At 46.6% G+C, this 72,089-nt stretch overlaps 2 protein-coding genes and 1 long non-coding RNA gene across 4 annotated transcripts in view; 2 read left to right on the plus strand and 1 right to left on the minus strand.

The window, feature by feature from the left end:
• LOC141083833 (b(0,+)-type amino acid transporter 1-like) overlaps positions 1 to 1,271 on the plus strand; it is an 11,927-nt gene extending 10,656 nt beyond the window's left edge. For both annotated transcript variants that reach the window (XM_073568291.1, XM_073568292.1), the window contains one exon: positions 1,041 to 1,271. In XM_073568291.1, coding sequence (XP_073424392.1) covers positions 1,041 to 1,271 — 231 coding nt within the window. The remainder of the gene's footprint in view (positions 1 to 1,040) is intronic.
• Positions 1,272 to 17,679: 16,408 nt separating this feature from the next.
• LOC141083834 (uncharacterized) lies at positions 17,680 to 35,444 on the minus strand. The gene is made up of 4 exons (XR_012230835.1): positions 35,146 to 35,444; positions 22,755 to 23,123; positions 22,617 to 22,677; positions 17,680 to 18,771 (listed from the first exon to the last, which is right to left on the minus strand). It is a non-coding gene; the product is annotated as an uncharacterized lncRNA (long non-coding RNA).
• Positions 35,445 to 53,325: 17,881 nt separating this feature from the next.
• RHOB (ras homolog family member B) lies at positions 53,326 to 55,439 on the plus strand. The gene has a single exon (XM_073568293.1). The coding sequence runs from the start codon at positions 53,453 to 53,455 to the stop codon at positions 54,041 to 54,043; it is 591 nt and encodes a 196-aa protein (XP_073424394.1). The 5' UTR covers positions 53,326 to 53,452; the 3' UTR covers positions 54,044 to 55,439.
• The last annotated feature ends 16,650 nt before the right edge of the window (positions 55,440 to 72,089 follow it).

A 72,089-nucleotide genomic window follows, 5' to 3' on the forward strand; every position in this document is an offset into this window, starting at 1 on the left:
TTGCCCAAAAAGCTCTACTTTTGTCTCATCTGACCAGAGAACATTCTTCCAAAACGTTTTAGGCTTTTTCAGGTAAGTTTTGGCAAACTCCAGCCTGGCTTTTTTATGTCTCGGGGTAAGAAGTGGGGTCTTCCTGGGTCTCCTACCATACAGTCCCTTTTCATTCAGACACCAACGGATAGTATGGGCTGACACTGTTGTACCCTCGGACTGCAGGGCAGCGTGAACTTGTTTGGATGTTAGTCGAGGTTCTTTATCCAACATCCGCACAATCTTGCGTTGAAATCTCTTGTCAATTTTTCTTTTCCGTCCACATCTAGGGAGGTTAGCCACAGTGCCATAGGCTTTAAACTTCTTGATGACACTGCGCACCGTAGACACAGGAACATTCAGGTCTTTGGAGATGGACTTGTAGCTTTGAGATTGCTCATGCTTCCTCACAATTTGGTTTCTCAAGTCCTCAGACAGTTCTTTGGTCTTCTTTCTTTTCTCCATGCTCAATGTGGTACACACAAGGACACAGGACAGAGGTTGAGTCAACTTTAATCCATGTCAACTGGCTGCAAGTGTGATTTAGTTATTGCCAACACCTGTTAGGTGCCACAGGTAAGTTACAGGTGCTGTTAATTACACAAATTAGAGAAGCATCACATGATTTTTCGAACAGTGCCAATACTTTTGTCCACCCTCTTTTTCATGTTTGGTGTGGAATTATATCCAATTTGGCTTTAGGACAATTCTTTTTGTGTTTTTTCATATAAGACAAATTAAATGAAGATAATAATACCAAAGAATTTGTGTTTGCAATCATTTTCAGGAAGAAACTGAGTATTATCTGACAGAATTGCAGGGGTGTCAATACTTTTGGCCACAACTGTAACAGTGGGTCCAGCCTGACATTAGATTACCAAGACTTTCAAGAAACTTTCTATAAACTTTTTTGAAGCACTCGCCTACAATAATTTCGTTTTGCCAGATTGTCGGCACAGACTGTTGTCATTAGTTCGTACACTAATCATTATGCTCTTCTAATCTTCCAGGTTCCAATCATCATTCCAGTGATAGTCCTCATCGCCTCTGTGTACCTGGTGTTGGCCCCAATTATTGGCAGCCCTCAGCTGGAATATCTCTATGTTGTCCTCTTTATCCTCAGTGGAATTATCATTTATATTCCGATTGTCCGCTATAAATGGTCTCCAGGTTGGTTCCGTTCGGTCACCCTCCATCTTCAGCTCCTGCTCCAAGTAGCACCAACCGATAAAAACAACTGAGCTGAGGTTTCTCTTATATGAATATAACTATTGGGACAGGACAGTATATATTTTATTTTTTTTCAGTAATTCTGGGTACGGTACGTTTTCATGCGTTGTTTGGTGTTTTATTATTTCATGGTGGACAAAAATGTGTTTTGACCAAGGCGGTTTAGTGCCAGGCTACTGCTGCAACTTTTAGGATTCCCCAGATCTTGCAATTTAAGCTCTTAGATGCCAAAGTTGGGAAGTAACTATGGAATGAAAAGTATTTGACAGAGGTGGTCCATCTTTCATTCCATAAAGGACATGGCAGCAGAAAAAACTCCACCTCATCGTCCAGAATGCGACAACACAAAATAACTAAAGGGCTAAAAAGTAATAGAACAATACTTATTTTGGTACTTATCTGTCACGCACAGTGCAGGACAGACTAAAGTGCAACACAAAGGGATACAGTAAAGGGAACCAAACACTAGGGAAGGGAGAAGTGGAGACCCCTAGACTGATCTATTGTCACCCTGTCTGTCCTACCATCCCTATATAGGTTCCGCACCTATCGCCGACCAGGATATCTAGTCCCTGTGTGACCCTGGCGAAAAGCCCTGTATCGGGAAGGACAGGATAAACACTAGTCAATCCCACTAACACTAAAGACAGTAAGGATAAATGAAACCAGGGGGACACCTAGCTTGAGTAGACTCAGAGAGAAACACCGACACCCTCCAAACTCCAAGAGGACGCTAGCAGACTGCTACAGCTCCAAGCTTCAACAGAGATGTGTAAATAGGAAATAACACCTGCACCTTCCAACAGGAAGTTGGGAGTTATAAACACCCAGATCCAGGTCACACCATTAAGGCTGGGGAAGGTGGCCACTAGTCTGCAAGGCCAACCGCTAAGACCTTCTGCAACCAGATGCAGTGCGATTGTCTGCAGCCTCTGACAACTCGTGACATTATCTGTAGAATGAAATTAAAGGGGTCATTCTGCCCTTTAAAACTGATGATCTATTCTTTAGATAGGTCTTATTGATGCCCTGTTATCTCCTGCCTCACCTCTTCTACTAACGAGACTTTCTACATAGAATATTTATGTATTTTTTTACATTTGCTTTTATATCTCAAAGAACAAAATGTTGAGCTGTAAACCTACATATGACATAAATTGCATTAACATAATTTTATTTTTTTTTTGCATTCTTGTAATTATTTCTCTTTAAAGCGAGAAAACAGCTTAACATTCAAAGAAAAGCAATAATAAAAATCTTCAGACATTAAAAAAGTTCAGTTTGTGGTCAGGGACTGACACTATTCGAGCCTGTGAGTTCTGGGAAATCATTTCAGCACATACGATTGCTGTGTTTTTGTAAAATACAATAATGTATTGTGGTGTAGTGACCACTATGTCAGCTAGGGGGCGCTGTGTGGGTGTCCCAGGACGGGTGTACAGGCACATTCAGTGTGGTAACAGGAGCAGGGTCCTAAATGACCATTATGGGTCTCAAGGTGGGTGGCCTTGGAATGCAGGCTCCAGGGTGTATTGATCAGCAGAGGTGCTGCTCATCTTTCTGTTACACTGTGTCAGGGAAGCCTGTGTGTATGTGTAATACAACCTTTAGTGATGTCATAGCCATGTGATCACCTGTGGGTGTGGTTACAGGGCTATGTAATGGAGGTGTTTGGCACATGTGAGAGAGTGTGAGAGGGAGTCTGGCAGAGTGTGGACAGACTTCCCTGTGTCCAGCTGGGACCCTACAGAAAGTGGTCTGTGTTCCAAGGAAGGAGAAGCCTTCCTGTGTCTGCGGCTGCAGATAGAGCGCTGCTCTGGACATTGCCCTGGTGTGGACTGGACCGGAGGGAACACAGCCCAGCTAAGGACTGTTTATGTGCTGTCTATGGTTTATGAAGCAATAAACCCGGTGAACTTTTAAAGGAACGTGCCTCATGTTTGTCTCCCGCTGCACCTAAGCGAGTCACATCCCTACAATTGGTGGAGAATGCGGGCAGCGATTCCCAGAAGCACGTGTGACAGTGCTGGCGATTCTGAGCCAGGAGAGCAGACGGTCTGACAGCCCTGAGTAATGCTGACCGAGGTCAGAGAAAGTGACTGTGTTAATATTTGTGGAATACCTCTGAGGAGAAGAGGCATCCGAGAACCTGTGTGGCCGACACAGGTAACAGACAGGAGTCTGTGTTGCACCGACCATGGTCAGTGAAAGACTGTGTTCCTGGAGGGGTCAGTGAGCAAGGTCCTGGAGGGTCAGTGTTGGGAGGTTCTGGGAGAGGAATCGGATCCCTGGAACACGTGATAAGACCTTGGACCTGGTGAGGCGTGAGTGTTGGGCAGTCTCAGGCGGAGACGGATGTCCTGAAGAGCACCCGCTGAGCCCCTGGACCTGGTGCTTGCTGTGGCTCAGTGGGGTCACGAAGGTCTTGCAGCACAGGGACCTGGTGTTTTCTTGTTGGGATCTCCTCCTTGAGCATTGGTAGCAAACGCTGTCTGTCTACACCATCCTGCTGCAACTTTATTGCATGTGACTAAGCGGATACAGTAGTTGTGGCTTTACACAACTATTAAGGGTGAGTACCCTGTATTATTGCTTCATAACCCATTATACCTGCACTGGTAAGGCCCTATGGGCGCACTTTTGTGGATTTTTTTATCTTTGAGGGTGACAAGCGGCTTCCGGTAACCCGGCGGGGTTACGAAGGGGACAAGCGGCTTCCGGTGGAGCGGCGCGTCCACGAAGACGGCGCAGCAGGAACTGCAGTGACACCAGCAGCTGTTTGTGAACGGCAGCTGGAGGTGCCGGTGGTTTGTGACAGCAGAAGCTGTGGTGGTGCCAGCAAGAACTTGTCTGGTATCGTGAGAGACAAACTGTGTGGTGTGAACTGTGGCATAAGAAGTTCTGCAGAACGGACATGGGGAAATCCCAAAAGGGAGTGGTAACCCAAAAAGGGGTGGAGTCCCAAAAGGGGGCGGTGGCCCAAATCGGGGTGGTAGCCCGTAAAGGGGTGGGGTCCCAAAAGGGGGTGGTGGCCCAAATTGGGGTGGTAACCCAAAAAGGGGTGGAGTCCCGGGAGGGGGTGGCAACCCAAAGCGGGGTGGTGGTCCAGAAAGGGGCCAAGTGTGAAGAAGTGACAGCACTGGGCGACTCAGTAGGTACGTCTGGAGTACCGCAGTGTATGTGCAGGTCTTTTTCAGAATGTGGAATATCCTTTCCGGGTAGTAATGACGGGCCACAGATGTGTACAGTGATGCTGCATCGGGAAGGAGCCTTTGGTCAGCTGGACTCAGAGAGTCAGGTGACTCTGACAGGAACTCCTCTCGTTTTCTCTCTGACCGAGAAAAACGTCAGGGTTCGCTGTAAACACGGGGTCACGGTGAACTACGCAGTAGACAGAGTAGTGTTTGAGGGGGCCAAAGGTGGTGAGTGCCAAGGTAGCGGGATACCACGGGACTTAGTCTATGCCTGGGAGAGGGGCCGGGACTTTGTTTTGTTTGATGACGTTTGGTCGGACGATGGAGATGCTTCGACTGTGGGGCCAGCGGACACTGAGACAGTGACGGCTCCTGACGTGGACAGGTCAGAGGTAGAACTGACTGGAAGAAGGACATCTGCCCAACTTACGGACCTGACGTCTCGTGATAAGACAGATGGTGGGCTGGGAGATGAGATGACTGGACTAGACACATTGGTGCTGGACGGTAACTGGAGGGTTCACTCGACTGGTGTGACTGACCCAGTGGTACCCTTTGACGATATAATTAAAGAGGTAGTGGTGAGACACGTGCTGGCCAAAAGAGAACAAGATCGTGAGATACAGCTGATAAAGGAGACTGTAACAGAACATGTCGAACGGGAAAGAGTCCTAAGGCAAGCAGCTGAGCACAGAGTGGATGAGCTGGAGAAGGAAGTCTCTGAGCTCAGAGGTCACCTGTCAGCGTGTCAAACTATGAACAAAGCTATAGTGAAGGATATGGCGGTGCTCAGAGAGACCCAAGAGAAGCATCAACAGGAGATTCTCCGGAGAGAGGATAAGTGTCGCTACCTGGCAGAGGAGCGAGATAAAGTTCTGCAAGAACTCAGTGGAGTCGTAAAAGGTCTTCTACGGGAGAAGAAGTGGATGGGTGAAGACGTACAGCGGCCGTGCCCGACTGATAGCAAGGCAGAACTGCCAAAGCCCATCTTGAAAAAGGGTCCTCAGGACTGTAAATCTCAGGAAGATGGTGAGCCAAGGGCTGCACAAGACAGTCACCCGGTCTTGGCAGATACCTTGAGGGAAGTGTCCGTGGGGAACCCACAGCCATCTGTCCAGGATGAGAGCAAGTCCATGACCTTCAAGTGCGTGATGGAGGTACCCGAAGATGTGCGAGAAGCGTGTGCCAGCGAAGGTGTGCATGAGACTTTTAAAAAGGCAGTAAAGGCCTATAGTGTGAGCTGGGCACCAGAAACAGACCAGTTGGTGATACTGGCAGAAACGGAAGACACAGAGAAAAGGGTGGCTGTCCTGAAGGAGATGCACCTACAATGTCTCCGCACGAAACAGATGCTCGTGGAGCGTAATAGGAAAGCCGCTCGACGTCTGGAGCTTGCAAGGGAAGCTCAAAGTCAGCTGGGCTTTGTGGAAGACATAATTCCGGCACCCAGAAATCTGGTGGGGAAAGTCGTTGGCAGACTTGGAAAGGTGATGCAGGAGATGGTGAATCGATCCAGTGTGAAGAGAGTGAGGATCCCACCTGCTGGTGAATTTCAAGTCGCTGTTGAAGATGACATGGTTCCTGTCATTGTGGTTGGTTCGGTGGAAAGCATTGGGAAGCTTCGCATGCTCCTGGAATATCGGGTAGCGTACTTGAAGGAGATTGAGCAGCTAAGACAGGATCGACTGCAGATGAATGAGCAGATAGAGAACGTCAGGTGGCGTCCACCTCCAACTTAAGGTGTAAGGACCCGAAGGGATCCTCCAAGGAATGAAAGGACAGGTAGTCGAAGGCAAGAACGTCGAGAGTCCGCAAGTGGCCGTTCTAATCTTAGTAACATAGGCACGAGACTCGGCGGTGGACATAGCGACAGAGGGTCAGACTCAGACCAGCCAGTTGGCCCAGCTGGACGTAGGACTCATGACCGTGCGAACTGGGAGAGCCAGCCAGTGAGAGGAAGGTCGGGTGACGGAGCGCACTGCAGACAGGTGGAGACTAAAGAGTGTCTGGTCACACTGACGGACGTTGACGGGAAGGCCAAAGCCCAAGGCCGAGATACTGACCGCTGGGGGCAGGGGAGGCCTAACGTAAGTATGATGCAGTATGACTACCGAAACAGGCGGAGATGTTCCTCTCGACTTGTAGGGCAAGGTGACATGGGTGCCAGGTCTCAAGATACCTGGGTGATGTCATGTGTTCAACCCCACAAGTTTGAACAGAGGGGGGAGGTATGTGGTGTAGTGACCACTATGTCAGCTAGGGGGTGCTGTGTGGGTGTCCCAGGATGGGTGTACAGGCACATTCAGTGTGGTAACAGGAGCAGGGTCCTAAATGACCATTATGGGTCTCAAGGTGGGTGGCCTTGGGATGCAGGCTCCAGGGTGTATTGATCAGCAGAGGTACTGCTGATCTTTCTGTTACACTGTGTCAGGGAAGCCTGTGTGTGTCTATGTGTAATACAACCTTTAGTGATGTCATAGCCATGTGATCACCTGTGGGTGTGGTTACAGGGCTATGTAAATGAGGGTGTTTGGCACATGTGAGAGAGTGTGAGAGGGAGTCTGGCAGAGTGTGGACAGACTTCCCTGTGTCCAGCTGGGACCCTACAGAAAGTGGTCTGTGTTCCAAGGAAGGAGAAGCCTTCCTGTGTCTGCGGCTGCGGATAGAGCGCTGCTCTGGACATTGCCCTGGTGTGCACAGGACCGGAGGGAACACAGCCCAGCTAAGGACTGTTTATGTGCTGTCTATGGTTTATGAAGCAATAAACCCGGTGAACTTTTAAAGGAACGTGCCTCATGTTTGTCTCCTGCTGCACCTAAGCGAGTCACATCCCTACAGTATATATAAAAAAACTGAAGTAGGTGGGAAAGCGCGGGAAGAGGAGAGTAAGAGGGTGGAAAGCTTAGATGAATGTAACACCGAGGCCTTCAACCAACGAAGAAAGAACAAAAGGGTGCACATAAGCAAGAGAGTGCAACAATAGTGTCAAAGAAGAACCAGGGCGAAGACGAACCATCATCTAGGAGGTGCATCGAGTAATTACTTGGAGGCAGTGTGTACCACTGGTGCCTTGAAGCAATGAAGAAGGAACAAAAGGTAGCAGATAAGGAAGAGAGTGCAACCATGGGAGTCCAAGAAGAACCATGGCCTAGACAACCTAACATCTAGGAGGCAAATGGAGCAGTTACTTAACGCGGTGTGTTCCAGTGGTGCCTTCAACCAATAAGGAACATAAGGGAACATAAACATGAGAGTGCGATAGAGTAGAGTCAACTATAGAGTCAAAGAAAACCATGGCCTAGACAGCCCAACGTCTAGTGCCTACATGGAGCACTTACCTTGCGGGAATATGTACCACTGGTGCTTTGAACCAAGAAAAGTTTATACTAGAGATTAAGAAGCACAAGACTTCAGCCATAGATTGCTTGGTACGTTTTGCTAAATGATACCTCACCTAGTCCTACAAAGAAATGGTAAAGTTGGTAGAAGACTCAGGATAGGGAAATCAATTCCTCATTGCACTGGATTAAAGGGAATCTGTCACCCCATTTTAGCCCTATCAGCTGCGGACACCGCCATCAGGGGCTTATCTACAGCATTCTGTAATGCTGTAGATAAGCCCCTGATGTAACCTGAAAGATAAGAAAAGCAAGTTAGATTATACTCACCCTGGCGTCCGGTCCCATGGGTGTCGCGGTTCCGTCCGGCGCCTCCCATCTTCTAGAGATGGCGTCCTCCTCCTTACTTCTGCCGCGGCTCCTGCGCAGGCGTACTTTATCTGCCCTGTTGAGGGCAGAGCAGAATACTGCAGAGCGCAGGCGCCGGACCTCTCTGACCTTTCCCGGCGCCTGCGCACTGCAGTACTTTACTTTGCGCAGGAGCCACGGCAGAAGTAAGAAGGAGGACGGCATCGTATGAAGATGGGAGGCGCCGGACCGGACCGCGACACCCACCGCACCCGACCGCGCCCCCCCGATAAGTATTACAGAATGCTGCAGACAAGCCACTGATGGCGGTGCCGGCAGCTGATAGGGCTAAAATGGGGTGACAGATTTCCTTTAAGGAAACTTCCTGAAACCATTCCTTCCAGGATAAAGATTCTGGATTTTTCCAGTACCTAGCACCTGTTACTGAAAAAAATAATTAAGGTCCCCTACCAAAATGGTTTGTGGGGTCCTTTAAGCAAGGGTTCATGTGGCACCATGATCACACACACAGAAAGAGCCTGGAAAGGACATTAACGCATTATCCTGAAAGATGTTGACATAGTTACATCTATGTAATACCTCTTGGCTGAGCAGAGAGACCACTTGATTTGATGCTCTTGAGCGGGCAATACGTTTTCCTCCTTATGGGACATTAAGGAACCTAACCAAAACATTTCTTTGAATACGACTTTTCCAGGACATAGCTTTTCAAAAACATTAAGGCTTCCTAACAAAAACTTTTGCTGAGCGGTCGGGTCCTGGAAGCAGGGGAGATGCACCACTACTGACTATATAATAGTGGCTTATCCAAAGAATAGGTCATCAATGCAAATTCCTGGAAACTATCTGTAACAACCCTGCTGGCATCACTACATGGCCTTCCATCCCCCGCACACCAACTTACTTTCTCCTTCAAACCATGCTGTGAAATCTGTCTGTTGCCAGCCCTGAGTTCCATGTGCTATGCCTCTTGTTTTCCTGCTTGCTCTCCATGTTTCCTGACTGTGTGTATAGGGGGGCGGCGCCTGAACTCTCTGGTTCTTATGCAGTCTGGGTGCACCTGGGTAATCTGTCCCTGACCAACCACCTGGAGCCCTTGACTATTTAGTTTCGCCACTCCCACTGAAACATTGCCTGAGCAATGTCTATACTCAGTTAGTATTCCGCTGCTGAGGAAGCCAGGCCCTGTTCTGTCTGTCTCCTTCTTTGGAGGATTACTCTAGTCTTGCTTTGTACCCTGTCTGCCTGCCGGGAGGCTGAATATCCTGGCCCTTGAGTCTTGTTCCCTGTACCTTGTCCATACTCTGTCTGTCTGCCAGGAGGCTGAATATCCTGGTCCTTGTGTCTTTGTCCCTGTGCCTCTGTCTGAACTCAGTCTTACCTCTGTCTGTCAGTCTCCTTGTTTGTGGTTCCTTCCCTGCCGTGTCTTTCCTTGTGTCCTCTTTATCTGTGCTTCTGCACGGCTCCCTAGCCGCTCTGCCTGCACGGCTCCCTAGCCGCTCTGCCTGCACGGCTCCCTAGCCGCTCTGCATGCACGGCTCCCTAGCCGCTCTGCCTGCACGGCTCCCTAGCCGCTCTGCCTGCACGGCTCCCTAGCCGCTCTGCCTGCACGGCTCCCTAGCCGCTCTGCCTGCTCCGCACGGCTCCCTAGCCGCTCTGCCTGCTCCGCACTCCTGCGGCTCTGCCTGCTCCGCACCTCCTGCGGCTCTGCCTGCTCCGCACCTCCTGCGGCTCTGCCTGCTCCGCACTCCTGCGGCTCTGTCTACCTGCACCTCCTGTGTGAACAGGCCCAAACCTGTTCCTTCATATTCCATTCCTTCCTGCCTAGATCCATCCCTGTACCTCCTGTGTGAACAGGTCCAGATCCTGTTCCAGCATACACCACTCCCTCCTGCCTACACCTGCTGTGTGAACAGGTCCCTACCTGCTCCTTTTCATACCACGCCAATCTGTCCGGTGTCTCCAAGCCGTGCCCGCCTGTCCGGTGTCTCCAAGCCGTGCCCGCCTGTCCGGTGTCTCCAAGCCGTGCCCGCCTGTCCTGTGTCTCCAAGCCGTGCCCGCCTGTCCTGTGTCTCCAAGTCGTGCCCGCCTGTCCTGTGTCTCCAAGCCGTGCCCGCCTGCCCTGTGTCTCAGCCATGCCTGTCATATCCACCTGCCTGCCTGTCTATAGCCTCTGTCAAGGTGTCCTGTTCCCAAGTGGGATCAGCAGCCACAGCCAGTCACCACCCTGGAGTGGCACCCGGCAGCTACCTGCCGCACAAGCCTGACCTCACCATCAGAGGCTCCAGTGAAGACCAAGGAAGCTGCCGTAGTTACGCCCCTTCCAGGGTAGTCTGGTTTGTGGCACAGTGGGGCCACAACCCCCCGGCTCGCGCCATTCAGCCAAGGCGCGAGCGTGACAGTTTGCTCAGGCCATGGTCCCCGCTGAGTCCCATGTCCTTTCGCCCTCGGAGCAAGATGAACTTTTTTGCCAGTATGGGCAACCAAATAAATTTACCCGGTCTGAAGCCCAATCCTTCACTGCTCCACCCACCATTGTGGTCTCCAATAGACTGTTTGCTCAACTAGAGGCTGGCATACCTAAAGTTGAACCTCCCTCGGACCCGCCAAGATATGATGGGAACCCCAAGCACTGTCGTGCCTTTATGGAGCAGTGCCTACGCTATTTTCAATGGCATGCTCCCTACTTCGCCAGCGATCGGGTAAAGGTAGGATTACTAATGTCCTACCTAACAGGAGATGCGTTGCAGTGGCTCAACCCCCTTTGGGAAGCAGGGGATCCCATCACCTCGAGCTTACCGGCCTTCCTGGTGGCCTTCTGCAAAGCCTTTGACAAGCCTGGTACAGTGTCTCCTGAAAAGTCTTCCCCTCCTAGCTTCCAGGAACGGATCAGACGAAAGAGACCTGTGGCCAATTCATCTTCTCCGTCTGTGACCGTCCATGACCCATCTGTTCCTCAGCCTGCCAAAGCAGCCCCCCATGCAAGATCCAAGAGGTCTAAGAAAAAGGGGCTGGCTAGGTTGTCGCCAGAGGCCAGTCCTGAGAAGGAACATCCTGATGGTCTCAGCCCTGTGAAGCCAAAGCTCCAGAACCTTGGGCCAGTAGGAGAGACTGCCCTTGGTGAGAGTACCTCCTCGCTACTAAAGTCTGTGACTGTTCCGGTGCCTTGTGGGAGTTTCGGCCGTGCAGATGTATGCAAGCTACAAGCCAGACAAAGTCTGTGCATGGTTCCTGCTCCACCGCTCCAGAATCCATGCAGGGGGTTTGGTGATGGCCAAGCCCTACTTGTGAACAGTCCAGCATTGAGGGGTCAACTACAGCTCCTAATCGGAGCATTATACACAGAGACATTTGTCTTCCACCTGCTGACTAACTTGCCCACCGGTCGTTTTGAGCCGGGCACTCTATTGCCCCTTCCGGTCCAAAGACCCAGCATGGTGCTGTATTTGGATCTGCCTAGCCAACAGAGGTGTCTAGTTCCATTACTGCAAGGTCAGTCTTCTGTATCGTCTCCTTCTCCACCTGATCTGCCGGCTATCAAGCCATGGTGTACTGACGTCACTGAAGAAAAGAAAACAGTGGCGCCCTCTCCGTACACCTCCGGTGACCATACCAGTGACCAGTCCTCAGGAACATCCCTGACACTTGATAGTCTTCCCCAGGATGATGGGCTGAAGATAGATCCTGAGTGGATGCCCTCGGCTCCTCTATGGTCTGTGGGTGAAGGTCCCAGGATTAAGCAGTACTCGTTCGCCTACTTGAAAGAAGTGGTCCAGTCTGTTCCGGGTAACAGGCGGAGGTGGCTCCCCGTATGTATGCCTCCAACTTCCATGTGGCAGGTGGATGAAGAGGTGAGAACAGTGGCCTATGCATCTCTGTTTTTTACCCGTCTGGAGGAGGAGGTCCAATTTTCTTGGGATATCGGGCTGAAGTTGGACTCGGTAAAGGTCTCTTCGGTTTCCAGCTGGCCGGCTGATGTAGGGGTCAAGTCTGAGGCTTCCAGGTCCCTGCTTTCTTCCACTCTGGAGGAAGAGATCCAAGTCCTTATACCTTCGGTGTTGGAGGCTGTTGGGCACCAAGAAACTTGGCACTCGGTGATTCCGGATGGCACACCTACTTCGTCTCACCAGAAGGATGCCCTGTCAGCCTGGACTGTATGTGGTTCCATATTCCTTCTTCAGATCATTCTGGCAGGCTTGAGGAAGAGGGGCCGTAAAGGGGGGGGTACTGTAACAACCCTGCTGGCATCACTACATGGCCTCCCATCCCCCGCACACCAACTTACTTTCTCCTTCAAACCATGCTGTGAAATCTGTCTGTTGCCAGCCCTGAGCTCCATGTGCTATGCCTCTTGTTTTCCTGCTTGCTCTCCATGTTTCCTGACTGTGTGTATAGGGGGGCGGCGCCTGAACTCTCTGGTTCTTATGCAGTCTGGGTGCACCTGGGTAATCTGTCCCTGACCAACCACCTGGAGCCCTTGACTATTTAGTTTCGCCACTCCCACTGAAACATTGCCTGAGCAATGTCTATACTCAGTTAGTATTCCGCTGCTGAGGAAGCCAGGCCCTGTTCTGTCTGTCTCCTTCTTTGGAGGATTACTCTAGTCTTGCTTTGTACCCTGTCTGCCTGCCGGGAGGCTGAATATCCTGGCCCTTGAGTCTTGTTCCCTGTACCTTGTCCATACTCTGTCTGCCTGCCAGGAGGCTGAATATCCTGGTCCTTGTGTCTTTGTCCCTGTGCCTCTGTCTGAACTCAGTCTTACCTCTGTCTGTCATTCTCCTTGTTTGTGGTTCCTTCCCTGCTGTGTCTTTCCTTGTGTCCTCTTTATCTGTGCTTCTGCACGGCTCCCTAGCCGCTCTGCCTGCACGGCTCCCTAGCCGCTCTGCCTGCACGGCTCCCTAGCCGCTCTGCCTGCACGGCTCCCTAGCCGCTCTGCCTGCACGGCTCCCTAGCCGCTCTGCCTGCACGGCTCCCTAGCCGCTCTGCCTGCTCCGCACGGCTCCCTAGCCGCTCTGCCTGCTCCGCACTCCTGCGGCTCTGCCTGCTCCGCACCTCCTGCGGCTCTGCCTGATCCGCACCTCCTGCGGCTCTGCCTGCTCCGCACTCCTGCGGCTCTGTCTACCTGCACCTCCTGTGTGAACAGGCCCAAACCTGTTCCTTCATATTCCATTCCTTCCTGCCTAGATCCATCCCTGTACCTCCTGTGTGAACAGGTCCAGATCCTGTTCCAGCATACACCACTCCCTCCTGCCTACACCTGCTGTGTGAACAGGTCCCTACCTGCTCCTTTTCATACCACGCCAATCTGTCCGGTGTCTCCAAGCCGTGCCCGCCTGTCCGGTGTCTCCAAGCCGTGCCCGCCTGTCCGGTGTCTCCAAGCCGTGCCCGCCTGTCCTGTGTCTCCAAGCCGTGCCCGCCTGTCCTGTGTCTCCAAGCCGTGCCCGCCTGTCCTGTGTCTCCAAGCCGTGCCCGCCTGCCCAGTGTCTCAGCCGTGCCTGTCGTATCCACCTGCCTGCCTGTCTATAGCCTCTGTCAAGGTGTCCTGTTCCCGAGTGGGATCAGCAGCCACAGCCAGACACCACCCTGGAGTGGCACCCGGCAGCTACCTGCCGCACAAGCCTGACCTCACCATCAGAGGCTCCAGTGAAGACCAAGGAAGCTGCCGTAGTTACGCCCCTTCCAGGGTAGTCTGGTTTGTGGCACAGTGGGGCCACAACCCCCCGGCTCGCGCCATTCAGCCAAGGCGCGAGCGTGACACTATCTTTAGGTGTTGACACAGTCATGTCTACAAGCAGCCTCTTGCAAACCATGCACTTTTTTAATTGGGGCCCTCAACAGAAGTTGGAGGGGGCTCTGATCAGGACATACAATAGCACACATTGATGAATTAGAAATAGTATTAACTACACATAAGAATGTACTGATCATTTTTAATGTCCTAATGTCACATTTTTCCCGCCAAGATTTAAGTGTACTTATCTGACCATGTCACACCAATCTTCTCAATTTTGCACATGTCCATTTATCTAGAAATAAAACAATCGTAAAAAGGGAAAAGAACACTGTGTACAGGTCATGAGAACATCTCTAATCCTTGTTTTTCATCGGGAAATATTTCATGCTTTGCTTTGGAATTCTTTAGCTTTAGTTTACTTGATTAGGACTAGAGAGGAGCCTGGTACTGACAGGTTGCATAGATATAAGGAGATCACAGGCACAGGCAGGATTATCCCACCTGTGAACTATTCACATTTAGTTCCAGTTAGAGAAGGCCACTAAAACTCAGGACTGCTAGTTCCCCTTGCTACTGAGTATTGTTGGATTCCCATGCTAATGAGTACTGCTGGTTTGCCCTGCTACTGAGGAATGCTGGAGTGCTTGGCTTCAGAGAACTGCTGGTCTCCTCTGCTACTGAGAACTGCTGATCTCCCATGTTTTCTGGATATGCTAGTCTTCCATGCTACTAATAACTGCTGGTCTCCTCTGCTACTGAGGACTGCTGGTTTCCCCTAATACTGAGGGCTGCTAGACCCCTCTGCTACTGAGGACTGCTAAACTCCTCTACTACTGAGGAAAGCTGCACTCCTCATTGAAGACTACTGATCTATCTCAGATACTAGGCACTGATGATTCCCCTTCTATTGAGGACTGATGGTTCCCTGCTACTCTGGACTACTGAGAACTTTGTGCAGAGAGCATTGACCTGGACCATGGACCAGGGTTTAATGAAGCGATCTGCTCATCTCTACTATATATGTTTCTATATGTATATATGTGTCACAAACACTGCCCACTCGCTGCATAGTGACTAAGATGAGACTGTAAAAAGATACCCTGCTTCTTCCATTCATTCGTCTCACCTATCGCAAAAGGCTGACAATCAGCTAAGCGCACCCCATAGCCAGTTCACACCCACCCTTCTTGCTGTCACCATTTGCCTTTGTGTTAGGTCAGCGAGATGCCTATCCTGGTTAACAAACTAGTACACACACACACACCCACCTTTCCCAAACATCTGACACACAGGAGACCAGCAGTCCTCTGTAACAGAGGAGACCAGTAGTGCCCAGTAGCAGAGGAGACCAGCGTTCCTGGAGCAGAGGAGACCAGCAGTTCTTTTGATGCTGAGTAACTACTCACAGACAAGCAGCGAGGCAGAGTAATCTAGAGGTCCGGGGTCAGATACCAAGAGAGCTTGTCATAATCAGAAAGGTGAGACAAAGGTGTAGTCAGGTCACAGGCCGGGATCAGAATTCCAAAAAGGTAGCGGATCAAGACAAAGGGGTAGGCAAGTGGATGATCAAAGGCAAGGGCCAAGGTTGGTCAACAAAGATCAGAAAACTGAAATTTAGCACACAGAACAAGCGCACACCAATTCAACTGAGCTACAGCAGCCAAGGTCTGATAATAACTCGCCAGTTAAATAGCCAGGTAATCACCCAGAACAGGTGACACCTGGAAGACCTTACAGGCCCGGACAAATTGGGCATCTGGGCTGTCTATCACAATACTGAACGCCCCGCACGCCCCTCCCTCAGATTGGGAATTGGGCTGTCACTCACAATACTGACAGCTCAGCACGATCCTATCCGAGAGAGCGGCTGAGCTGTCACTCGCAGCATGGTGGACTCGTGACAGTGCTCAGTGGCAGAGGAAGCCACTAGTCCCCTGCTCTTTCCAAGCACACTTTCACTATCCTAGACACAGCAAACATGCCTATGATATATCCATATTTCAGACTAATATTACATTTCTGTGGTTACCCAAGGCTGAAAATCTTGGCGCTTTGAACCACATACCGTAAGTGATTATTTCCACCGATCATAAAAATTTCTGCGGATTGTGTTGACAGAAGATTTTTAGCAATTTTGCATGAAAATACTGCATTTCCATTGTACCATGTGATGTCCCTGATGTGGACTAGAGACCTTAGAAGCAAATATCTCCTATTAGCACTTCTTTGCTAACTGGCTGCCTCCTTGCTAATTTAATCACCACTGAGGAGATGCAGCTAGGTGTCCAGGGATATTGGATTTTTATTCATCTAATCCATAACAATATATAAAAGTAAAACATCTAAATATTGTCATCTTTTCCACAATCCAAATAACCCAATGATTTTATTACACATTTTTAAATTATTGAACCCCAACTCCCAAATCTTTGAGGACACTTTACATATCTTTCACCCTTTCAAAAAAAGTTTTTTTCCTTTATGTATGTGTGTCCCCTTGTTCTGGGAATCACACTACTCATTGAGAGCCCACCCGGTCACACTAAGCACAGTATGTTTCAAGGGAGAACTGTAATGCTGATTTACATGTCCCATATTCCCAGGAAGATAAGCCTCCATGCTGTATATGCAGATCTACAGAGCACAAAGCCTCCTCTCATTGCTCGCGCGCATGAACAGTCCTTTCCTGTATGAGATCCCTCAGATAATACAAAGGCGTTATGCATCTGACACATTGCCCTTGTGGCCCAGACTCACTGCGCTCCCCTTACTATGCCCACATCTTGCCCTGTGTGGGCCTTCAAACACCAGCTTAGTTCTCAAAACCAGTTCTCAGGAAGAAAGCAACTGTGTTCGACCTAGTATATTACCAAAGCATGCAACCATTGTTATATTGTATGCACGACCCAACAATCTTCATCTACTAGTCATGGTACAAGGTTCTCACATAGCCATGGGACTTGTAGTAGCATAACTAAAGAATGGGCATCTTCCTCCATGTATAAATACTTTATTCCTCAGGGTTACACTGACCCAACAGCGTAGAAGAGGATGCTATGGTGAGCCGATGATCTGACAAAATAATAGACCCCAAAGGTCCGGTCAAAGACGATGTAGACTTTGATCTATTTCTTATGGGAGGATTGATAAATAACCAATTAGATGTTATTGATGATCTATCTATTATGATAGCAATGCAAGTAAAAGTGGATGTCGCATTGTATATATACCGTAGATGGGGCTGGGGCTCAGAATCCTTTCCCCCAGTGGACTTTAGGCCTCATTCAGACACCTATTTTTCATATACGTGTTCTATCTATGGTTTTCTCTGATAGAACATGCAGCCATTATATTCTATGGAGCTGTTCACATGTCTGTTTTTTGTGTTTTGAGTGGTCTGCAAAAAAATCACAGGGATATGAACAATTTTGAATCCTTATCATGGATGAAAATTACCATACAAGTCTATGGATGCATGTAAATCATGGACAGCACACAGAGGCCATCAATGTATAATCCGTACGCTCTCTGTGATTAACATTCTAATAAAAAGGAAAGGCTTCATAATTTGTTTATTCATTTCCTTTTCCAGCAGTACAAAATCACTGATGGTAGAAACGGATACACTGAGCAAAACACTGGTAAAACTCAGATCTAAAACACTGCTAAACGATGGTTCAGATTTTTATAATAAAATTCTTGAATGTTTGAATGAAGTCTTATCCAGTCCAACTCTGGCATTCCTCATGGACAATGGCCTCCAGTTCACGACTATTCTTAGGTTGTCAAGAGAGTGGTCCAAAAAGTTAAGAGAAATGATCAATTTCTTTCAAAAACAAGGAGAAAGACACAAAAAACCATACAAAAGAATTAAATGTTCCTGGAGATGATGCTGGAAGCAAAGATCACAAGTTCAAAACAATGGACATGGCAGAAAGAGGAAGCTGTCACCGGCTGCCACTAGATTTCAGAGGAGGCAGGTGGTCAATAAGCCTCAAGTGGCTGCAATAGACCTGCAGCGAAATATGGTAGCAGCATGCTCTGAGGTTTTAGTTTGCAAAGTAAGGCACATACTGAATGCTGAAGGTGTCCCTGCCAAAACTCCAAGATATCACCTCTACGGACCGAAAACCACAGGAAAACTCAGCTCTAATATGCTCTAGATAATATAAATAAGTCAAAGGAGTTTGGGGATTCTATTATGTGGAGCAATGAAATAAAACTGCAACTTTATTAGCAATATGTCTGGAGGGGGAAGAATGAAGTATGTGGTGAAAAAAATACCCCGCCTAAAACAAAGCATGGCAGTAGCTCATTAAAACATATAAAGAATGGCAGGGATTCAGTGATTTCTACAATAAAGTATGGTAGTGGCTCGGAGATGCCTACAGTGAAGTATGGTGAAGGCTTAGTGATATTTACTATTACGCATGCTGGGGGTTCAGTGATGTCTATAATGAAGCATGGCAGTGGCTCAGTGATGTGTATAGTGAAGCATGGTGGAGGCTTGGTGATATCTACTATGAAGCATGGTGGGGGTTCAGTGATGTCTACAATGCATCATGGCTGTGGCTGTGATACCTACAGTGAAGCATGGTAGAGGCTTGGCAATACCTACTATGAAGCATGGTGGGGGTTCAAATATATATACAATGAAGCATGGTGGTTCAGTGATGCCTACAGTGAAGCTTGGTGGAGGCTTGGCAATACCTACTATGAAGCGTGGTGGGGGTTCAATGATGTACAGTATACAATGAAACATGATAGTCATTAAGTGATGCCTACAGTGAAGCATGGCAGAGGCTTGATGATGCCCTCAATAAAGCATGGCAAAGGTTTGGTGGTCATCTGTGGCTGCTTTGCTGGCATTGGAACTCTGCAAAATGAAGAAAGCAACATGGATTCAATCAAGTATCAGGAAATTCTTGGACAAAACATCACACCTTCAGTGAGGAAGCTGAAGCTTGGGTGTCATTGGACTTTATAACAGGACAATGATCCCAGCATACCAGTCCATGGCTTGTTTCCAGAAGTCCTGGAAGATTCTGGAGTGGCTGTAACAGTCACCTGACTTTAACCTCATATAGAATCTTTGGTAGGATTTGAAGGCAGTTGCAACACACAAGGAATATTAGTGACCTGGAGACCATTGTCCATGAGGAACCAGCTAAGATTCCTCAGGAACGCTGCCAGAAGTCAGTGTCTGGCTATGCATCACATGTGCAGCAGGTTGTAACAGCCAGAGGGTCTCTACTAAAGAAGTAAAGAGTATTACTTTGTGCTGATTTTGGAGATACTACTTGTTATATTCGATGTATTAAGCTATTCTTTATTGAATGGTATACAGTTGTGGCCAAAAGTATTGACACCCCTGCAATTCTGTCAGATAATACTCAGTTTCTTCCTGAAAATGATTGCAAACACAAATTCTTTGGTATTATTATCTTCATTTAATTTGTCTTAAATGAAAAAACACAAAAAGAATTGTCCTAAAGCCAAATTGGATATAATTCCACACCAAACATAAAAAAGAGGGTGGACAAAAGTATTGGCACTGTTCGAAAAATCATGTGATGCTTCTCTAATTTGTGTAATTAACAGCACCTGTAACTTACCTGTGGCACCTAACAGGTGTTGGCAATAACTAAATCACACCTGCAGCCAGTTGTCATGGATTAAAGTTGACTCAACCTCTGTCCTGTGCCCTTGTGTGTACCACATTGAGCATGGAGAAAAGAAAGAAGACCAAAGAACTGTCTGAGGACTTGAGAAACCAAATTGTGAGGAAGCATGAGCAATCTCAAGGCTACAAGTCCATCTCCAAAGACCTGAATTGTCCTGTGTCTACCGTGCGCAGTTTCATCAAGAAGTTTAAAGCCCATGGCACTGTGGCTAACCTCCCTAGATGTGGACGGGAAAGAAAAATTGACAAGAGATTTCAACGCAAGATTGTGCGGATGTTGCATAAAGAACCTCGACTAACATCCAAACAAGTTCAAGCTGCCCTGCAGTCCGAGGGTACAACAGTGTCAACCCGTACTATCCGTCGGCGTCTGAATGAAAAGGGACTGTATGGTAGGAGACCCAGGAAGACCCCACTTCTTACCCCGAGACATAAAAAAGCCAGGCTGGAGTTTGCCAAAACTTACCTGAAAAAGCCTAAAACGTCTTGGAAGAATGTTCTCTGGTCAGATGAGACAAAAGTAGAGCATTTTGGGCAAAGGCATCAACATACAGTTTACAGGAGAAAAAAAGAGGCATTCAAAGAAAAGAACACGGTCCCTACAGTCAAACATGGCGGAGGTTCCCTGATGTTTTGGGGTTGCTTTGCTGCCTCTGGCACTGGACTGCTTGACCGTGTGCATGGCATTATGAAGTCTGAAGACTACCAACAAATTTTGCAGCATAATGTAGGGCCCAGTGTGAGAAAGCTGGGTCTCCCTCAGAGGTCATGGGTCTTCCAGCAGGACAATGACCCAAAATACACTTCAAAAAGCACTTGAAAATGGTTTGAGAGAAAGCACTGGAGACTTCTAAGGTGGCCAGCAATGAGTCCAGACCTGAATCCCAAAGAACACCTGTAGAAAGATCTAAAAATGGCAGTTTGGAGAAGGCACCCTTCAAATATCAGGGACCTGGAGCAGTTTGCCAAAGAAGAATGGTCTAAAATTCCAGCAGAGCATTGTAAGAAACTCATTGATGGTTACCGGAAGCGGTTGGTCGTAGTTATTTTGGCTAAAGGTTGTGCAATCAAGTATTAGGCTGAGGGTGCCAATACTTTTGTCTGGCCCATATTTGGAGTTGTGTGAAATGATCAATGTTTTGCTTTTTGCTTCATTCTCTTTTGTGTTTTTTCATTTAAGACAAATTAAATGAAGATAATAATACCAAAGAATTTGTGTTTGCAATCATTTTCAGGAAGAAACTGAGTATTATCTGACAGAATTGCAGGGGTGTCAATACTTTTGGCCACAGCTATATTGCAAACTGCAAAAGTTAGTAAATTTTGCTAATAAAATTAGTTTGCAAAGGAGGGTGAGAGGTGAATAATTTTGCTTGATGCTGTACACATAAGTCATACAGAGCAGTTCTCATTTACTCAGAGGGTCAGTGCTTACATTGCTCTTTTTAAAGGGCCACTGTCCAAATCATATTACAACAACTTTGAAACATGAACAGAATGTGCTGTAACATAAGTCAGGCTGCCCAGTTATGTCACTGGATCGAGAATATGTCTTACATACGGTCCGGTACGGACTGGGGCTGAAATTCAGCCCTGGCATTTGAAATCACACAGGCCCATGCTGTCCCTGTCCCCAAGCAGCAGATGGGATATATTACTACTAATATTACCCTGCATGAAAGAAAGCAAGATTTACTATAAAACCAATATTTCTAATAATACCCGTGGCCTGCAGGGGTAAGTGACAGAGTGAGCAACTTTGCGCTCCATCACAACTCTATGGGTGTCTTGAGAACAGCAATTCTGTTATCAATGTAGCAGACAAGGCAGCCTACGACCAGACAGGCCCTTCTGGCATTTGACAGAATTGCCAGATGGCCAGTCCGGCCCTTGTTAGATTTAGCGTATAACAAGAGACTCGGCACTCAACTTAAAATGATCAAAATAGCAAATTTAATGATGTCCACAGCCTAGTAACAGAAATGTTTCCGTCTTAAAACAAGACTTTCATCAGTCACTACAAAATAAATTAGAAATAAAATAAAAGTGAAGTAATTACAAAGAATATACAATCATTTCCCGCCTTGACTACTGCAACCTCCTGCTCTGTGGCCTTCCCTCTAATACTCTCGCACCTCTGCAATTCTAAACTCTGCTGCCCGACTAATCCACCTGTCACCCCGCTATTCCCCGGCCTCTCCCCTCTGTCAATCCCTGTACTGGCTCCCCATTACGCAAAGACTCCAGTTCAAAACCCTAACCGTGACATACAAAGCCATCCACAACCTTAGTCCTCCATACATCTGTGACCTCGTCTCCTGGTAATTACGTGCACGAAACCTCTGATCCTCACAAGATCTCCTTCTCTACTCCCCTCTTATCTCCTCTTCCCACAATCGCATACAAGACTTCTCCCGTGCATCCCCCCTACTCTGGAACTCTCTACCACAACATATCAGACTCTCGCCTACCATCGAAACCTTCAAAAAGAACCTGAAGACCTACCGCTTCCGACAAGCCTACAACCTGCAGTAACCACTGATCCACCAAACCGCTGCACGACCAGCTCTACCCTCGCCTTCTGTATCCTCACCCATCCCTTGTAGATTGTGAGCCCTCGCGGGCAGGGTCCTCTCTCCTCCTGTACCAGTCGTGACTTGTATTGTTTAAGATTACTGTACTTGTATGTATTATGTATACCCCTCCTCACATGTAAAGCGCCATGGAATAAATGGCGCTATAATAAATAATAATAATACAATAGTAATGGTTGGTTTGAATGTTTAGACATTATGAGAAAATGCTGGCAATCAAGCATCATAGTCCAGAATCAGAGAGGAGGTGTCAATAATGTAAGACAGTCTACTAGGTTGTGGAATAGACGTATGAGGAAGATGTACCCCATTATTACTCCTCAGGGATATGGGTAGACACACAAAATCATTTGCAATAGTAATAAATCTGTAATGGGAGAGATGAAATATATGGAGGCAGTGGTAACGGAAATGAGTTAGGAAAAATTGGATAAAATAACATACCAGGTAATTGTGATGATTGTCACCTCAAATAAAGGGGATATGGCCAATTGTTATGGCGAATCTGTAGGCAAATATATAAGGTTTAAGTTGTGGAGCGCTAGCAGGTTAGCCGCTGATGAGGGAAGGGAGATTACTGACCTGAATACAAATGGTGAAGTGCGCACCATGCCAGGATGGCGTGGTGGACGCGGTATCCACCACCAGTCCATTATGAGTGAGCGCTATGATGGACAGAATAAAATAAGGAAGGGGAGGGAACAAGTAACTGCTTAGAGCCAATGAGCGCCCGGTATGTGAATCAGGATGTGACGTCGCCGAATACTAATGGCCGTGCGTGTCAGCGATGGCTGGAGCGTTCCACCGCATTATTTTGCGTTCCACTGCGTGCCAAGTGATGGAAGACACGCATCCGTTCTAAGATGAATAGGAAGATATTTTTGCATGTGCAGATGAGAGAACAGGGAGTCCAGAGAGTGGATAAGGCACTTGTGTCTAATACAAACGGCTCTAGAAAAGACAGAAAGGAAAAAAAAACAGAGTTATTGTTTGAAGATAGTGCAACAGCATATAATAGTTACACTTAACCATCTAATGGGAGCAATCCCCAAAAATATCACTAGAATGGTGGTTCATAAAGCGTCACTGATAATGCCTGATGTCCAAAACTTGTTACATGGAATAACCACACATAAAAATATAATTACAGTTATACAAATGATAGGAGATCGTAATCTCTGTTAAGACCTTTTGGTGACAGAGTTGTCAAGGGTGTGAATCCAATAGGATTCACGTCGCTTGAGTTGTCTGATGCGATCGCTACCCCTCCTGGGCTGTGATACCTGTTCTAGGATCTGGAATTTGAGTTAGGCTATTTTATGTTCAGAGGTGATGAAATGATGGGGAGTAATAGGTTTTTGCACCGAATTGTGGACTAGTGCAGGTGATTTTGTGGGTCCACCCATATCCCTGAGTAACAGTAATCGGGTACGTCTTCCTCATAGTCTATTCCACAACCTAGTAGACTGTTTTCCATTATTGACACCTTCTCTCTGATTCTGGTCCATGATGCTTGATTGCCAGCATTTTCTCATAACGTCTAAACATTCAAACCGACCATTACTATTGTATATACTTTGTATTTACTTCACTTTTATTTTATTTCAAACTAGCTGAAGAGCCCGGCGCTGCCCGGGCATAGTAACTAACTGTGGTTAGTTATAGCAAATTATAATTATCCTCCATCCCATAGTCCCGTGCCCATATACCCATCATACATATCCACGATCCCATAGGCCAGTGCCCATATACCCATCATACATATCCTCCATCCCATAGTCGAATGCCCATATACCCATCACACATCCTCCATCCCATAGTCCCATGCCCATATACCCATCATACATATTCGCCATCCCATAGTTGAGTGCCCATATACCCATCACACATCCTCCATCCCATAGTCCCATGCCCATATACCCATCATACATATCCTCCATCCCATAGTCCCGTGCCCATATACCCATCATACATATTCGCCATCCCATAGTCGAGTGCCCATATACCCATCACACATCCTCCATCCCATAGTCCCATGCCCATATACCCATCATACATATCCTCCATCCCATAGTCCCGTGCCCATATACCCATCATACATATTCGCCATCCCATAGTCGAGTGCCCATATACCCATCACACATCCTCCATCCCATAGTCCCATGCCCATATACCCATCACACATCCTCCATCCCATAGTCCCATGCCCATATACCCATCATACATATCCTCCATCCCATAGTCCCATGCCCATATACCCATCATACATATTCGCCATCCCATAGTCGAGTGCCCATATACCCATCACACATCCTTCATCTCATAGTCCCATGCCTATATACCCATCATACATATCCTCCATCCCATAGTCCCATGCCTATATACCCATCATACATATCCTCTATGTTGACATCAGCGTCGCCATGGCAACCATTGTGACATCATAATGAGGGGCAGGGCTTGATACGCCCACACTGTTTCCCCATTATGTAGATAGGGGCATTATGACATCATAATGAGGGGCGGGGATTGATACGCGCACACTTTTTCCCCAGTATGTAGATAGGGGCAAAATTGTTTGGTGAATTGGAACGCGCAGGGTTAAAATTTCGGCTCACAACATAGCTTTGGACGCTCTCGGGGTCCAGACGTGTGACTGTGCCAAATTTTGTGGCTGTAGCTGCGACGGTGCGGATGCCTATCCCGGACATACATACATACACACACACATACACACATATTTTGTAGCGACTGATGAAGGTCTTGTTTTAAGACCGAAACGTTTCTGTTACTACGCTGTGGACATCATTAAATTTGCCATTTTGATCACGTTAAGTACGGAGTCTCTTGTTATACATTTCATGGTGTAGGAACTTACTCTGGCACCTTCCTACGGCTGTGCACACGCTATTATTTTCCACTTTTTAGATTTAACCACTTAGACCCCAGTACCTAATTTTTCACTCATTAGTCCTATCCATGTTTTTCACATATAGAAGATGTATCCATTATAGTCTATAAGGCTGTTCACATGTCCTTGTTTTTTTGAAGATCGTTTGTCCCAAAAAAAAAAAAAAAGCAAAAACAGAGACATCCCATTTATGGATCAGTATCACTCATACATATGAGTTAGTCTATGGCATCCGTGTGCGATCTGCGTGCTGTCCATTTTGTAACGGATAGGGGAAGCTGTCACCGGCCACGATCACCCCTTCTATGGGTATTACATCTGCTGAATATTCGTTCCTTCGGGTGCGATGCTTACATCACGGAGGTCATTGAGTTACATACTTTACATCAGCTGACATTATACGATATACAAATTGCTGACAAAAGGGATTTATGTGCAGTAAAAGTCCAGAGCGAGCAAAGTCATAAAGGACATGAGAGATTAGAGCTCTGCGCTAATCATAAATTAGGTCACAAAAGTGTGGGAACATGGAGCGCTCACTCAGAACACAGAAGTGCTGACAGGGGATGCAAAGTCCCGGGCCAGGCGAGCAACAGGATTTCCGCTTTCAGCCTTCAGGGTATGGGGTGTACATGGAAATCATTTGACTACATAGCAAAAGTTTTCATTTATAATTTTTGTGCTGATTAATGTCATAATATATCTGTATAAGGGAGAACGTGTTTGCAACTTGATGTCAAAATAAAATTGAAGTTCCATGCAACGTCCTGTAGGGGGAGATCACTGCACAAGGATTATAAACATATACGTAAATTGATGATTCAACACTGCCCCCCCTTAACTATAATTATCCACTTTTTCGCTGCCCAATAAATATATATATATTAATTAGCCACTGTACTCTTCCCCAAATTCATTACCAGTCACTCTCCTGTGTCCTCGACAACTCAACACTGTACTACTCCCGCTCTTCTAGTTCATTATAATTACATGCCCCATAATTCATTACAATGTCCTCTTTACCACACCAATTCATTATACTTTTCCTTCTGCCACTCCCATTTCATTTATTTTCTGGAAAAAAAAAGTTTTTAATACTTATGGAGCACCTACAGGGCAGGTGTGGGTAGGTGTGAGGATCACTCGGTACCGGGCCCGTGTCTTAATGGGGAAGTGTCGCGGTGGCTGTGACCCGGTCCGTGGCCCTGGGTGTCCATGTAAAATAGGTGGAATGAAGCTGAATAAAGTTTATAGGTAGAAAATTTGTGACGCCACCTGTGGTGCTCGGCAATGAAGGTGTTAAGCCAACGCTGCGGTGCAGATCCTCTGGGACAGATGGTATGAGGCAGCAAAGATGGAATAGCTCTCCACAGGGAGAGCTGTAGTCCCAGGGCAGTAGTAGTAGGTGTTGAGGTAGATGGTGTAGTGTTAGGCACAGAGATGTAGCAGAGCTGAGTGAGTTTGGCGCAGGAAACAGGAAATGACACAACTGAGTGCAGTTCTAATTCTTTTACTCACGTTTCTGGCACAGACAGATGCCCACTTCAGTGCTGCAGCCTCCAGGACAGGGACTCAGCCAATTCCCAGTCCCAGGCAGATGGACTTAACCATTCCAGCACTCCCTTTCGTGTGCCTTTTCTGAACGTCTCCTTTCTAGCGCTAATCTGAAGTACTTGTAGTTCTGAATTACACTCAAGTTCCTCCTTGTTGATGCTACTTATACCTCCACTCGCATGACAGGCAGCTGTGCCTGCTTCGGGGACTCCATACAATCATGTCCCGCCTCACACATGTTGCTGCTGTGTCTTCGAGTCTTAGGTGGGAATAAAGTGGTCACAACGTCTATTCCTCCGGTTTCTGCTGTAGGATCATTAGTATCACACACAGCCTCGGATACCAGCGCCCAGCCTTGGCGCATTAAACTTAGGAAAGGGCTCTGCACTAGCCCCAATCCCCAGTCTCTCTCCTCCTCACGTTCCGTTCTTATCTATCTTCCTTCTGAACAACTGATCCTTCTGTCTTCTTCTTTCCTTGCCAACAGCTCCAGCTTACAGGAGGCTGCTGCATCTACGTCCTTTCCCTCCTTCTCCCGTAGGGGAACTCCAACTGCAAAGAGATCTTCTCCCTGCTTCCCCCTGCGGGGAACTGACCTAACTTCCTGTCATCTTTCCCCTCTAGTGTTTCTAAGCTCCACCCGCCACCCAGCACTTTCATGAACCAAAGCAGCTGCCATAAAGGGTGCTCTGCTGTTCTAAGGTGTCTGTGCTGGATGTAGGTGCTCGAGTCTGGTCAGGTGTTACCATCTTACCTGGGAAGTGGGATGCTACACCTCAGGAGGAGGTGCAGTACCTCTGTGGTGACTGAACCCTCAGGGGTGCCACACTTACCTCTCCATACGATCTCCGGTGGCTTCACTTCTTTTAGTGGCCGGCGCGGACATGCTGACGCAATGACTTATTGCACCAGCACGTTATTGAAAAGGCAACAGGAACTCCAGCGTAACTTTACTAAAGTTACCTGCTCAGAGATGTGCACCATCGAAAGTGGTGCAAAAAACATTATAATGAGGGCAATCTGGCCATGGGTTTCCTTAGGCCAAGGCAGTAGCCCAGATTGACCTCATTATAATCCACCTATGATTCCACAGGGATGACGTGGCGAAGGAACCCCATGAGAGCGATACCCACTTCGGAACAGAGAGAACCTTCCAATGGCTACAACAAATTCTGTATCGGCCACAACTAAATCAAGTGGTGGAAGAAGTTTGCCGGAAATCCCATCAGTGTAAGCTGACTAAACCCCCTGAAAATAGAGCACCTATATAGGTGATAAGGACTTCTGAGCATTTGGAAGAGTTGATGGTGGACTATCTCATGATCGGCCCATCCAACAATAGTTGTCAGTACTGTTTGGTGATGATGAATCATTTTACTAAGATTGAAGTAATGACTCCCACCAGACATCAAACGACCGAGTCAGTAGCCTGTACCATCCATCATGACTTCATCTGGGTATATGGGTGTCCAAAAAGAATTCATTCTGACCAAGAAGCCTGTTTTCAAGGAAGAAGCATGGATGACTTGCACACTGTATATAGAGAAGTTATGTAGGGGTCATACTGTATAAAGGGGCTATGTTAGGGCTCATACTGTATATAGAGAAGCTATGTAGGGCTCATACTGTATAAAGGGGGCTACGTGAGGGCTCATACTGTATAAATGGGGCTATACTAGGGCTCATACTTTATATAGAGAAGCTATGTAGGGCTCATACTGTATAAATGGGCTATGTTAGGGCTCATACTGTATATAGAGAAGCTTTGTAGGGCTCAAACTGTATAAAGGGGGCTACGTGAGGGCTCATACTGTATAAATGGGGCTATGTGAGGGCTCATACTGTATAAATGGGGCTATGTTAGGGCTCATACTGTATATAGAGAAGTTATGTAGGGCTCATACTATATAAAGGGGCTATGTTAGGGCTCATACTGCATATAGAGAAGCTATATAGGGCTCATACTGTATAAAGGGGGCTACGTGAGGGCTCATACTGTATAAATGGGGCTATGCTAGGGCTCATACTGTATATAGAGAAGCTATGTAGGGCTCATACTGTATAAAGGGGCTATGTTAGGGCTTATACTGTATATAGAGAAGCCATGTAGGGCTCATACTGTATAAAGGGGCTACGTGAGGGCTCATACTGTATAATTGGGGCTATGTGAGGGCTCATAATGTATAAAGGAGGCTATGTGAGGGCTCATACTGTATATAGAGTTGCTAAGTGGGGGCTCATACTGTATGTAGGGGCTGTGTGGGGGCTCATATGGTATATAGGGGGATGTCAGCAGTCTTAATTCTGCTCAAAATTAAATGATAATACATAGTAACATAGTTATTAAGGTTGAAGGGAGACTTTAAGTCCATCTAGTTCAACCCATATCCTAGCCTAACCTGCCCTAACATGTTGATCCAGAGGAAGGCAAAAAAAAACCCATGTGGCAAACAGTAAGCTTCACATTGGGGAAAAAAATTCCTTCCCGACTCCACATACGGCAATCAGACTAGCTCCCTGGATCAACGCAATATTAAGGAAACTAGTGTATATACCCTGTAATATTATACTTTTCAAGAAAGGCATCCAGTCCCTTCTTAAATTTTAGTAGGGAATCACTCATTACCACATCATATGTCAGAGAGTTCCATAGTCTCACTGCTCTTACAGTAAAGAATCCGCGTCTGTGAGTATGCTTAAACCTTCTTTCCTCCAGACGTAGAGGATGCCCCCTTGTCTCCGTCACAGGTCTAAGAGTAAAAAGATCATTAGAAAGGCCTTTGTACTGTCCCTGCATATCTTTATACATTGTAATAAGATCACCCCTAAGCCTTCGATTCTCCAAACTAAATAACCCCAAGTGTAATAACCTGTCTTGGTATTGCAGACCCCCTAGTTCCCTAATAACCTTGGTCGCTCTTCTCTGCACCCGCTCCAGTTCAGCTATGTCTTTCTTATACACCGGAGACCAGAACTGTACACAGTATTCTAAGTGTGAACGCACTAGTGACTTATATAGAGGTAAAATTATGTTCTCCTCATGAGCATCTATGCCTCTTTTAATGCATCCCATTATTTTATTTGCCTTTGCAGCAGCTGCCTGACACTGGCCACTATATGTGAGTTTGTCGTCCACCCATACATCCAGGTCTTTTTCAGTGACTGTTTTGCCGAGTGTTTTACAATTAAGCACATAATTATACATCTTGTTCGTTCTACCCAAGTGCATGACCTTACATTTATCCCCATTAAAGCTCATTTGCCATTTATCAGCCCAAGCTTCTAGTTTACATAAATCCTCCTGTAATATAAAATTGTCCTCCTCTGTATTGATTACCCTGCAGAGTTTAGTGTCATCTGCAAATATTGAAATTCTACTCTCTATGCCCCCTACAAGGTCATTAATATGTTAAAAAGAAGCGGGCCCAAAACTGACCCCTGTGGTACCCCACTGCTAACCGTGACCCAGTCCGAGTGTGCTCCATTAATAACCACCCTTTGTTTCCTATCCCTGAGCCAACTCTTAACCCACCTACACATATTTTCCCCTATCCCCATTGTTCTCATTTTATGTATCAACCTTTTGTGTGGCACCGTATCAAAAGCTTTTGAAAAGTCCATGTACACCACGTCCACTGCATTCCCTTGGTCCAGTCCGGAACTTACCTCTTCATAAAAGCTTATCAGATTAGTCTGACAGGAACAGTCCCTTATAAACCCATGTTGATATTGGGTCATAAGGTTATTCTTCTCCAGATACTCCAGTATAGTATCTCTTAGAAAACCCTCCAGGATTTTACCCACAGTTGAGGTTAAACTTACTGGCCTATAATTTCCAAGTTCAGTTTTTGTCCCCTTTTTGAATATTGGCACCACATTTGCTATACGCCAGTCCTGTGGTACAGACCCTGTTATTATGGAATCTTTAAAGATTAAAAATAATGGTCTATCTATGACTGTGCTTAATTCCTGCAGTACTCGGGGGTGTATCCCATCCGGGCCCAGGGATTTGTCAATTTTAGTGATTTTTAGACGCCGCCGTACTTCCTGCTGAGTTAAGCAGGTGACATTTAACGGAGAATTTTTATCCCTGATCATGTTATCCGTCATGCGATTTTCTTGTGTAAATATTAATGAAAAAAAGTCATTTAGCATATTGGCTTTTTCCTCATCATCATCCACCATTTCACCCAGACTATTTTTAAGGGGGCCAATACTATCATTTTTTAGTTTCTAAAAAAGTGCAATTCTACAATTGGCCCATAGATCTTCACAGCTCATTTACATATTAAGAAAAATGTGGATTTCTCTGGATTAACACATTGAATCACAGATATCAAAGTATCAGTTTATTCAACATTCCATGACCTGCATGCCCACATAGATGGTTTAGGAGGGTGGATTCTCCTGTCAGATTACTTTTAGTATGTAAATATTTTTATCAAAGTTTTTATAAAACTGGGAGGTGGATAAGGAGGGGGAACAAGAAAAGGGGAGGGGAAAAGGGTAAATGTACATAGAAAGGGTAAGGGTCATAAAAAATAGAGAACCCTTGTAACAAAGCATACATTAATAAGTATACAAAATACTAATGTCAATAAGAGGCACAATAATGCTGAACCTTTAAGGAGGAGATACAAGAAGGCGGTCGAGTCCAATCACTTAAGGAGGTGCATGAGAGAAATTTAAACTCGTCTAAATTTACTGTTCCAGACCTTCCACTTATTAGTATAGGCGAGAATATTATTGTTACTGACTGCAAACCTCCATTCGATAGCATTATGTTGGTAGATTTTGTATAGGATATCTGAAAATTTAGGAGGGTCAGGCTTCTTCCAATAGTAAGCCAAGTTATTTTTAACTACCAAAAGGATGTGTATAACTACCTGTCTCACCGACGGGTGTAATCGATCCAAGTCCAAAGAAAGCAATGCTTTTGGGGAGTCAGGGTAAAATTGTCTGTAAAGGAGTCAATATGACGAGAAACCTGGAGCCAGAGACGTTTTAGTTTCGGGCAACACCAAAAGATGTGGTAAAGATTCCCGTCGTCCGCATCCTCTCCAACAGAGGGGGGAATGGTCCTGGTTAATGTGGGAGAGTCTGATAGGCGTGAGATACCACCTGATAAGTAGTTTGAAATAAGATTCGTGAAGAGTCATCGATATGGTAGATTTATATGTATTTTTATGGCGATGTCCCATTGCTCAATCGGAACAACAGTCCCAAGGTCGGTCTCCCGTCTCCTTAAATATATGTTCTTGCCAGAGAGTTCCTCTCTGTTGAAAGAGGAGTATATATTCCTTAAGCTCCAGGTATTTTTATTATTTAGGCTGCACAGCAGTGAAGAAACAATTTCATAATTAAAAGCTTTGCCTAATAGGATTTTTTGTACCTTATCGTTCAGCATTAAGGGATAAATTCAGAGGAAGGGACATTATATTTGGCTTTTAATTCGCTGAATGTGAGTAAATTACACCCATCGTGTATGTTTTTTATTTTTTTAATACCTAATACCTCCAGATTTCTGAGAGAGGGAAGTCAAATATTAAAGCCACTACACAAAGCGGAAACCTCAAGGCCTGTTCATCTTTGTTAAATTTTTTATATGGTTTGATCAGTGATCTCCATGCAGAAATGATGGGACTGAAAATAGGATGAGAACATACCTTTCGAGGCTCTTGAAACAAGAAGTAGAAAAGCAATTCTTTTAGAGAGTCAAATTTCCCAGGTTGACTCAATCAGACTTGGAGCAAATTGACAGCCTCTTCTGGAAGGGGAATTATTGTCCGTTATCAATAAATTAAAAACCCCAAAATCCCCGGGACTGGATGGTTTCTCCTCCGAATATTTCAGGACCTTTTCTAAAGCCTTGATGCCACATATGGTCTCAGTATTTAATGCAGCGTCCTCTCGGGGCTCCTTCCCAAAAGAGATGCTGGAAGCTGTGATTGTTCTGATTCCGAAAGCGGGGGGGGGTTCCATAGGGGATGCAAAATTAGAGGCCAATATCACTCATAAACAATGACATTAAAATTTATTCTAAATTACTTGCCAAACGGTTAAAAAACATACTCCCGCGATTGCTCTCCGATGACCAGATTGGCTTTTTAGGGGGACGTCAGGCGGCAGATGGAACGAGGAGAGTTTTGAATTTACTTACCAGGGCAAATCTATCCAATACTAGATCGGCGTTTCTGGCATTGGATGCAGAAAAGGCCTTTGACAGGCTGATTTGGTCTTACCTGGAAGCAACAATTTGGTTTTAGCCAAGGATTCTTGTTATCGGTCTTTGCGTTATATTCTGCCCCCACCACCAGAATTTATGCTAATAATTGCCTCTCAAACCCGTTCCCCATTTCGAACGGAACAAGACAGGGGTGCCCTCTGTCGCCTCTGATCTTTGTATTAGCAATAGAGCCACTGGCTGAAAAGATCAGATCTAATAAGAATATTGCAGGATTTGATTTCCCCTCTTGTAGTTTTAAAATTGGACTATTTGCCGACGACCTCTTTTGGACCCTACTGGACCCCTTGAATTCCATCAGAGTACTTGCTGCAGACTTGGAAATGTTTTCAAGGGCCTCTTATTTCAAGATTAACTCTCACAAGTCAAAATTCTTGACCCTCGACATGACTAAAACGGAAATCGAGGAGCTAAAGAGAAGTACTGAGTTTGCCTGGGAAGATAAAGGGTTAGTTTATCTTGGAATCACTTTAGCTAGTTCTATCCAAGCAACTGTCAAAGCAAATCTAAGTGGGATCCTTGCAACTGTCTCTCAGGATATTTCCTTTTTCAGGCAAATTGAACTCTCTATGTTTGGTAGGGTGATGGTTGTGAAATCCATCATTCTGCCCAAAATACTCTATTTTTTTTGGACGCTCTCGATCACTCTCCCATTTCAATCCATACAAAATTTACAAAACCTGCTAAAATCATTCGTGTGGAATGACAGGAGGCCTATATAAACATAAGAGCAGAGGAGGTACGAGCATGCCTAACTAACTGTGCCGTTAACTATAGACCTGTCTCTAATCTTCCCTTCATCTCTAAACTCCTGGAACGTCTGGTCCACTCCCGTCTTATCCGCTATCTCTTTGATAACCCTCTTCTCGACCCTCTCCAATCCGGTTTCCGCTCTTTACACTCTACTGAAACTGCCCTCACTAAAGTCTCTAATGATCTACTAACAGCTAAATCAAATGGTCAATACTCCATGTTAATTCTCTTGGATCTCTCTGCAGCATTCGACACTGTGGATCATCAGCTCCTCCTCACTATGCTCCGTTCCATTGGCCTCAAGGACACCGTTCTCTCCTGGTTCTCCTCCTATCTCTCTGACCGCTCCTTTACTGTATCTTTTGCCGGTTCCTCCTCCTCTCACCTTCCCCTTACTGTTGGGGTTCCTCAATGATCAGTCCTAGGCCCCCTCCTCTTCTCCTTGTACACTGCCCCTATTGGTCAAACAATCAGTAGATCTGGTTTCCAGTACCATCTCTATGCTGATGATACCCAATTATACGCTTCTTCTCCTGACATTACGCCAGCCTTTCTAGAAAACACCGGTGATTGTCTAAACGCTGTGTCTTAACATCATGTCCTCACTATATCTGACACTGAACCTGTCAAAGACCGAACTCCTTGTGTTTCCTCCCTCTACTAATGTACCTATACCCGACATTGCCATTTCTGTGTGTGGTTCCACTATTACTCCCCAGCAACATGCCCACTGTCTTGGGGTCATACTTGACTCCGAGCTTTCCTTTGCCCCCCACATTCGATCACTGGCTCGCTCTTGTCATCTGCACCTCAAAAACATTTCTAGAATTCGACCTTTTCTTACTTTTGACTCCGCAAAATCTCTTACTGTTTCTCTTATTCATTCTCGTCTCGACTATTGTAACTCTCTTCTAATTGGTCTCCCTCTTACCAAACTCTCCCCTCCAATCTGTCTTGAATTCTGCAGCCAGGATCATATTCCTCACCAATCGTTACACTGATGCCTCTGCCTTGTGCCAGTCATTACACTGGCTACCCATCCACTCCAGAATTCAGTATAAACTTATTACCCACACCCACAAAGCCCTTCTTGGCTCAGCACCACCCTACATCTCCTCGCATGTTTCACTATACCACCCTACCCGCGCCCTCCGTTCTGCTGATGACCTGAGGTTAGCATCCTCAATAATCAGAACCTCCCACTCCCGTCTCCAAGACTTTACACGTGCTGCGCAAATTCTTTGGAATGCACTTCCCAGTTCAATATGATTAGTCTCCAATCCCCACAATTTTAAGCGTGCCCTGAAAACGCATTTATTCAGACTGGCCTACCATATCAACACATTAACCTAATCTATCCCTGGGTGGCACAGCCAAAAGTTTTACCATAACCAGGTTCCCCGCATCATGTTCCCACATGCTTTATGCATCCATTAGCCCTCTGTGTCTGTACTGTTACACACTTAACATTATGGCTGGTCCAAACAATCAGGGCAATTGTTACCACCCACCTTTCGTGTCTACCTCTTTCCTCATAGACTGTAAGCTTGCGAGCAGGGTCCTCATTCCTCTTGGTATCTTTTATGATCTCTGTGATTATTCTTATGCTGTAATGTCTATTGTCTGTACAAATCCCCTCTGAAATGTAAAGTGCTGCGGAATATGTTGGCCCTATAGAAATAAAATTTATTATAATTATTACATGCATACTATTCGGCCTTATTAATTAAGCAGAGCTGGTTCAGGCTCAACAATAAACAAAAATTTCCAGCTTGGTTTTACCTGGAGAGAGACATAAGTAAGGTTAACCCCCCGCCTGACCAGGTCAGGAAGAAGAAAGCAAACCCCATCCTGGATCATGACATATACACACTAAACAAAAATCTAAACACCACACTTTTGTTTTTGCTACCATTTTTCATGAGGTGAACTCAAAGATCTAAGAGTTTTTCTATGGACATAAAATACCTTTTTCTCTCAAATATTGTTCACAAATTTGTGCAAGTCTGTGTTATTGGGCACTTCACCTCTGCTGAGATAATCCATCCTCCTCACATGTGTACCATATCCAGATGCAACAATGGAAGGCCACTCCAAAATGTGCACTTTTACAATGTTGGGAAGGTCTGGGGGGGCGGGGGTGTCAGAAAACCAGTCAGTACTTGGTGTGACCACCATTTTCCTTACGCAAGTTGATCATACACACAGTCTGCAATCTGTCCTGTACAGTAAAAAATGTGATTCATCCGTGAATAGAACACCGATCCAACATGCCAGATGTCATCGAATGTGAGCATTTGAGCACTCAAGTCAGTTACGATGACGAACTGCAGTCAAGTGGAGACCCATATGAGGACGACAAGCATGCAGATAAGGTTCACCGAGACGGTCTCTGACAGTTTGTGCAGAAATTCTTTGGTTATGCAAATGGATTGTTGCAGCAGCTGTCTGGGTGACTGGTCCCAGACGATCTTGGAAGGGAAGATGCTGGATGTTAAGGTCTAGGGCTGGTGTGGTAACACATGGTCTGCAGTTGTGAGGCCGGTTGGACATACTGACAAATTCTCTGAAATGCCTTTGGAGATGGCTAATGGTAGAGAAATGAACATTCAATTCATGGGCAACAGTTCTGGAAGCCATTACAGCAGTCAGCATGCCAATTGCACGCTCCCTCAAAACTTTCAACATCTGTGGCATTGTGCTGTATGATAAAACTGCACGCTTTAGAAGGACCTTTTATTGTGCCTAGCTATACCTGTTCAGTAATCATGTATCTAATCTACATTTTGATATGCCACGCCTGTGACGTGAATGGATTATCTCAGCAAAGGAAAAGAGCTCACTAGTTCAGATTTAGACAAATTTGTGAACAATATTTGAGAAAAATGGGAGCAAAAAGAAGCATTACATTTATACTTTTGGTCAGTATATATATATATATATGTTCCCATATATATACACACACACTGCTCAAATTAGGTAACGATGATGCTCAGTAGTGTGTGTGACCTCCACGTGCCTGTATGACTTCCCTACAACACCTGGGCGTGCACCTGATGAGGGCGCAGATGTTTTCCTGAGGGATCTCCTCCCAGACTTGGATTAAAGCATCAGTCAAATCCTGGACAGTATGTGGTGCAATGTGGCATTGATGGCTGGAACGAGACATGATGTCCCAGATTGGATTCAGGTCTGGGGAATGGGCAGGCCAGTGCATAGCATCAATGCCTTCATCATGCAGGAACTTCTGACACACTTCATCCACATGAGGTCCTGCATTGTCATGCATCAGAAGGAAGCCAGGGCCCAGTGCTGTGCATATGGTCTCAAAATGGGTCTGAGGATCTCATCCCGGTAACTAATGGCACTCAGGGTACCTCTGGCTAGCACATGGAGGGCTGGGCGGCCCTCCAAAGAAATGCCTCCCCACACAATTACTGACCCACTGCCAAACCGGTCATGCTGAAGGATGTTGCAGGCTGCAGAACGTTGTCCACGATGTCTCAATACTCTGTCACATGTGCTCAGTGTGAACCTGCTCTCATCTGTGAAGAGCACAGGGTGCTAATGTCGAATCTGCCAATCTTGGTATTCTCTGGAAAATGCCAATCGCCCTGCACGGTGTTGGACTGTAAGCTCAATAATCACTTGTGGACGTCAGACCCTAAAGGAGTCTGTTTCTGACAGTTTGAGCAGACACCCGAATGTTAATGGCCTGCTGGAGATTATTTTGCAGATCTCTAGCACTGCTCCTCCTTGCACAAAGGAGGAGGTAGCAGTCCTGCTGCCCCCCTCCACGTCTCCTGGGGTACTGGCCTGTCTCCAAGTATCTGCTCCATGCTCTGGACACTGTGCTGACAGCCACAGCTGCCCTTCTTGCCAGAGCTTGTATTGGTGTGCCATCCTGGATGAGCTTCACTACCTGACCAACTTATGACGGTTGTACCATTGACACCGCCTTATGCTACTGTACTGCTAAGGGTGAGAGCAATTATTAAATGCAAAAGTGACCAAAACAACAGCCAAAAAGGATGAGAAAAGAGAAATAGACTGTGGCCAACCCCTGCAGAACCACGCCTTTATAGGGGTTGTCTTGCTAATTGCATATCATTTCTACCTGATGTTTGTCCCATTTGCACAACAGTAGGAGAAATTGATTCACAGTCAGTGTTGCTTCATAACTGGACAGGCTGATTTCACAGAGGTATGATTGACTTGGAGTTACATTGTGTTGTTTAAGTGTTCCCTTTATTTTTTTGAGCAGTGTATATGTGTATGTATATACAGCTCTGGCAAAAATTAAGAGACCACTGCAAAATTTTCAGTTTGTCTGATTTTTCTCTTTATAGGTATATTTTTGACTAAAATGTAAATTGCTCTTTTATTCTATGAACTACTGACAACATGTCTTTGAATTTCCAAGCACTACATTTTGCATTTATTTTCAGAAAATGAGAAATGGTCAAAAGAACAAAACAATACAGTGCTTGTAGACCTCAAATAATGCTAAGAAAACAAGTTCATAATAATTTAGAAACAACAATACTAATGTTTTAACTCAGGAAGAGTTCAGAAATCAATATTTTGTGGAATAACCATGATTTTTAATCACAGCTTTCATGTGTCTTGGCATGCTTTCCACCAGTCTTTCACACTGCTTTTGACCTTATGCCACTCCTGGTACAAACATTTAAGCAGTTCTTTGATGGCTTGTGACTATCCATCTTCCTCTTGATTACATTCCAGAGGTTTTCAATGGGGTTCAAGTCTGGAGATTGGGCTAGCCATGACAGGGATTTGATGTGGTGGTCCTTCATCCACACATTGATTGATCTAGCTGTGTGGCATGGCGCATTGTCCTGCTGGAAAAAACAGTCCTCAGAGTTGGGGAACATTGCCTGAGCAGAAGGAATCAACTGTTTTTCCAGGATAACCTTGTATGCGGCTTGATTCATACATCCTTCGTAAAGATTAACCGGCCCAATTCCAGCCTTGCTGAAGCATCCCCAGATCATCACCGATCCTCCACCAAATTTCACAGTGGGTGCAAGACACTGTGGCTTGTACTCCTCTCCAGGTCTACGTCTAACCATTAGATGACCAGGTGTTGGGCAAAGCTGAAAATTAGACTCATCAGAGAAGATTACCTTACTCCAGTCCTCTATGGTCCAATCGTTATGGTCTTTGGCAAACTTCAGCCTGGCTCTCCTTTGCTTCTCATTGATGAAAGGCTTTTTTCTAGCTATACATGACTTGAACCCTGCCTCTAGAAGCCTGTTAAGAAGTGTTGTTGCCGTGCACTTCACACAAGCTTCCATTTGCCATTCATTTTGTAGGTCCCTTGATGTCATCCTGCAATTGCTGAGTGACATTCGAATAAGATGACGGTCATCCCGGTCAGTGGAGAGTCGCTTTCGCCCTCTGCCGGTCTGTAGCTTTGTTGTCCCCAATGTCTGCTGCTTGACCTTGTTGTAATGGACTGCTGTCTTAGAAATTTTAAGGATGGAGGCAACATGACGCTCTCTGTATCCCTCTGCTATTAAAGCCAGAATTGAGCCCTTTCTTTCCTCACTCAAGACTTTTCTTTTCAACTCCTTTGGCATGGTTAAAAGTTATTTTTTCATTCCTATTACTTTTTGGATATTGCTAGCACTTGTTTTGCCATCCAGCTTGTCCTATTGCAAGAGGATTGTGAACACCACAGCAGGGTCTTTTATACTTTCCTTTGTTAAATAAGATTTGGTTCAGGTGATCACCTAATCAGAAGCACATTAAGTAGAATGAGGTGTACTCTGGTTGGAATTCAACTCACACTGGAATGGAATGGCTGTCAGACATGTAGAAAAGCTGATTTTTATAAAACTGTGCAGTGGTCTCTTAATTTTTGCCAGAGCTGTATATGTACACACACACAAACAGTAATATATACAGTTGTGCTCAAAACTTTACTTACCCCGGCATAATTTTTGCTTTCTTGGCCTTTTTTCAGAGAATATGAATGATAACACCAAAACTACTTCTCCACTCATGGTTAGTGGTTGGGTGAAGCCATTTATTGTCCAACTACTGTGTTTTCGCTTTTCAAATGATAATGACAACCCAAAACATCCAAATGACCCTAATCAAAAGTTACATACCCCATTTCTTAATACCGTGTATTGCCCCCTCTAACATCAATGACAGCTTGAATTCTTTTGTGGTAGTTGTGGATGAGGTTCGTTTTTTCTCAGATGGTAAAGCTGCCCACTCTTCTTGGCCAAAAGCCTCCGGTTCCTGTAAATTCCTGGGCTGTCTAGCATGAACTGCGCGCTCGAGATCTCCCCAGAGTGGCTCAATGATATTGAGGACAGGAGACTGAGATGGCCACTCCAGAACCTTCAATTTGCTCTGCTGTAGCCAATGACAGGTGGACTTGACCTTGTGTTTTGGATCATTGTCATGTTGGAACGTCCAAGTACGTCCCATGCGCAACTTTTGGGCTGATGATAACAAATTTGCCTCCAGTATTTGCTGATAACGTGCTGCATTCATGTTTCCTTTAACTTTGACCAAGTTTCCTGTGCCTTTGTAGCTCACACATCCCAAAACATCAGCGATCCACCTCTGTGCTTTACAGTTGGAATGGTGTGCCATTCATCATCAGCCTTTTTGTCCTCTCTCCAAATGTAACGTTTATGGTTGAGGCCAAAAAGTTCAATTTTAGTCTCATCACTCCAAATTACCTTGTTCCAGACGTTTTGAGGCTTGTCTCTGTGCTGTTTTGCGTATTGTACGGGAGATACTTTGTGACATTTGCGCAGTAATGGCTTTCTTCTGGTGACTCGACAATGCAGCCGATTTTTCTTCAAGTGCCTCCTTATTGTGCATCTTGAAACAGCCACACCGCTAGTTTTCAGAGAGTCCTCTATTTCAGCTGATGTTATTTGTGGGTTTTTCTTTGCATCCCAAACAATTTTCCTGGCAGTTGCGGACTAAATTTTTGTTGGTCTACCTGACCGTGGATTTGTTTTTACAGAGCCCCTGATTTTCCATTTGTTAATCACAGTTTGAACGATGCTGACTGGCATTATCAATTCCTTGGATATCTTTTTGTATCCCTTTCCTGTTTTATACAGTTGAACTACCTTTTCCCGTAGATCCGTTGACAATTCTTTTGCTTTCCTCATGACTCACAATCCAGAAACATCAGTGACTGGATGAAATATGCAAGAGTCTGTCTGGATCCCAGAAACTCACTCAGCTTTTATGCACACACGCCGGCGGAGGGAGATGGGGACAAGCGCAGAGATCCTCACTGCGCAGGCGCCAGATTCCCAGCCCCGCAGGGTGAATACATCATAATACACTGCGGGACGGGAACTGTGGCTTCCGCTACACGCAGGCGCGATATCCTTACATCACCTGATGTAAGGTTCCGGGCAGCGCACGCGGCGCATGCCCGAGAAATGATTGCAGAGCGCAGGCGCCGGTGACGTCACAAGAGAGAGAGGAGGCGGTGGCGCACGAAGTCCAAAGGGGGTTGATGGACGGCTGCGAGGCGGTTGAGTCAGGGGGAGAAAATATACCTCCCTGACTCAATAGAGGTATGGCGGGAAATGTATAAAAGTGATTATTTCAGCGTTCATAGGGATAATAAACATAAGAGCCACCTTCACAGAATGCAGCCTTAGTGCTGCTGAAGGTGGATCTTTTAAGTTAATAGGCCATGGGGGGGGGGACAGGTTACCTTTAAGCAATTCTGGACTGCCCATATGATGTAGTCATGTGTTTGGAAGCTTCTGGGTTTTTAGCAACTTCTGAGTTAATTAAAGACACACCTGTGGATGACCCAAAACATACAGCTGAGGCAACAAAGGAGTGGCTCAAAAAGAAGCACATTAAGGTCATGGAGTGGCTTAGCTAGTCTCCAGACCTTAATCCCGTAGAAAACTTATGGAGGGAGTTGAAGCTCTGAGTTGCCAAGTGACAGCCTCAAATTCTTTATGATTTAGAGATGATCTGCAAAGTGGAGTGGACCAGAATTCCTCCTGACATGTGCACAAAACTCATCATCAACTACAAAAAAGTCTGACTGCTGTGCTTGCCAACAAGGGTTTTGCCACCAAGTATTAAGTCTTGTTTGCCAGAGGGATCAAATACTTATTTCTCACTGCAAAATGTAAACCAATTTATACAATTTGATTTTCTCGATTTTATTTTTGATATTCTATCTCTCAATGTTAAAATTATCCTACCCTTAAAATTATAGACTGTTCATGTCTTTGTCAGTGGGCAAATTTCCAAAATCAGTAAGGGATCAAATACTCATTTCCCCCATATACTATGTGTGTGTATATTGTGGTGTAATGACCACTGTGTCCACGAGGGGGCGCTGTGTGGATGTCCCAAGAGTGTGAGTGGTTGAAGAGCCATTATGTATCTCAAGGTGGGTGACCTTGAGATAGAGACATATGTATGTTTATGAATGCTATTGTAAAGTATATATGTCTGTGTGAAGGACCTGTGGTGAGGTCATAGTCATGTGACCCGGTGGGCGTGGCTATGGACCATATAATGTGGCCAGGTTAGGTCACATGGAGTGAATGCTGGGACCTGATTGGTCCAGTTTGGAAGGTCCCGTGAGGAGAAGGATCTCCTCACTAACAGCAGCCTGTGGAGCGGCTGTGTGTGTAATGGCGGCCAGTATCTGAGAGTCCCTGAGGAGTGAGTGGACTTCTGCGGCCTGGAGAAACAGCCATAGGGGAACCCTGACGTGGGTGAGATAACCCTGGGGCTAAATAGCCTGTATAATGGACGCTCTCCTGTAATGCTGTGTATATTGCTGCTGGAGGTTTATGAAGGATGAATAAACCTCATAGACTATGATTTGTTGGAAAATCCTGTGCCGGATGTGTTTTTCGATCGCTGCAAGCGAGAACCCCTTACTTACATGACAGCGCTACCTCACATATGGTGGAGAAAGCAAAGGGCAATATTGTAGCCTTGTTGCTAGGGGCAACGGAAAAGGACTGCAGATTCGGTTGCTGGGGGCAACGCTGAGCCAGGAGGGCTGACGGTCTTAAAGCCATGTGATGTGCTGACAGGAGTCAGTGGCAAAGACTTATAGGATACCTCTGCGGTAGAGAGGTCCGAGAACCTGCGCGGCCAGCAGGTGCCGGTCGGGAAAGAAGGAAAAAAAAAAAAAAAGTGTTTTACTGACCTGGGTCAGTGGTAAAGACTGTGTTCCTGGAGGGTTCAGTGAGCAAGGTCCTGGAGGGTCAGTGTTGGGAAGAGCCCTGGAGCACATGGTAGGACCTTGGACCTGGTGAGGCTTAAGTGTTGGGCAGTCTCAGGCGGAGACGGATGTCCTGAATAGCACCCGCTGAGCCCCTGGACCTGGTGAGGCCGGTGTGTTGGGAGACCCTGGGAGGAGGGTCGGCTCCCTGAATAGCACCCGGTGTGCCCTGTGTGGTGGACGGTCTCAGGCGGAGACGGTATTTCCTGAGTGGCACACGAACAGGACATGTGAGAGACTGTGCATGTGTTTTTTTTTTTTTTTTTTTTCTTTTCCTCTGCAAAACCTGAAGGTGCTTGCTGTGGCTCAGTGGGGTCACGAAGGTCTCGCAGCACAAGGACCTGGTGTTTTCTTTAAGGGATCTGCCCTGGGAGCATTGGTAGCAGACGCTGTCTGTCTACACCATCCTGCTGCAGCTTTATTGCATATGACTAAGCGGATACAGTAGTTGTGGCTTTACACAACTATTAAGGGTGAGTACCCTGTATTATTGCTGCATAACCCATTATACCTGCACTGGTAAGGCCCTATGGGCGCACTTTTGTGGCTTTTTTATCTTTGAGGGTGACAAGCGGCTTCCAGTAACCCGGCGGGGTTACGAAGGTGACAAGCGGCTTCCGGTGGATCGGCGGGTCCACGAAGATGGTGCAGCAGGAGCTGCAGTGACACCAGCCGCTGTGTATGTGTGTGAACAGCAGCCGGAGGTGCCGGTGATCAGTGACAGCAGGAGCTGTGGTGGTGCCAGCAAAGACTTGTGTGGTATCGTTAAAAGACAAACTGTACTGTGTGAACTGTGGCCTAAGAGGTTCTGCAGGACGGACATGGGGAAATCCCAAAAGGGGGCGGTGACCCAAAAGGGGGCGGTGACCCAAATTGGAGTGGTAACCCAAAAAGGGGTGGAGTCCCAAAAGGGGGCGGTGACCCAAATTGGAGTGGTAACCCAAAAAGGGGTGGAGTCCCAAAAGGGGGCGGTGACCAAAATTGGGGTGGCAACCCAAAGCGGGGTGGTGGTCCAGAAAGGGGCCAAGTGTGAAGAAGTGACAGCACTGGGTGACTCAGTAGGTATGTCTGGAGTACCGCAATGTATGTGCAGGTCTTTTTCAGAATGTGGAATATCCTTTCCAGGTAGTAATGACGGGCCACAGATGTGTACAGTGATGCTGCACCGGGAAGGAGCCTTTGGTCGGCTGGACTCAGAGAGTCAGGTGACTCTGACAGGAACTCCTCTCGTTTTCTCTCTGACCGAGAAAAACGTCAGGGTTCACTGTAAACACGGGGTAACGGTGAACTACGCAGTAGACACAGTAGTGTTTGAGGGGACCAAAGGTGGTGAGTGCCAAGGTAGAGGGATACCACGGGACTTAGTCTATGCCTGGGAGAGGGGCCGGGACTTTCTTTTGTTTGATGACATTTGGTCGGATGATGGAGATGCTTCGACTGTGGGGCCAGTGGACACTGAGACAGTGACGGCTCCTGACATGGACAGGTCAGAGGTAGAACTGACCAGAGGAAGAAGTACATCTGCCCAACTGACGGACCTGACGTCTCGTGATAAGACAGATGGTGGGCTGGGAGATGAGACTACTGGACTAGACACATTGGTGCTGGACGGTAACTGGAGGGTTCACTCGACTGGGGTGACTGACCCAGTGGTACCCTTTAACGATATAATTAAAGAGGTAGTGGTGCGACACGTGATGGACAAAAGAGAACAAGATCGTGAGATACAGCTGATAAAGGAGACTGTAACAGAACATGTCGAACGGGAAAGAGTCCTAAGGCAAGCAGCTGAGCACAGAGTGGATGAGCTGGAGAAGGAAGTCTCTGAGCTCAGAGGTCACCTGTCAGTGTGTAAAACCATGAACAAGACCCTGTTGAAAGATATGGAGGTGCTCAGAGAGGCCCAAGAGAAGCATCAACAGGAGATTCTCAGGAGAGAGGATGAGCGTCGCTACCTGGCAGAGGAGAAAGATAAAGTTCTGCAAGAACTCAGTGGAGTAGTAAAAGGTCTTGTGCAGGAGGAGTGGAGGGGCGAAGACGTACAGCGGCCTTGCCCGACTGATAGCAAGGCAGAACTGCCAAAGCCCATCTTGGAAAAGGGTCCTGAAGACTGTAAATCTCAGGAAGATGGTGAGCCAAGAGCTGCACAAGACAGTCATCCGGTCATGACAGATATCTTGAGGGAAGTGTCCGTGGGGAACCCAGAGCCATCTGTCCAGGATGAGAGCAAGTCCACGACCTTCAAGGTTGTAATTGATGTACCAGAAGACATGCAAGAAGCCTGTGCTGAGGAAGGTGTGCATGAGGCTTTCAAAGAGGCGGTCAAAGCGTGTAAGGTGCACTGGGCACCTGAGACTCGGCAGTTGGTGATAGTATCAGCTAGGGAAAACACATCAAACCGAGTAGCTGTCTTGAAAGAGATGCATTTGCAGTGTCTACGTGTCAAACAATTGGTTAGGCGGAGTAATATGAAGGCTGCTCGACGCCTAGAGATAGCAAGAGAGGCTATGGATCGGTTGGGTTTGAGGAAAGATGTGGTTCCGGTACCCAAAGCTCTGATTGGGAGAATCATTGGAAGGTCCGGGAAGGTGATGCAGGACCTTGTGAATGTCTCCGGTGTGGTGAGGGTGAGGATCCCTCCTGATGACGAAGACCAGGTGTCTGGTGAAGTGGGAAGGATTCCCATGATGGTGGTTGGCTCCATGGAAAGCCTGAGGAACTTTCAATTGCTCTTGGAGTATAGAGTGGGGTACCTGCAAGAGATTGAACAGTTGAAGCTGGACCGCCAGCGGATTAATAAAGAAGTGCGGAATACCAGGTGGCGGCCGCCTTCATACCAAGATGTAAGGACCCCAGGGGTACCGCCAAGAAGTGACATGGCAGATGGCCAAAGAATGTCAGCGAGTGGCAATTCGACAAACCGTACGAGGTTGAAGGGCTGTAGTTCCTGTGAGACGTTGACTGAGTCAGACTCGTGCCAGACAGCAGGATCGACTAAGACTTATGACCGCACCAACCGAGAGACGGTCAATGAGAGAAAGATCAGGTGACAAGGGGCACTGTAACAGTGTGGTGACTAAACAGTGTCTGATGATGCAGACAGACCGTGACTGGAGGGTCAAAGACAATGACCGGTATTATGACCGCTGGGGGTGGGGGAGGCCTAATGTAGAGATGAGGCCGTATGACAAATGGAGACAGTTCTCTCGACGTGTGGGGCAAGGTGCAATACGTGCCCGGTCTCGAGACCCTGGTGTGATGTTGTGTGTTCAACCCCACAAGTTTGAACATAGGGGGGAGGTATGTGGTGTAATGACCACTGTGTCCACGAGGGGGCGCTGTGTGGATGTCCCAAGAGTGTGAGTGGTTGAAGAGCCATTATGTATCTCAAGGTGGGTGACCTTGAGATAGAGACATATGTATGTTTATGAATGCTATTGTAAAGTATATATGTCTGTGTGAAGGACCTGTGGTGAGGTCATAGTCATGTGACCCGGTGGGCGTGGCTATGGACCATATAATGTGGCCAGGTTAGGTCACATGGAGTGAATGCTGGGACCTGATTGGTCCAGTTTGGAAGGTCCCGTGAGGAGAAGGATCTCCTCACTAACAGCAGCCTGTGGAGCGGCTGTGTGTGTAATGGCGGCCAGTATCTGAGAGTCCCTGAGGAGTGAGTGGACTTCTGCGGCCTGGAGAAACAGCCATAGGGGAACCCTGACGTGGGTGAGATAACCCTGGGGCTACATAGCCTGTATAATGGACGCTCTCCTGTAATGCTGTGTATATTGCTGCTGGAGGTTTATGAAGGATGAATAAACCTCATAGACTATGATTTGTTGGAAAATCCTGTGCCGGATGTGTTTTTCGATCGCTGCAAGCGAGAACCCCTTACTTACATGACAGCGCTACCTCACAATATATATATATATATATATATATTATATAAACACACACACATACATACATACACCTGCTGACATTTAGAACTTTTTTGAAGGGACTGAGTACCTGGGCACTTTCTGGGCAATATAAATATAGTTAATCATAAAGCTAATCAATAATTATACTGAATGTCTCATCTTTAACAAAAGTATTTCAAGACATTTGCAAAATTATAAACGTAGTAATACAGACCTGCAACCACTAGATGGCGACATTATACAATGATCAGTCTATAACAAGCAAGCAAAGGTATACAACAGCATCATGTGTAATACAAATATAAGATGCAATGTATTGGATAAACAAGGGATCAGTCGTTTGAACGCATAGCATAGGAGATGTGGAAACCACAAATTACGACCAAAGATCCATTAGAAAAACCATAAGTACTTTATTGGGGAAAATACATAGAACGGGAAAATGTGGGAGCAGTTGCAAAAAGAAAACAAGTGCTCCAGTGCAAGAGGACACGCGACCTGACCCGGACCAAAACTACATGTATAGATGTATACATAAATAAAGGTGAGTATCATCTTTCCTGAGGCCTGTGTAACCTGACGGACCCTTTATTGTATAAGGGAGCTCAATCCGCCTTATCTATCAGTATATATTACTACTCATTAGCAGACATTGTTACTGTGGACATCCATATGTACCATACTTAATGTATATAGATATACAGGCAGTACCGCCCCCTGACGAAGCAGATCCTCTCTGAAACTCGCGTCGGGGAGACGCGCTGACCGCCTGGCCATCTTCTGATTCTTTCCTGGAGGTAATTATTTTGCTCCGGTACCGTTCACCTATGCGGGTGGGTGGAGTTTATACTAGATGCAATGGTGGATACTATACCTTGATTCCACTGAATGCGGTACTGCCTGTATATCTATATACATTAAGTATGGTACATATGGTTGTCCACAGTAACAATGTCTGCTAATGAGTAGTAATATATACTGATAGATAAGGTGGATTGAGCTCCCTTATACAATAAAGGGTCCGTCAGGTTACACAGGCCTCAGGAAAGATGATACTCACCTTTATTTATGTATACATCTATACATGTAGTTTTGGTCTGGGTCAGGTCGCGTGTCCTCTTGCACTGGAGCACTTGTTTTCTTTTTGCAACTGTTCCCCCATTTTTCCATTCTATGTATTTTCCCCAATAAAGTACTTATGGTTTTTCTAATGGATCTTTGGTCGTAATTAATGACCAGTCTATGAATAGAGCTGAGCGAATATCTTTGGTTCTCCGCAACACACAGGCTCTCCATGCATGTGCTATGACTGTCACACAACTGCGACACATGCAGCTGCGGCGGCAATCAGCTGTTCAGCCGGAGCGATCCAGGAAGCCGGGTTCCCTCTGCAGCTTATTCGGTAAGCGCTATAGCTTGCTGAGTAAGTGGGGAATCGAAGATGTTCGCTCAACTCTATCTATGAACTTGTCATGTATCTATTATCTATCTATCCATCCACTGGCGGAGATAGATGAGGCCCCTCTGTAAGAACAATATATGGGCCCTTTGCAATTTGAAAGCTCAAGATAATGCACAACTCCACCCAGTGTCGGACTGGGGTGCCAAAGGCCCACCAGTAACCATCTACAGGGCCCCACTTTTCGAATACATGCAAATGTGACAATTATCCTCAATCACAAATTTATATACAATGAACTGGGTAGATTAGTAAATGAATAAGACGCTGCCTTTGTCATACATAGTGATTCAAGTAGATAGTGCCAAGTACTGCTCATATGAGAGGGTGGTGGCCCACCAGAGGATTCTCCTCTTCTCCTCCCGGCCAGTCCGAGCCTGAGTCTCCTCCTACTATGGAGGTGGTTTAGGCCCCCTTACCTCTTGGGCATCTTGCACCATTGATCTGTCCGATTATCTCTACCATATATATTTATCGGCAAAGACAGTGGTCTAATCATCACACAGGACCCCATCATAGCGGCCTCCTGCACCTGTTATGCCATGAAGTGATGAACAATAGCTGTGCCCCTTGCACAGAGCCCCTCGCAGCTGAATGGTCTGCCCCATAGCACGTCTGCCCCCGCTGCACCTACACCGGGGTATAACAGATACATTATGGGACCGGTCGCTATGATATTCCTATCTGGCGAGTACAATGAGGTTTTTGGAGTTTGCACTGCAGACATTTTCTATAATGCCTTCTCAGAGAGCAGAAGCTGCCATATCCGGAGTGTTAAGGCAGACAGCCTCCATGTTCCAGCAGGCAGGGAACAAAACAAACTGATCCGTCCGGGATGAATCACTGCAGCTGGCAGAGCATCGCTCCCCGGGAAAAGGGCTGGGAACGAAAGACTGGGACCTCCCCACTGACACTGCACATGGTAAAGGAGGCGAAGTGTAATCCTGGTCATTGAGATACTGTCAAGGAGAAAAGCCACGTCATGATCAACGCCGAGCTCCGGCCGCAGCCACCTCTTACATTGGGGCATTGCCCATCATTGCATTACTCTAACTGCGCAGCCCTAACCCAGCAATGGAGAATGCACAGACAATGGCTCCTGTCATCAGTCCATTCACAGAGTACAGGCCACCTACAACAGCACCTGCAATCTGTGCGCTGAAGTTTGACCCCCAGAGTGGATTTAGATTCCGGATACCGGGGGGGGGAATCGGTACAACATGGTGGTCAAAGCCCTAATGCAAAACTCCTGGGCAGCAATGTAAAAATCTCCAACAGGGCCCCCAACCACCAGAGGTCTTTAATAGTAGTGGTCTTCTCACATGGGCCACATGGACTCTGTGGGCCCCACTACACTCCCAGGGCCAGATCTTACACCCATCCCGGTGGTTACAACCACCCACCCAATACCCACAAATGTGCACCTTATGTTAGGAGCCTAATCAGGGTTGAACAGGCTGACGATCTCCAGCTGCAGCCCCATTTGTGAGGCCACCAGTGTGCACCCCAATAATCGTATCCATTATGGCAAGACTGAGGGGCCCATGGAGGAAATGGGCTGCAAGTTATCCAAGCCCGGGCCGGGGTACACGACACCTTACACCGGCACCCAAAACGCTCACATTGACCTGTAGTCCCGAAGTTACATAGTGAGACCCCCTGCTGCTCAGATTAGTATTCTATAGCTTGGAAACGACAATTAACACAAACCCAGGGGGCATCATGGCTGCCGAGACACAAACACAATTATCAATTTATCAAGTTTTAGTGTAAAAAGGCAAAAAAAATGTATTTACTAAATATAAATAGTAATGTATATACTATACACACAGTCTATGCTATATACACACACAATCCATAACCTTATATACAGTCTATATTATATACACACACAATGTTATATACCACCTACACATGTGGTCAAAACTGTGGGTGCCCCTCATTTAATGACAGAAAAACCCACAATGGTGACAGAAATAACTTGAATCTGAAATAAGTAATAATAAATCAAAAATCTCTGAAAATGAACAAATGAAAGTCAGACATTGCTTTTCACCAATGCTTCCACAGAGTTTTTTAAAAATAAAACTCATGAAATAGGCCTGGACAGAAATGATGGTACCCTTAATATTTAATTGCACAACCTTTTGAGGCAATCACTGCAATCAAACAATTCCTGTAACTGTCACTGAGACTTCTGCACCTCTCAACAGGTATTTTGGCCCACTCCTCAAGAGCAAACTGCTCCAGTTGTCTCGTGTTTGAAGGTTGCCTTTTCCAGACGGCATGTTTCACCTCTTTCCAAAGATGCTTAATAGGATTTAGGTCAGGGCTCATAGAAGGCCACTTCAGAATAGTCCAATGTTTTCCTCTTAGCCATTCTTGGGTGTTTTTAGCGGTGTGTTTTGGGTCATTATCTTGTTGCAAGACCCATGACCTGCGACTGAGACCAAGCTTTCTGACATTGGGCAGCACATTTCTCTCTAGAATCCCTTAATAGTCCTGTGATTTCATTGTGCCCTGCACAGATTGTAGAATTCCTGTGCCAGATGCAGCAAAGCAGCTCTAGGACATAACAGAGCCTCCTCCATGTTTCACAGTAGGGACAGTGTTCTTTTCTTGATATGCCTCATTTTTCTGTCTGTGAACGTAGAGCTGCTGTGCCTTGCCAAAAAGTTCCATTTTGTCTCATCTGTCCATAGGACATTCTCCGAGAGGCTTAGTGGCTTGTCAACATGTAGTTTGGCAAATTTCAGTCTGGCTTTTTTATGATTTTTTTCCAACAATGGTGTCCTCCTCGGTCTGCTCCCATGAAGTCCACTTTGGCTCATACAACGATGGATGGTGCGATCTGACACTGATGTTCCTTGAGCTTGAAGTTCACCTTTAATCTGTTTAGAAGTTTTTCTGGGCTTTTTTGTTACCATTCGTATTATCCGTCTCTTTGACTTATCATCAATTTTCCTCCTGCGGCCATGTCCAGGGAGGTCGGCTACAGTCCCACTGAGCTTAAATTTCTGAATAATATGTGCAACTGTAGTCACAGGAACATCAAGCTGCTTGGAGATGATCTTATAACTTTTATTCTTAACATGTTTGTCTATAATTTTCTTTCTAATCTCCTGAGACAACTCTTTCCTTCGCTTCCTCTGGTCCATGTTGAGTGTGATACACACCATGTCACCACACAGCACAGTGATTATCTGTAGTCCTCTGTACAGGCCACTCACTGATTCCAAGATTGTAGACACCTGTAATGCTAATTAGAGGACACACCGCGATTTAACATGTCCCTTTTGTCACATTATTTTCAGGGGTACCATCATTTCTGTCCAGGCCTAGTTCATGAGTTTTATTTTTTAAAAACTCTGTGGAAGCATTGGTGAAAAGCAATGTCTGACTTTCATTTGTTCATGTTCAGAGATTTTTGATTTATTATTACTTTTGTCAGATTCAAGTTATTTCTGTCACCATTGTGGGTTTTTCTGTCATTAAACGAGGGGTGCCAACGAGGGGTGCCTCCTCGGGCCTGTGAGAGCAGGGGTCCCCTCCTCGGCCCTGTGAGTGCAGGGTTCCCTCCTCGGCCCTGTGAGTGCAGGGGTCCCCCCAGGCCTGTGAGTGCAGGGGTCCCCTCCTCGGGCCTCTGAGTGCAGGGGTCCCCTCCTCGGGCCTCTGAGTGCAGGGGTCCCCTCCTCGGGCCTCTGAGTGCAGGGGTCCCCTCCTCGGGCCTCTGAGTGCAGGGGTCCCCTCCTCGGGCCTCTGAGTGCAGGGGTCCCCTCCTCGGGCCTCTGAGTGCAGGGGTCCCCTCCTCGGGCCTCTGAGTGCAGGGGTCCCCTCCTCGGGCCTGTGAGAGCAGGGGTCCACTCCTCCGGGCCTGTGAGAGCAGGGGTCCACTCCTCGGGCCTGTGAGTGCAGGGGTCCCCTCCTCGGGCCTGTGAGAGCAGGGGTCCCCTCCTCGGGCCTGTGAGTGCAGTGCTCCCCTCCTCGAGCCTGGGAGCAGGGGTCCCCTCCTCGGCCCTGTGAAAGCAGGAGTCCCCTCCTCGGGCCTGTGAGTGCAGTGCTCCCCTACTCGGGCCTGTGAGTGCAGTGCTCCCCTCCTTTGCCCTGTGAGTGCAGGGGTCCCTCCCCCAGGCCTGTGAGTGCAGTGCTCCCCTCCTTTGCCCTGTGAGTGCAGGGGTCCCTCCCCCAGGCCTGTGAGTGCAGGGGTCCCCTCCTCGGGCCTGTGAGTGCAGGGGTCCCTCCCCCAAGCCTGTGAGAGCATGGGTCCCCTTCCTGGGCCTGTGAGTGCAGGGGTCCCCTCCCTGGGCCTGTGAGTGCAGGGGTCCCCTCCTCGGGCCTGTGAGTGCAGGGGTCCCTCCCCCAAGCCTGTGAGAGCAGGGGTCCCCTCCCTGGGCCTGTGAGTGCAGGGGTCCCCTCCTCGGGCCTGTGAGTGCAGGGGTCCCTCCCCCAGCCCTGTGAGAGCAGGGGTCCCTCCCCCAGCCCTGTGAGAGCAGGGGGTCCCTCCTCGGGCCTGTGAGAGCAGGGGGTCCCCTCCTCGGGCCTGTGAGAGCAGGGGTCCCTCCCCCAGGCCTGTGAGAGCAGTGGTCCCCCCCCCCAGGCCTGTGAGAGCAGTGGTCCCCCCCCCAGGCCTGTGAGAGCAGGGGGTCCCTCCTCGGGCCTGTGAGAGCAGGGGTCCCCCCAGGTCTATGAGTGCAGGGGTCCCTCCCCCAGGCCTGTGAGAGCAGGGGGTCCCCTCCCCGGGCCTGTGAGTGTAGACTCTGCACACTTTACTGACATGCTAAGAAACTAATGAGCCCCCACAGCTGAGCTCCTGTGCACCCCCCAGTGTGCCCTCCTCCCCTGCTTCCTGTGCCGCCGCCGACCCCCGTGCTCTCTGCCGCCTCCTCCCCTTTTCCCAGGATGAGTCCTCCTAGTGAGCCCGCCCCTTTTCTCACCCTCCACCAATCAGCTCGCAGCCTCCCGGCGCATGCCGTCACTGCCTCCTCTGCCATTGGCTGGCTATATTAAGAAAGCCGTGTGAGGGTTTATAAAGCCGGGGCGCAGCGTGGAGCTGAGATAGAGCCGCGCAGCCATTGCCGCCAGATCCCGGAGCCTCCGCCAACATTAGAACCATAGGCAACCTGAGGAAGCGCCGGGCAGCCGCCGGCAGCAGCAGCAGAGTGGCCATGGCGGCGATCCGCAAGAAGCTGGTGGTGGTCGGGGACGGGGCGTGCGGGAAGACCTGCCTGCTGATCGTCTTCAGCAAGGACGAGTTCCCCGAGGTGTACGTGCCCACCGTGTTCGAGAACTACGTGGCGGACATCGAGGTGGACGGGAAGCAGGTGGAGCTGGCGCTGTGGGACACGGCCGGCCAGGAGGACTACGACCGGCTGCGGCCGCTCTCCTACCCGGACACGGACGTCATCCTCATGTGCTTCTCCGTGGACAGCCCGGACTCGCTGGAGAACATCCCGGAGAAGTGGGTGCCCGAGGTGAAGCACTTCTGCCCCAGCGTGCCCATCATCCTGGTGGCCAACAAGAAGGACCTGCGCAACGACGAGCACATCCGCAACGAGCTGGCGAGGATGAAGCAGGAGCCAGTGCGGCCCGAGGACGGGCGGGCCATGGCCGTGCGCATCTCCGCCTACGAGTACCTGGAGTGCTCGGCCAAGACCAAGGACGGCGTGAGGGAAGTGTTCGAGACGGCCACCAGGGCGGCGCTGCAGAAGAGGCACGGGCCCAGCGGGGAGTGCATGAGCTGCTGCAAACTGCTCTGAGCTGGAGACTATCCGCTGTGCCCGCTGCTGGGCCGGAGACTGGAGTGGACTGTCCGCCGTGCTGTGCCCGACCCTGAACAGTGCGCCCCCTGCTGGGCTGGAGACTGTCCGCCGTGCTGTGCCCGACCCTGAACAGTGCGCCCCCTGCTGGGCTGGAGACTGTCCGCCGTGCTGTGCCCACCTGTGCCAAGCAGTGTCATCCTGAGGGCATCCGGAGTGACCCGGGCACGGTGCAGGACTGGGGGGGGGTCACAACACCCCCTGACCGAAGAGGATGGCACGGTGGCCCTGTACACTTTGTACATTGATCTGTATATTATATATATGTATAGTCTATAAGGACCCCGTCCTGTGAACTGACGCTCCCGCCGCAGCTCAACGTTTCCATTTTTATTTTTTTTTTTTCTATGAAAATAGTTTTTTTTTTTTTTTCCTTATTTTGCACATTTTCAACAAGTGTGATTCATAACGGGATGGACGCGAGACCGAAAGTGCTGCGTGGCTATCAAACACTAATTTGAAAGTACTGATGTAGCGGAGCTGGGTTTGTCACGTGGCACCATACGTGGTAGTGTGTACTCTGCTGTAGCAGGGCTGAGTTCATGTACAGATGGGTCCTCTGATGTAGCAGGGCTGAGTTCATGTACAGATGGGTCCTCTGATGTAGCAGGGGTGAGTTTGTCACGTACAGATAGGTCCTCTCTTAGGCTATGTGCACACGCTGCGGATTCTGCTGCGGTTTTGGCCTCTGTGGATCCGCAGCTGTTCTGCAGACAGTGTACAGTACCATGTAGGTCTATGGGATTTACAATCTGCTGTGCACATGCTGCGGTTTTGAATCCGCAGAAAGAATTTTGCTGCAGTTTGCCATCTATTCCATTGTCCAGGTGGCAAACTGCAGGTCATTTTACCTGCGAATCCGCAGCGTGTGCACATAGCCTAACCGCTTGACATATTCCTCAGATAAGCCGCGGTTCTCTAAGGGAGGGACACATCTGCAGATATCTTGATGTGACTGCTTGGTTTACATAGGACTGCAGGCAAACCTACTGTGTTCCATAACAAATGGATAAAAACAATGCACAAGTGGAACGACGTATCCAGCTCCGCTCTGCTACATCAGCGTACAGCATCTGTGTGATGTGGAGCCATGTTACATGCCCTTCAATGTCCCTTCCCCCTCGCACCTGTATTATGGTGTTACAGGATTTGCCAAGATGCTAATTAAAGGGTTTTCTTTTTTTTTTTTTTACTATGGTTTGACAGTGGTACTTAAACTGTTAAAATTTCTGAAAATGGAAGCTGCGGGCACGTTATGCGTCTGGAAATGTTTACATAAAGTTTAATGTGTACATACAGGTTTTTATGTGAAATATTAAAATATTCTATCAACAGACTTTTTTTTTTTTTTTTTTGCTTTATCACTGTTTTTTTTTTTTTCTTATTTCTGGTAACCATTTTTATTAACTGATTACAAACTGTCTTGGGGTATTTTTGTGACGTAGCTATAGCATAGGTTGGTGTCATGGGTGACCTCTGTATGGCAAAGGAGCATTAGGGACCTGTTATTCCTAAATTGGGCTTGTAAATATAACTTTTCAGTTTACGGGTTGCTTAAAACTAATCTCTTTATTTAGTAACATCTTATTGCCTTGGAGACCGACCACCACTGCTAGACAGCAGTGCATGAGGCGTGCTTACAAGCTCTTTCCCATTGAGCTTGGAGTCGCTGTTCTGAAGCTGGCCACAATCGCTGGTGCACGCTGTTGCCTCCTAATGCTGACCAGCTTCAGCATGGTGCTTACAAGCCATGCAGCAGCGGTGGTTGGTCTCTTAGGCAACAAAGCGGTTAAAAAAAAAAGTTAGTATCTCAAGAACCGGCTGCAAAACGTAATTGGCAGTAAATTGCAAAAGTTATTAGAAAGCGCTATCCATCTATGAAGATGGGAATAACACTATACAGGTTTGTTCATGACTATTAACTCTGTGCACAAATATATTCTGCATGCAGGTATGTGATGTTGATAGGTGGGGGACTCCAGTACAGAGGGTGCACCCATCAGCGAACACTAACAGAAAAGGGCCCCGGTGCAAGAACAATATATGGGCTCTTTGCAGCCCAAGAGCTAAAAGTGCAAAATTGCACCTGCTTTGCAGGTAGCAATGGGCCCCTGTGTGGTTGCTGGGGTGTAGTTTTGGGGTGGGAGTGAAACTTGTGAGTGGGCCTCTATCCAGGTTAATATGGTGGTAGCCCTTAATTATGGATGAAGGAGAACCTGAGCAGATGACCGTGCTGTTGCTGAAAATAATCTCTATACAAAGACCAATGCTAATACTACCACCACATGGTGACCATATAGTGGAACATGCTAGATATTACAGTTACAGATCTAGATAGTGATGGCGCGCATGCCGATACAGTTATAAGTAGCTTAGCTCCAGGTGGGCCCCTCAGAGCATGGGACCTGGGGTGACTGTACCCTCCGCCCTGCCCCCCCTCGTTAGCTACGCTATGTATCAATGATATATCAGCCCCTGGCTGCACTGTTGGGACCCAGGTGCTTCTAGTTCTAGCCTGGGCTCATGTAAAGGAGCCATGCCCCTACTAAGGCATCTTGTTTGCCTATAGTCCTTTTATCCTTTGCAAATTTCGGTCTAAAAGCTGAAAGTCGCCACATCTGTGGGTTTCCAGGGCTTCTGCCTGTTTCAAGGGTCTTTTTTTACATTCCTGACATTGCTCGTGATATTTATACATAATCTCCTGAAGGCCCGGCCCTTTCCAGAGGAAGCATGGAAGCCTGCCGTGCTTTTGAGAAGAGTACAAAAGTTTCTTTCCCCTCCCCCAACAACTTCAGAAAAGTTTCCACGCTCCACTTCCCAGTACAGGCCCTGCGCACATATAGGATTTGACAAAATGGCCGAGTTCTGCTCTGGTACGTGGAAAATACTGATGGGGTTTTCAATATTGTGTCAGTCCATCATGCAGGCAGGGTGTACCCTATTTTTAATGTACCCTAATATGGACTGGTTATGGGGGTACAGACTGTTCCTGGTCCACAGTGAAAATGTGGGATGTGGACCTCTCCAAACTGGGTGACATATTACTGATACCTTTGGGATCTGTTTTTGGGTTCCTTTTTAGGGTACCCTGTCCACTGAGGGAAATGCTGCAGTAGGTATGGAGAAGCTCACAAAAAAAAAAATACACCCTGCTGCTTTATGAGAACACACAAAATACAGCATAGTCAAATACCAAGAGCAGCGTCCTAAGTAAAGATGGACGGTAATCTACTATTTACACTGTGTATAATCTAATTTTGTGTGTCTTACAAGATGCACAATAAAAAAAAGGGACTATTGACCTGAAATCTGCTAGTCTCAGTAAACCCTTACCCAGTCTTGGGCCTTGAGCTGACATTTTGCATGGGGCTGCTTATTGACACACTCAGCCATATGGCACTATATTGACATGTTGCCTACAGAGACATCAGTGGGACTTACTTGTGAAAATTGGACCTATAAAACCAGAAAAAACTGTCCTTATTGCCCCTGGTAACTAATCCCAAGGCAGATGTTATTTTTCTAGAGCAGATTATGAAATACCAGCTACTTCTGGGATTGGTTGCTATGGGCAACGAGGCCTAAAGCAGTCCTGATAAATGAAGCCTGATGGTCGTGTGCAGCGTTTCCATAGAGTCACAGGTGTAAAAGTACAAGGCACGTGCATACTGCCAGAGCCAGGGTACTAACCCACGGTTTCATATAATTTACAGCAGTAATATCACAGTTGTGTCCAAATGCACAACATGGCAGCCGCAGCAGATTACCGTCTCTACGGCGTCCTCATGGGAAACATAAAGTGAATTTGTCACCAGGAATGTTCTCCGTAACCTCCAGTGTCAGGTCGTCGCCGTTATACTGATTACAATGATACCTGGGGTGATGAAATCCACCTTGTGGTTGTGTAATCTTGGTTTTCAGTTAGTGAGATTCTGTCACTCGGTGGCGGGGCTTCATGTGGCGCTCTGCTTACATATCTGTATGGCTTATGACGGGTCCCTGATCCCTCACTGACCTCCCCCCTATTTTAAATATTGCAGTTTATCGTGTGGACTTTGAAAAAAAATGACCTCCAGCAAAATGGCGCTTGCGCAGTAGCGTCGATGCTTATTGATAGATGCTGCTGAGTTGGCGCCGGCGCCATTTTGCTGGAGCCCAATTTTTTTTTTATTCCAGCAAAATGGAGTCGGCCGCCTGCGCCGCCTCCGCAGCAGCATCTATCGGCAAACAATGCTAGCAAACTGCGCAATCGCCGCCCACCAGCGTGCATGGCTTGCGCAGATTATGGCACCATTTTGCTGGAGGAATCAAAAATATGGACTCCAGCAAAATGGCGCAGTAGCATCTATCGTAAGTGAATACAGTATTGTTTGGTACAGGAGCCAGCACACTATAGAACATATTCTTGCAACGCCAAACAGCTGTGGATATATACACATGACCATATCACACCTCCATTTTGTAGAAAGCTGTGATAGGGATGCCAGCGAGGTGTAGATGCCTGTGTGTGCCTACAAAGGTTCAGTTCTGTTGCATTTCATATGGCACGCTCCGTCAGACTATGTATGTGTGAGGAGCGACAGTGCTCACTACTCGAGTTTGCATCGGGTGTTCGGGTATTCACCGAGTATCGCGGGTGCTCGAGTCACCGCTCCGCATGTTTTCCAGCTGTTAGCCAAAAAACGTGGGCATTGCCCGTGTATGGTAGGAATATTTTATATTATATATATCTAATATATAAAGCTCAAGTGTGTGTGTGTGTGTCCGGGATAGGCATCCGCACCGTCGCAGCTGCAGCCACAAAATTTGGCACAGTCACACGTCTGGACCCCGAGAGCGTCATAGGCTATGTTGTGAGGCAAAATTTTAACCCCGCGCATTCCAATTCGCCAAACAATTTTGCCCCTATCTACATAATGGGGAAAAAGTGTGTGTGTGTATCAAGCCCCGCCCCTCATTATGTCATAATGGTTGACTGGGATGGAGGATGTGTGATGGGTATATGGGCACTCAACTATGGGATAGAGGATATGTATGATGGGTATATGGGCACGGGACTATGGGATGGAGGATGTGTGATGGGTATATGGGCACGGGACTATGGGATGGAGGATATGTATGATGGGTATATGGGCACGGGACTATGGGATGGAGGATGTGTGATGGGTATATGGGCACGGGACTATGGGATGGAGGATATGTATGATGGGTATATGGGCACGGGACTATGGGATGGAGGATGTGTGATGGGTATATGGGCACAGGACTATGGGATGGAGGATATGTATGATGGGTATATGGGCACGGGACTATGGGATGGCGAATATGTATGATGGGTATATGGGCATGGGACTATGGGATGGAGGAAGTGTGATGGGTATATGAGCATGGGACTATGGGATGGAGGATGTGTGATGGGTATATGGGCACTCGACTATGGGATGGAGGATATGTATGATGGGTATATGGACACGGGACTGTGGGATGGCGGATATGTATGATGGGTATATGGGCACGGGACTGTGGGATGGAGGATGTGTGATGGGTATATGGGCACTCGACTATGGAATGGCGAATATGTATGATGGGTATATGGGCATGGGACTATGAGATGAAGGATGTGTGATGGGTATATGGGCACTCGACTATGGGATGGCGAATATGTATGATGGGTATATGGGCATGGGACTATAGGATGGAGGAAGTGTGATGGGTATATGGGCATGGGACTATGGGATGGAGGATGTGCGATGGGTATATGGGCATGGGACTATGGGATGGCGGATATGTATGATGGGTATATGGGCACGGGACTATGGGATGGAGGATGTGTGATGGGTATATGGGCACGGGACTATGGGATGGAGGATATGTATGATGGGTATATGGGCACGGGACTATGGGATGGAGGATGTGTGATGGGTATATGGGCACAGGACTATGGGATGGAGGATATGTATGATGGGTATATGGGCACGGGACTATGGGATGGCGAATATGTATGATGGGTATATGGGCATGGGACTATGGGATGGAGGAAGTGTGATGGGTATATGAGCATGGGACTATGGGATGGAGGATGTGTGATGGGTATATGGGCACTCGACTATGGGATGGAGGATATGTATGATGGGTATATGGACACGGGACTGTGGGATGGCGGATATGTATGATGGGTATATGGGCACGGGACTGTGGGATGGAGGATGTGTGATGGGTATATGGGCACTCGACTATGGAATGGCGAATATGTATGATGGGTATATGGGCATGGGACTATGAGATGAAGGATGTGTGATGGGTATATGGGCACTCGACTATGGGATGGCGAATATGTATGATGGGTATATGGGCATGGGACTATAGGATGGAGGAAGTGTGATGGGTATATGGGCATGGGACTATGGGATGGAGGATGTGCGATGGGTATATGGGCATGGGACTATGGGATGGCGGATATGTATGATGGGTATATGGGCACGGGACTATGGGATGGCGGATATGTATGATGGGTATATGGACACGGGACTGTGGGATGGTGGATATGTATGATGGGTATATGGGCACGGGACTATGGGATGGAGGATATGTATGATGGGTATATGGACACGGGACTGGGATGGTGGATATGTATGATGGGTATATGGGCACGGGACTATGGGATGGAGAATATGTATGATTGGTATATGGGCATGGGACTATGAGATGAAGGATGTGTGATGGGTATATGGGCACTCGACTATGGGATGGTGAATATGTATGATGGGTATATGGGCATGGGACTATGGGATGGCGGATATGTATGATGGGTATATGGGCACGGGACTATGGGATGGCGGATATGTATGATGGGTATATGGACACGGGACTGTGGGATGGTGGATATGTATGATGGGTATATGGGCACGGGACTATGGGATGGCGGATATGTATGATGGGTATATGGACACGGGACTGTGGGATGGTGGATATGTATGATGGGTATATGGGCACGGGACTATGGGATGGAGGATATGTATGATTGGTATATGGGCATGGGACTATGAGATGAAGGATGTGTGATGGGTATATGGGCACTCGACTATGGGATGGTGAATATGTATGATGGGTATATGGGCATGGGACTATGGGATGGAGAATATGTATGATGGGTATATGGGCACGGGACTATGGGATGGAGGATAATTATAACTTGCTATAACTAACCACAGTTAGTTACTATGCCCAGGCAGCGCCGGGCTCTTCAGCTAGTTCATGTTATATTTTATAATGTGAAGTGCTGCGGAATATGTTAACACTATAGAAATAAAATGATTATTATTATATTAAGGGACTCGGGCACTCGCGACACTTGGTGCAAACTCGAGTGGCGAGCACTTTCGCTCATCACTAATGATGATATTCTTCCTTAGGCCGAGTTAAAAAGAGAATATTCTAGATGAAAAATGGATAATAAAAATTTATCAAAAACTTGTATTTATTTCATTAAAAGACTTTTTAATTAATGTCTGTGTGTGGTTTTTAACCCTTTCTTAGTATAGGGTTAATAATGGATCGGTGTCTTATTGACACCTCTCCATTATTAATCGGCTTAATGTCACCTTACAATCGAATGGTGACATTAACCCTTTGTTATATTAACCCATTCGCCACCGCTACAGGGCAATAGGAATAGAGAGGGATAAGTGCCAGAATTGGCACATCATATAGATGCGCCATTTCTGGGGTGTCTGGGGGCAGATTTTTTTTAGCCGGGGGGGGGGGGGCAAAAACAATGGTCCCTCTCATGGCTATTAAAATCTGCCCTCACTCACCTGCTTTACCTCTCTGGTTGTCAAATTACAGTGGGAGCACACGCATTTTTTAACAACGAATTAACCCCTTAAATTAACACCTACACCTACCAAATTTTGCACACAAACCCTCATCTAATTATTAGTCAGGGACATATAAAGAAAAACGTGAAATGAAATGCTTTACTGAATGTAAACCATGTGTCATTTCATGTCGGGTGGGGAATGATTTGATAGAAGCCGGCAATTTAATTAGCGGCTATTCTGCTATGAAGAACTCTATGAAATATACATATATACATATGTGTCTCAATGACATATATATATATATGTGTATTCTATGTGTCTATATCTATTCTTTCGTTTGGATTTGAAAACCTGTCATTGGGCTCCATTATATGTCCGTTTTGCAAGCCTGCGAGAAAAAAACGGTATACGGATGCCATACGGATTACATACGGATGCTGACATGAGAAAAAGGCCAGTGTCACACTAACCGACGCAAAATACGGTCAGTATTTTACATGCATAATACGGATGAATGGCCCCTAAACAGTGATCCGTATGCCATCCGTAATCAAGGTGTGGTCGCGTATTTTGCGCATGTAAGCATCCGTATGTAATCCGTCTGGCATCCGTATGGCGAGATTTTCTCGCAGGCTTGCAAAATGGACATATAATGGAGCCCTATGACAGGGTTTCTAACAGAAACCAAAGAATAGATATAGACATATAGAATGCATATATATATATATATATATATATATATATATATATATGTATGTATGTATTCTATGTGTATATATATATCTATTCTTTGCTTTCTTTATTAAACCTGTCAGTGTGAGTTTACTGTATCATGCACTGAATTGCCGGCTTTGCTAAAAGACACCGGGTGCGTATTTCTCGCAAGTCACATGTGTGGTCAGTGTGTAATCCGTATTTTTTGCGCACCCATAGACTTGCATTGGCGTATTACGGCCGTAGTACGCTGACAATCGCAGCATGCTGCGAGTGGCACGGAGCGTAGGATACGGAGGAGAAATATACGGCTGGTGCGAGGGACCCCATAGAGAATCATTTGTCCGTGTCTAATGCGTGCTTTTAGCGCCTCTCACTCGGTCGTATTCCTCGCCAGTGTGACCCCGGCCTAATACGCGGCCACACCCTGACAACGGATGACATATGGAGCACAATTTAGGGACCATTTATGCGTATTACGGACGTAAAATACGGTCCGTATTTTTCTACCTTGTGTGTGACTCCAGCCTTATGCTGTATGTAGGCCCATTGTACTGCATGGAGGGCTGTGTGGGGGGGTCACATTTGTCTGATCATACTTTGAGGTGGTCACCATACTTTGCCTTGGGCGATGATGTGGGGTACAGTAGGATCATTATACTGTGTGTGATGAGGCTATTGTGGAAGAATTCACAATGGGGGTATCATACTGTGTTTGAGGGGCCCTTTTGTTAGCATCATACTTTATGGGGCAACGAAAGAGGAATCTAAGACTTCAGCAGGAGGAAAATTACTTTGTAAAGGCTGCAAAGTTGTGAGATATGCCCTTCTGTGGCCCCATGATTTCTATGTACGCCCCTGCTTATGGCATCTGTATTATACACACAGTGGCCACAAATTTTCAAGAAATCTGATCTACTTTTTTGCACAAAATTGCAGCAGAGAAAAATGCAGCTTTACGCCACCCGGAACCACGGCCAGACGCTGCACATTTTTACTGTGTGTTTTCCTCTTAGCAATTGCAATGTGCCACAATCCACAGTATTTTTTCAACCTGATACTACACTGCTCAAAAAAATAAAAGGAACACTTAAACAACAGTATATAACTCCAAGTAGATCAAACTTCTGTGAAGTCAAACTGTCCACTTAGGAAGCAACACTGATTGACAATCAATTTCACATGCTGTTGTGCAAATGGAATAGACAACAGATGGAAATTATTGGCAGTTATCAAGAACCCTCAATAAAGGAGTGGTTCTGCAGGTGGGGACCACAGACCACATCTCAGTACCAATGCTTTCTGGATGATGTTTTGGTCACTTTTGAATGTTGGTTGTGCTTTCACACTCATGGTAGCATGAGACAGACTCTACAACCCACACAAGTGGCTCAGGTAGTGCAGCTCATCCAGGATGGCACATCAATGCGAGCTGTGGCAAGAAAGTTTGCTGTGTCTGTCAGCGTAGGGTCCAGAGGCTGGAGGAGCTACCAGAAGACAGGCCAGTACACCAGGAGACGTGGAGGGGGCCGTAGGAGGACAATAACCCAGCAGCAGACCCACTTCCTCAGCCTTTATGCAAGGAGGAACAGGAACACTGCCAGAGCCCTGCAAAATGACCTCCAGCAGGCCACAAATGTGCATGTGTCTGCACAAACGGTTAGAAATCGACTCCATGAGGATGGTCTGAGGGCCCAACATCCACAGATGGGGGTTGTGCTCACAGCCCAACACCGTGCAGGACGCTTGGCACTTGCCACAGAACACCAGGATTGGCAAATTTGCCACTGGCACCCTGTGCTCTTCACAGATGAAAGCAGGTTCACATTGAGCACATGTGACAGGTGTGACAGAGTCTGGAGACGTCGTGGAAAGCGATCTGCTGCTTGCAACATCCTTCAGCATGAGCGGTTTGCAAGTGGGTCAGTAATGTTGTGGGGTGGCATTTCTTTGGAGGGCCGCACGGTATTGGGCTGTGAGCACAACCCCCATCTGTGGACATTGGGCACTCAGACCATCCTCATGGAGTCTGTTTCTAACCGTTTGTGCAGACACATGCACATTTGTGGCCTGCTGAAGGTCATTTTGCAGGGCTCTGGCAGTGCTCCTCCTGTTCCTCCTTGCACAAAGGCTGAGGTAGCGGTCCTGCTGCTGGGTTGTTGCACTCCTACTGCCCCCTCCACGTCTCCTGGTGTACTGGCCTGTCTTCTGGTAGCTCCTCCAGCCTCTGGACTCTACGCTCTGACAGACACAGCAAACCTTCTTGCCACAGCTCGCATTGATGTGCCATCCTGTATGAGCTGCACTGCCTGAGCCACTTGTGTGGGTTGTAGAGTCTGTCTCATGCTACCATGAATCATAGAATCATAGAATTGTAGAGTTGGAAGGGACCTCCTGGGCCATCTGGTCCATCCCCCTGCTCAAAGCAGGATTCGCTAAATCATCCCAGTCAGATGTCTGTCCAGCCTCTGTTTGAAGACTTCCATTGGAGGAGAACTCACCACTTCTCGTTGCAGCTTGTTCCATTCATTGATCACTCTAACTGTCAAAAAGTTTTTTCTAATATCTAATCTGTGTCTCCTCCCATTCAGTTTCATCCCATTGCTTCTAGTCTTTCCTTGTGCAAATGAGAATAAAGTTGATCCTTCTACAATGTGACAGCCCTTTAGATATGAGTGTGAAAGCACAACCAACATTCAAAAGTGACCAAAACATCATCCAGAAAGCATTGGTACTGAGGTGTGGTCTGTGGTCCCCACCTGCAGAACCACTCCTTTATTGAGTGTGTCTTGATAATTGCCAATAATTTCCATCTGTTGTCTATTCCATTTGCACAACAGCATGTGAAAATGATTGTCAATCAGTGTTGCTTCCTAAGTGGACAGTTTGACTTCACAGAAGTTTGATTTAGACTGTGTGCACACGATGCGTTTTTTAAGCGTTTCCGCAGCGTTTGAGCCGGCTCAGACGCTGCAGAAACGCTTTAAAGATGCATCCAATTAATTAGCATGCGTTTTTGGCTTTCTGTGCCAATGCATGCGTTTTTAACCGCTCAGGAATCGCTTAGCGGCTAAAAACGCAGCATGCTCATTAATTTCCGCATTGCTGAGCGTTTTTAGCCATCCCCAATGATCCCAGAAATCGCGTGTCAAAAAACGCGTCAAAAACGCGTCAAAATCGCGTCAAAAATCGCGCAAAAAACGCGTGGAAAAAGACGCGCGATTTCTGGAAAGGGGATCCTTTTCCTGAGCGTTTAAAAACGATAGCGTGTGCACATAGCCTTACTTGGAGTTATATTCTGTTGTTTAAGTGTTCCCTTTATTTTTTTGAGCAGTGTATATATCGTCATATGATAACATTAACTTTACATAATCTCTTGCTCCTTAGTAAATTATCCATCTTGATGGAGCGCGGTTGCTTGGGTATGTCTCGCATGCTATGCTTTGTTTTCCAAAAATGAGAAATAGGGGTGCGCACACGACCATAAAATCGGATGACCACTCATCCCCATTTTATTCTACGCAGCCCTGCCCATGTCTGGTATCCTTTAAAAACTGCAGCATGTATGTGTTGCATCCGATTATCAGATTGCACTCGGCCATTTACGCGGATCGGATGCCGACAGACTGGAGATTTTTTTTTAAATTTTCCTCATCTGAAAAAAATCAGATGACACTCTTATCACACTCTGATCAAACTGCGATTAGAGTGCGATTAGCATAATCGGACCGATATTCTCGGATGAGAGAAAAACGGTTAGGTGACCCAAGCCTTTTAGAAAACTTTGGGCTGTAAATTGTGGTAGTTATGATAAAAAAATAAATAAAAAACAGACTATTACTTACCTGATCCTCTTCTTATAGCCAAAAGACCGAGGAAGATTGGCAGTCATCTTGTGTTTCTTCCATTTTCTAATAATTGTGCAAATTGTCTCCAAAGAGAGGAAGAAGACTAGAACTCTATAGCACCACCTATAGGAAGTAGCAATCCTAAAAGTCAATATCGACTCTCCAACGAGCCTTGCCACATGACTTAGGATAAACGCCAAAACCAAAATTTAAATTTGCAAAAGTTGTTGCCTTCTCACCAATCTATTGTCCGTCCTGAAGCCTATCCCAGTCTTGTGAAGGTCAATAATTTTGTCCCTTGTTTCCTTAGACAGCTCTTTGGTCTTGGCCATGGTGGAGAGGTTGGAGTGTGATTGATTGATTGGGTGGACAGGTGTCTTTCAAACAGGTAATGGGTTAAAATATGTACAATCGATACAGGTAATGACTGCAGAGTAGGAGGGCATCTTAAATAAAAACCAACAGGTTGGTGAGAGCCAGAATTCTTGATGGTTGGTAGGTGATCAAATACTTATTTCATGCAATAAAAAGCAATTTAATTATTTAAAAATCATACAATGTGATTTTCTACTTTTTTTTTAGAATTTGTCTCTCACAGTTGACGTGTATCTACGATAAAAATTACAGACCTCTCCATTCTTTGTAAGTGGGGAAACTTGCAAAATCGGCAGTTTATCAAATACTTATTTTCCCCACTGAATCTGACTTACTAAGCTCTAAAGATCCCAACACACATTGGCAATACTTATGTTCTCCACTGTACCGTTTCCCCGAAAATAAGACACCGTCTTATATTAATTTTTGCTCCGAAAGTTGCACCATGTCTTATTTTCGGGGGGTGTCTAATTTTCATGAGAAACATTCCAGCGCGCTCTACCCTTACATAAGGAACGTTCTGTAGCGTAAAACCAGTAGTCAGACATATAGACCGTTCAGCAGAAAAGCAGACAACAAATCAAAGTAACACACTACTGTACGGTACTGTAATAGCCTGACTCCCACACAGGGCCACAAAACATAAGGGCTCTAAAATGGCTCCCACACACTTTCTGGACACTGTACCGCTACCGTAACAATCACCCACAGCAGTTCCTTTACTGTAGCAGCCCAATCATCATTTTGCAGCCCCAAATATTCCCATCATCCCATTGCAGCCCTCATCATCCCTTTACAGTCCCCAATACAGCACCCCCATTATTCCATTACAGCCCCCATCATTCTGCAGTACAGTATTGCAGCCTCCCATCATCCCACTGCAGCCTCCCATCATCCCGGTATCCCACTGCAGCCTCCCATTATCACAGTATCCCACTGCAGCCTCCCATGAGTGTACCATACACACACACACACAGACACACCCATACACAGACTCACACACACACCCTTACACAGACACACACACACACACACACCCATACACAGACACACACACTTTCACTTTCTTACTGGTTTCCTCCGCGGTGCTGCTTTCAGTGCTTTGGTGGTGCAGGAGCCCTGGGCCAATCAGAGTGCAGGAGCCCTGGGCCAATCAGAGTCCAGGAACAATCAGAGGCTATGGATGACTTCAGCTGGCCCATGGTTCCTGCGCTGTGATTGGTGCAGGGCTCATGGGCGGAGATCGGCACACAGCTCCGAGGCTGTGATTAACTCCTGCGAACATCGCGGCTGCAGTGGCGGGCACCGGAGGGCATCGGACAGTGGGGAGCGAGACACAACTGCATGCCCCATGCACAGAACAAGGTATGCCTTATTTTCGGGGTGGGGGGTGCCTTATATTAGCAGGCACAGTGCTCCCCCTAGCATGCCTTACTTTTGGGGGGCGCCCTATTTACAGGGAAACAGGGTAGGTGTTGAGATAGACATTTATTTCATACAGTATGTACGACCAATTTTAGTCTATGGATTGGTAAATCTTGGTGCTACCTTCAACATTCCATCTTGGTGCTACCTTCAACATTCCATCTTGGCGTTACCCTCAACATTCCATCTTGGCGTTAACTTCAACATTTCATCTTGGCGTATCCTTCAACATTCCATCTTGGCATTACCCTCAACATTCCATCTTGGCGTTATCCTCAACATTCCTTCTTGGCGTTACCCTCAACATTCCTTCTTGGCGTTAGCCTCAACATTCCATCTTGGCGTTACCCTCAACATTCCATCTTGGCGTTACCCTCAACATTCCATCTTGGCGCTACTCTCAACATTCCATCTTGGCGTTAACTTCAACATTTCATCTTGGCGTATCCTTCAACATTCCATCTTGGCATTACCCTCAACATTCCATCTTGGCGTTATCCTCAACATTCCTTCTTGGCGTTACCCTCAACATTCCATCTTGGCATTAGCCTCAACATTCCATCTTGGCGTTACCCTCAACATTCCATCTTGGCGCTACTCTCAACATTCCATCTTGGCGTTAACTTCAACATTTCATCTTGGCGTATCCTTCAACATTCCATCTTGGCATTACCCTCAACATTCCATCTTGGCGTTATCCTCAACATTCCTTCTTGGCGTTACCCTCAACATTCCTTCTTGGCGTTACCCTCAACATTCCTTCTTGGCGTTAGCCTCAACATTCCATCTTGGCGTTACCCTCAACATTCCATCTTGGCGTTACCTTCAACATTCCCCAAAAAATTATCGTTTGTTAAGGCCGAACCCAATGCCCATCCTCGTAGGACAGATAGGTTTGTTTTTGGGAGAGCGCCCTCATTTCTATGGTGTTGGGGAGGTTAGTGTAGGTTTACAATACCTAAATAGAAGAGGTATGGAGAGAACCAAAGGCGTGGGATGCCTTTATGGTGCGGTATGTAACATCGTTCCTATAAGACCACCCAGTACATTGCCATATTCCTTGGTTTATCAACAACCAGTTCCTGTGTCCTATTATGAGAGTACATGCATATAGTTCACTGGACACACTGAAACTATCATGTAAATGACTTGTATCGGTGAAACACAAAGCAATGAATTGCTTGGGGGGCAAGAAACAATGGCTTTTATGGAGACAATGGGAGGTCTTTACTTGAGGAAGAAGAGAAAGTGTAAGCAGAGCCTATATAGGAAGGAGAGCACTTTGCACATGAAAGAAAAGAAAATGGAGAACCTTCTTAAGGGACCTGTGAATTGTCAATCACTGCTTGCCCACATTGACTGCTTTTACAAGTAATTATTTGATTGGAGATTTTAATGAGTGATATCTTGAATGGTTGCTATAAGATATATGACCCAGGCAAGTACGAACCAGCCTGGCAGCTGATGTAAAAATTGAAGAGGCTGATCAAACCTCCCAGTGGTTTAAAATTAATAAAAGGATGGAAAATCCCCTTATTTAATATTGAACATAAAAATGGTCTTCATCTGACCAATATAACATCTAGCCTAAAGGAGGCCATACACATTAGACTAAAGTTGGCTGAACTTGACGATTTTGGTGGGATTGGCCGATCAACTAACGTGTATTTGATGTTCATTCAACATTCATTTGGCTCATGCTGGAGAAAAAAAAAGGATTAGGCTTACTGAATTTCAACATGACCAGTCCTTTTTTTTCCTCAAAAAACGACATGACAGAGGTGTCTGACAGCAACTTTACTCCAATCCCCTCATTCATAACCCAAGTGTATGTGAAATTCAGAGGAGTCATTCAACCTTATTGAAAAAATGACTAAGTATGGAATGGACAAGGCAACTGTTAGGTGGATTCATAACTGGCTTAGTGATCGGACCCAAAGAGTGGTCGTAAATGGCTGCACATCCAGTTGGAAGAATGTCTCAAGTGGGGTACCACAGGGCTCTGTCCTGGGCCCTGTATTGTTCAACATCTTTATCAACGATTTAGATGAAGGAATTGAGGGTAAACTGATTAAATTTGCATGTGACACAAAGCTAGGAGGGATAGCTAATACTAGAGAAGAGAGAGAGAGGATTCAAAAAGATTTAAATAAACTGGAGAAGTGGGCAGCAACTAACAGAATGGTTTTTAACAGGGAGAAATGCAAAGTACTACATCTGGGCAATAAAAATGAAAAAAGCATATACAGAATGGGAGGAATAGGGCTTAGTGACAGCACATGTGAAAAAGACTTGGGTATACTAATAGATCACAGACTGAATATGAGTCAACAATGTGATGCAGCAGCAAAAAAGGCAAATGCAATTCTAGGATGTATTAACAGAAGCATACAGTCTAGATCACGTGAAGTCATTATTTCCCTCTACTCCTCTTTGGTCAGACCTCATCTGGAATATTGTGTCCAGTTTTGGGCACCACATTTTAAAAAAGACATCAACAAACTGGAGCAAGTTCAGAAAAGAGCGACCAGAATGGTGACCGGTCTGCAAACCCTGTCTTATGAGGAAAGGTTGCAGGATTTGGGATTGTTTAGTTTGCATAAGAGAAGACTGAGAGGAGACTTAATAGCTGTCTACAAATATCTAAAGGGCTGTCACATTGTAGAAGGATCAACTTTATTCTCATTTGCACAAGGAAAGACTATAAGCAATGGGATGAAACTGAATGGGAGGAGACACAGATTAGATATTAGAAAAAACTTTTTGACAGTTAGAGTGATCAATGAGTGGAACAGGCTGCCACGAGAAGTGGTGAGTTCTCCTTCAATGGAAGTCTTCAAACAGAGGCTGGACAGGCATTTGACTGGGATGATTTAGCGAATCCTGCTTTGAGCAGGGGGTTGGACCAGATGGCCCAGGAGGTCCCTTCCAACTCTACGATTCTATGATTCTATGATTCTAACCAACAGCTACTGATGTGTAAGGACACCTTAAGGACTCATGGGCATGGTTTACCCCTGTGCATATACATCATTGTATGTACATAGCCATACTGTCTCCATATACTGCTGCCTCCATTGGACTCCATGAGTGTATATATTTTTCTGTGCGTGAACCCTTAGATCTTTAATACCGCACCTATGGAATTCTCTTGGTCCATACTGTACCTCCATATGTCTCCAATTTTACATGAAGGCAAGTTAATTTTTTTTCTTTTTGTCAGAAAAAAATCATGCTATGATCCTTACAAGGATGTATTATGGACGTAGAAGCATTTACAGTGCCGCAAAGAGACAAAATAGGGCTTTAAAGAGGGCCTGTCACTTTCTATAAATATGTAGAATATGTTTTTTTTTTTTACATGGGGTAAATGTTGCCGTTCTTCGGAATCTGGCGACGTTTTTCTTTCCTTCCTGCTCCTCTCTGTTCCTAAGATATGAGCACCTCTTCCCCATATATAAATCTAGTCTTTCTAGCCAAGTGGGTGTGGTTGTCAACTCTTCTCTATGGCCCACTTGGCTAAAACGAGTAGATTTTTTTATACAGGCAAGAGAATGTCATATCTCAGGGATGGAGAGGCACAGGAACAAAAGAAAAACCTCGGCGGATTCAAGAGAACAGCAGCTTTTATACCAGATTATTAAACATTCAATGTTTTTGTCAAGTGATAGGTGATATTAAGTCTGTGATGACCACCGTACAGGGTGCTGGCACACGTTCTATTTCTCCAATGTATGTGGCATGCTACAAAGTCTTGGTCTTGGGAAGTTTTTCTTGCTTTTTACAATTGGTAGCTTATGAAAA

Source organism: Dendrobates tinctorius, unplaced genomic scaffold (assembly GCF_039654945.1).
Source record: "Dendrobates tinctorius isolate UK_male_01 unplaced genomic scaffold, ASM3965494v1 ptg000021l, whole genome shotgun sequence".
NCBI lineage: Eukaryota > Metazoa > Chordata > Amphibia > Anura > Dendrobatidae > Dendrobates > Dendrobates tinctorius.

Bases quoted from the DNA above. Each gene is read 5' to 3' on its own strand.
- RHOB (XM_073568293.1), top strand. From the start codon at position 53,453: ATGGCGGCGATCCGCAAGAAGCTGGTGGTGGTCGGGGACGGGGCGTGC.